At 52.9% G+C, this 69076-nt stretch overlaps 1 protein-coding gene and 12 non-coding genes across 13 annotated transcripts in view; 7 read left to right on the forward strand and 6 right to left on the reverse strand.

The window, feature by feature from the left end:
* LOC142005152 (C-signal-like) overlaps positions 1–5106 on the forward strand; it is a 5517-nt gene extending 411 nt beyond the window's left edge. The window contains exons 2-6 of the mRNA XM_074982841.1: positions 611–713; positions 1356–1543; positions 3252–3410; positions 4311–4430; positions 4902–5106. Of these exons, the coding sequence (XP_074838942.1) occupies positions 611–713; positions 1356–1543; positions 3252–3410; positions 4311–4430; positions 4902–5015 (684 nt within the window). The 3' untranslated portion in view covers positions 5016–5106. The remainder of the gene's footprint in view (positions 1–610; positions 714–1355; positions 1544–3251; positions 3411–4310; positions 4431–4901) is intronic.
* Positions 5107–15947: 10841 nt separating this feature from the next.
* On the forward strand, positions 15948–16029 carry TRNAS-GCU (transfer RNA serine (anticodon GCU)). Its single transcript has one exon. It is a non-coding gene; the product is annotated as a tRNA-Ser (tRNA).
* A 4065-nt stretch (positions 16030–20094) lies between these two features.
* On the forward strand, positions 20095–20166 carry TRNAC-ACA (transfer RNA cysteine (anticodon ACA)). The gene has a single exon. It is a non-coding gene; the product is annotated as a tRNA-Cys (tRNA).
* A 4275-nt stretch (positions 20167–24441) lies between these two features.
* On the forward strand, positions 24442–24515 carry TRNAI-AAU (transfer RNA isoleucine (anticodon AAU)). Its single transcript has one exon. It is a non-coding gene; the product is annotated as a tRNA-Ile (tRNA).
* Positions 24516–31612: 7097 nt separating this feature from the next.
* TRNAP-AGG (transfer RNA proline (anticodon AGG)) lies at positions 31613–31684 on the reverse strand. Its single transcript has one exon. It is a non-coding gene; the product is annotated as a tRNA-Pro (tRNA).
* A 3473-nt stretch (positions 31685–35157) lies between these two features.
* On the reverse strand, positions 35158–35229 carry TRNAP-AGG (transfer RNA proline (anticodon AGG)). The gene has a single exon. It is a non-coding gene; the product is annotated as a tRNA-Pro (tRNA).
* Positions 35230–39762: 4533 nt separating this feature from the next.
* TRNAI-AAU (transfer RNA isoleucine (anticodon AAU)) lies at positions 39763–39842 on the reverse strand. The gene has a single exon. It is a non-coding gene; the product is annotated as a tRNA-Ile (tRNA).
* Positions 39843–45464: 5622 nt separating this feature from the next.
* TRNAK-CUU (transfer RNA lysine (anticodon CUU)) lies at positions 45465–45537 on the forward strand. The gene has a single exon. It is a non-coding gene; the product is annotated as a tRNA-Lys (tRNA).
* A 3989-nt stretch (positions 45538–49526) lies between these two features.
* Positions 49527–49600, reverse strand: TRNAT-UGU (transfer RNA threonine (anticodon UGU)). The gene has a single exon. It is a non-coding gene; the product is annotated as a tRNA-Thr (tRNA).
* A 7924-nt stretch (positions 49601–57524) lies between these two features.
* On the reverse strand, positions 57525–57606 carry TRNAL-UAG (transfer RNA leucine (anticodon UAG)). The gene has a single exon. It is a non-coding gene; the product is annotated as a tRNA-Leu (tRNA).
* A 6476-nt stretch (positions 57607–64082) lies between these two features.
* TRNAT-UGU (transfer RNA threonine (anticodon UGU)) lies at positions 64083–64156 on the forward strand. Its single transcript has one exon. It is a non-coding gene; the product is annotated as a tRNA-Thr (tRNA).
* A 663-nt stretch (positions 64157–64819) lies between these two features.
* Positions 64820–64892, reverse strand: TRNAV-AAC (transfer RNA valine (anticodon AAC)). Its single transcript has one exon. It is a non-coding gene; the product is annotated as a tRNA-Val (tRNA).
* Positions 64893–68471: 3579 nt separating this feature from the next.
* Positions 68472–68544, forward strand: TRNAF-GAA (transfer RNA phenylalanine (anticodon GAA)). The gene has a single exon. It is a non-coding gene; the product is annotated as a tRNA-Phe (tRNA).
* Positions 68545–69076: the final 532 nt, after the last annotated feature.

Genomic DNA, 69076 nt, shown 5'->3' on the forward strand with positions numbered 1-69076 from the left:
CCCGGCCTGGGAAACTTCAGGCTCAGAGGAACTTCTAGGTCACGGCACCAGCTCCTTCTGCAGCTGACAAAATCCCCACTCACAGCCAGCTGATGAGAGCTTGTGACACTGCCAGCCTTCATCTGCTGGGAGGGGACTCCCCTTACCACCCGTGGGGGAACTGCCCTCCACCACCTTCCTCCCACTCTCCATTGGTCTCCCTCCTGTCCAACTCCTAGACACGCCTGCTGCTCCCCCATGCCCTGCTCCTCCCCAGCATCCCCATTCCCAAAGGCTCAGCCGCTTCGCACAGTCACTGTGTCTGGCCTCGCTGTGGGACACACATTTGCAGAGGGCACCGAGGGAACACAGCTGGGCTACTGATGGGGAAGTGATTTGGGTCCATGACTTCATCGCACTGAGTTAGATGCTGGCATTGGAAATGCCCAGGGGAAATTAGGAGCCTCCTGCAGCCTCAGAACCCCAGGGCAGGACACTATGAGGAGGCTTTGCAGAGGAAAGCAGTAAGGCATGAACTTGGTGCCAAGGGTCAGTGGGGATCTGGACTCTGCCCAGCCTGGCCCTGGGCGTGGGCCCAATGTCCATAACCATTAGCTTTATTCTTTCTCAGGAGTTGCAGAACCTGGCGGCCAAACATCCAAACCTGGTGACAGTTGCACTCGGTGGGTGTCCAGCCCCAGGCCCAGAGCTCCCCTCCCGTCTCCCTGCTACACGTTCTCCCTCTTTCATTACACATCCCCCTTCCCAAGCCCTCCTGATCCCCATGGGGAGAGCAGGACCAGAGACAATAATCGCTGAGAGCCCACTGACACCTGACCGAGCTCCAAAGGAGGAATGTACGAATGGATCGTCTGGAGCGTGGGCTGGAGCTCCAGAGGCTGGAAAGCCCCAGAGCCACCACGTGGCAGGACTCTCCTGTGAGAATCACACATGGGCAGCTCTGTCCAGCATTGCCACCTCTGGGATGGATCCCCACGTGTCCAGCTGGGGAATTCTCTCACCTCCAATGCATCACAAGCAATTCTAAATCATCCACTTCCTTTGTCTAGGTAAGAGCAACGCCACACGTATGAACTAATCACCGACTCCAGCACATTCACATTTTCTAGGCTACTCAGATTCTCCAAGGAACTGATCATAATTGTCTCTCTGAACTGGCCTTTCCTCTTGTTGCTCCAGCACAGCTCCCCGTGCCTGGACCCAGCAGCAGTCCCCACCCCCAACTCCCTTCCCCAACCCCTCTCCCACCTCTGAGCCCAATGGAAGAAGCCCTCTGGCCCAGGGGGCCGTGCTCTGGTGGGGGTGACGTCGGAGAGGGGGAATCATGCTCTTGACCCCCTGCTCTGTCGCTGTAGATGTCACAGACCCAGCCAGCATCAAGGCGGCGGCAGCCAGAGTTGAGACACACCTGAAAGGCTCGGGGCTCAATCTGCTGATAAACAACGCTGGGATAGTGAAGTTGAACACGCTGGAGTCAGAGACACCAGAGGACATGGCCCTGGTGTACGCGACCAACGTGACGGGGCCCTTGCTGGTGAGCCAGGTAAGGGCCCTAACAGAGAGCACATGGACAAATGCACTAGGGTTTGACAGTGCTTGGGCCAGGCGTCCTCCCTTCCCTGGGTTTGGGTCACTGGATCAATGTGGGGCCTTGGCTGGTAGTACCACAGGCTTCAAGTGGATTATAGGACTTGAACCTCTCAGAAATGAAGACTCACCCCCAGATCCCTGCATGGCCCTGGCTCTGCAGCACACACTGCTTCAATCCCTCACTTTTCACACCCAGAGCGTCAGTGCAAGGACAGTGCAATGCACGAGGCCCCAGCTACCTTTCATGAGAAACCTCTGTCTCCCCAACCCTGCCATTGTGTGTAGTGTTAAGTGGCCTCTCTCCATGCCCCGCAGCTGGGGCCCTGCCAGCAGAGGGGCGTCTGTCTCCTCTGGGTCTGAGTGTGACTGCAGAGTGCATCTGTGAGATGGTCTCTGGCTGCCCGGGCTGAGTCTCATGGACACAGGGCCACAGCCAGGAACTGGGGGGCCTGGGAACCGTGAGGACAGAAACGTGTCCTTTCTCCTTGACAAATAGTCCCCAGTGGGATGAGCAGCAGGAAGGGGCTACCAGGGCTGGTTCCCTCCTTGAACAAAGGCATCGAGTGCTGGCGAGCATCTGCCTAAAGCCCCCGAACCCCCTGGGCAGCTTGTGATACCCACGAGCGGAGGGCTGGGTCCGAACACCGGCAGCTGCCTGGGTGCGGGAGAGGCCGCTGGTGCCTGCTCGACCCATGCCCTGCCCCCGCTCAGCCCCTTCCCCTGATGCCCGACCCACCCTGCACCCCCACTCCCGCTGCATCCCCACCCTGAGGGAATTTGTGAGTCACTTGCACGAGGAGCTGGCGCTAAATCGACAGCCTGAAGAATGAGCTTTCCCCTGGGTTCACTCCAAACCCTCCTCAGCGCTGGGTGCTCAGCAGTGATGCCCCCCAAGTAGGCTCACGGGGCTGCCGAGCCCTGGTGAACCTGAGAATGGTGGTGCACAAGGGGCTGGGGGGCAGGACAGGCTCGGAGGGCTCCAGGCTGGGTAGGTCCGTCACTGGCCTGCGTGCAGAGAGCAAGGCTGGCGTAGGCCGGGGAGACAGGGCTTGTGTGGCCAGGGGCCGGGGGGCTCAGGCATCTGCTCTGCAGCTGGCACAGGTAAGTCAGCTTCACGCCAAGGGCAGGTGGTGGGGAGGTGCCTCGGAACAGGGGCAAGAGATGTGGGGAGGTTCTGTGCCTCTCCCCCCACACCCCGGCTCCTGGCTAAGCCAGATGCTGGAGCTGGATGGGCAACTCAGACCCTTTGCCCTGCCCAGGGGAGGCAGGTGTGGGAGCAGCACACAGCCTGAGTCCCTGAGCCTCGGGGCTCCTGGCCAGGACACGGGGTGGTCCCCACAGGTGTCCACATGACTCTTACCCTGCCCTTTCTCTGGCTTTCAGCCTGGCCTGGGTAAAGCCTCATAGCTGAAGAGCTGCAGCTGAGCCATGTGGGCAGGCGTGGAGAACCGTAGGGACATGAAGGCAGGGACATGAGCTAGGGATCATTGTTGGCTCCTGCATGGGCATGAGGAGGGTCTGCAGCTCCACACACCTGCCTGCCTGGGGCTCCTGCTTCTGGTCTGCCTAGGGGCTGGGTGTCGGGGGAAGAGCGGAGACGCACCCCATTCTGGTGACCTGCCTCATGACTGCATTGCTACTCTGCTGTCCCCACTGCCCAGGCCTTCCTGCCCTTGCTGAAGCAGGCTGCCCAGGGAAGCCCCCAGACAGGGCTGAGCTGCAGCAAGGCGGCCATCGTCAACATCTCCAGCGAGGCTGGCTCCATCCAGAATGTCTGCGACTGGCATATGGTCCAAATCATCTCCTATCGCTGCAGCAAGGTACAGGGCACACCCAGCAGGGCCTGACTGCTGCTTGGGTTTGCTCCTTCCAGAAATTCATGTCAGTTGGTGCATTCCCCATGTTCCCCATCGTACTCCCACCACTCCAGCCTCCAGCACTGTGTTTGCTGGGTCCAGCTCTTCTTCAGCTGCCTGCAATTCCAGTCAGCTTCCCATCAGAGTTCCCGTCTGGTGAGAAAGTTTCTGTTGTGCCTGTATCCTGGCAGAGAACTCCCCATGCAGAGATGGGCCAGGGATGGCTCAGCCCCGGTGAAGCCAGTCTTGGCACAGGGAAGGGCCACTGCAGAGCTGTTAATTCTACCCCTCCCAGGGTTGGACTTACCCCACTTTGAGACCATCCCCAGTTCAACTCAAGGGGGCCTGGTAAAATGGAATCCAAAGGAGAATCGCTGTCACATTTCCACTTTCCCTACCCACCCAGATCCTGCATAACCAAGAATTGCCTCAGCACGGCTCTCAGGTGTGTTCACCTGTCACAGCCCACTGGAAGCCTCTCAGCATCAGTGGCTCGACAAAGTGCAGCTCCCTCTGCATCTCTGTGTTTTGCTGCCCTTCTTGAGAGATTGCAGCTCACACTATTGTTTTCTTTTCACAAGTGTTTTCTAGAAGCTGAGTGCTTGCGGGGCCATCCAGGAGAAATTCAAATGCAGCCTAGCTGATTAGCAGCGCACCCGCAGCTGGCAGGGTGTGTTTTTACTGGTGGTGCCCACACGCACATGCCCTGGTGTACATGCAATTTATTCTGCACGTGGAAAGATGAAATTAAAAGGAACGCTGCTCTCAGACCCTTGTACACCTGTGGGAGGGTGGGTCATTTCTTAGAGGGCTCACTTCCTCCCCCACATTCTGCTGTCTCTGCTCATGGCATCTCACCTGCAGGCTGCTCTCAACATGCTCACCAAGTGCCAGGCCTTAGGGCATGGTGGAGATGGGATCCTGAGTGTCGCTGTCCATCCTGGCTGGGTGCAGACAGACATGGGGAGTTCCGGCTCCATCCAGGTAGGTGCCTTGCTGGGAGAGGCCAGTGGTAGGCAAGTGTTATGGGCAGATGATCATTGTAGGGGTAATGGCTGTGTTGCAACCCGTCCTACCCTCCACCTCCACCCTCCACGGAGGGATCGTGTCCCACTCAGATGCCCTCAGGGTTACCATGCTGTGCTCTGGGCTTCCGACCTCCTGCTGCCACTTGCTTGGTTCCTCAAGCTGCTGGCATCCCAGAGTGAAGGTGAGCAGAGCTGCTGCTGCTGCTGTTGCTGCTGCTGCTGTGGGGTTTTTATGGGCAGCAGCTCACAGGTACTTGTGCCTCTGCCTTTGGACACACAAGAAAATTCATGCCACTCAGGGGAGGGACAGTTCAAGGGAACTCCAGCTGCACCAAGGGCTCATCTTGGTCCTGTCTCTGGGCTCCTGGGGTCCTGGGATGCTCCCAAAGCCAGATCCCCCACCTTACTCTGTATCCCCCACCCACAGGCCCCAGTGACGGTGGAGGCGAGTGTCAGAGGGATGCTGCACGTGCTCTCCACGCTCTGCGAGAAGGACAATGGAGGCTTTGTGAACTGGGAAGGGAAAGTTCTTCCCTGGTGAGATGTTCCCAGCCCTGCGCCAAGAGCCCTGGGCCAGGCTTTTCCAGTGACCGTGCTGTCAGCTGTGCCTCTGGCCTCAATAAACCCACTGAGCTAACGCAGGGGCCCTGACTGAGCCTGGCCTGGTCTGTCCTGTCCTGGAAGCGACTGGCTGCACGTGGGTGGATCTGCCATGTGATGACTGGTTCCTCCCTCCACACCCAAAGCCCAGAGCTGGCCTTGAGGCAGGAGCTTTGGGTGTCCAGCTGGGAGAGGGTGGCTGAGGGTGAGGAAAACACCCAGGCCCTCACTGCTGCAGGAAAGAGGTTCCAGGGAAAGCTCAAGGGCAATGACACCCCTTCTCCTGCTCTCATGAAGTGTATTGAATCAGCCACCCCGAGCTATCCCGGCCAATGCAACCTCACCTGGGCTGAGAATCCCCTGCCCCCAAGGCAGCCCACAGGGCACGAGGATGGGGAGGCCAGGAGCCTCTGGGTACACTGGGGCTCTCTCTTCATCAGTCTGTCATACAGGAGGATTCTCTGGGCACAGCTGAGAGAGCCAAAGCAGGGCAAATTGCTTAAAACTGATTGTAGAGGTGTGGGCCAGGGGTGTGCCCCATCTGGGGTGGAGCAGGCCTGCCTGGTTCTGGGCAGGCAGCTGTCTCCAAAGGGCCCAGTCCTCCTTAACAGGGCTGCAGATGGGCAGAATATGGGCCCTGGCCCTGGGGCAGGATTGGCCACATCCCACATAGGCAGTCAAGGTGTAAGCCCCAGCCCTAGGTCAGGGCAGGGCCACAGTTCATTAGTCAGGCTCAGCCCCTACGGCAAGGCAGGGCACACACAGTCTGTGTAGCAGCCCTGGCTCTGGGGCAGGGCTGGGCCACCTTTAATCAGGCTCAGCACCTTGTTAGCAGCTTGTGTGCAGCCACGGCTAAGCTGCCATTCCTTTGAAGTAGCCCAGGCACTTTGAAGTACCTGCAGGTTAGCCACTGCCAGAGACAAGCTGGCACTTCCAAGTTTGCACCTTCAAAGTTGTTCGTGGGGCGGGGGGGATAGAATTAGCTTAATGAAGTGTTGCATATGCATCACAGCACTTCGTTAGTAATCTCACAACACCCTATTTCCCATTTTCCCTTCCAAGATGGGAGCCAGTGCAGACACAGCCTGAGACAGCCAGGCAGGTTACTGAACGAATTTAGAAATAGTGGATGGCTGTCTTCAAGGTCTTTAAACCTCATTCTACAAGGAATAGTGCCTATTCCAAAAGAGAGAATGGGGGCTGTATGCACAGGTAAGTGGGGCTCTTTCAAAGAATAGTTTATTCCAAAATAATGCTGCTGTATCGCCATAGCTCCAGTGTGCTTCAAGGGCTCTAATCTGAGCTAGGCTCTCTTGTGTGTGGACGTGCTGTTTTCCAATAGGTTTTGTTTATTCTGGGGCTTCCTTGGCGCTTGAAGGCGTTATTATCAAATGGCTTATTTGGGAGGAATAATTCTGAAATTAGCTATTCTGAAATAACTCTGTAGTGCAGACAAACCTGGAAAACCTCTGCCCTGGGGAATAACAGCGGTGGTGAACTGGCAATGTGTAAAGACAAATTCCTGATTACAACCAGTCACAGTGTGGGATTATTTTGGGTGTGTCGACACTACAGAGTTTATATATATATATATGAGGATACACATGTCATAGAACTGGAAGGGACCTCAGGAGGTCATTGAGTCCAGTCCTCTGCCCTCCTGGCAGCACCTAACACCTTCCCTGACAGGTTTTTTTTTGTTTTATCTCTATAGGGCTTGTCTACACTACCTCTTCCTCCCTACTTGGAAGAGAACATGTTACGTAGGGTGTAAGGAGATTATTAATGAAGTGCTGTGCTGCACAGGCAGCGCTTCGTTAAGCTAATTCCCCCCCACCAGCAACTCTTTAGTGTCGGCTGGTGTGTAGCTGTGGCTCACCCGTACTTTGCACTGCCTGGGATACTCCAAAGTCCCCTGAGTCCTCAAAGTTTGGAGGAGTTTCACACTTTGGAGTTGCCGGGGGCGGGGGAGAATTAGCTGAATGAGGTGCTGCGTATGCAGCACAGCACTTCATTGATGACGTCCTCACGCCCTGCTCACCAGCCTCCCTTTGAAGGAGGGCAGTGGTGTAGACAGACCCATTTGCCCCAGACTCCTAAATGGCTCCCCTCAAGGGCTGAGCTCCCCCCCCTGGGTTGAACAGGCCAATGCTCAAAGCACTGAGCTCGCCGGCCTGCAGAGCAGGACCTCCCAAGGGGGCTTTTCGGAAATGAGCAACAGGCAGCTGCAGGGCCCCTGGCCACTGAATGAGATTTCCTCCCCTCCCCCACCAGCCCGGCCTCCCCTTTCAGACTCTCTCACCCATCCCCCACTGCTCTGAGCCCAGCTGGGGGTTCCCTCAACCCCGGCTGCCCCTTGCCAGCTGTCCTGGGCCCTGCAGTGGGTCCCCTCAGATCCTGACTCTCCCACCCCTCCCCAGTGCTCTGATCCCCTTGTCCCCTCAGACCCTGCCAACCCCCCCACTGCCCTTTTCCCCTCCTCCCTCAGCCACAAGCCCTGCCCGGGTTCCCCTTCACACCTGCCACCCGTCCCCCCTGGCACCCGGCCTCCCCCTCCCTCTGCACTGTTTGTCACCCACTGAGGTCTTGGGCCCTGCCACAGGCTGTGTCAGAACAGAGACAGCCCGTGGGTGCAGCCCCTGCCTGGGGCGATCCTGTGGCTGTGTCTTCACATGCCGATTCTTCCAGAAGTGGCGTAATAATGAGCTGTCCAGGAGATGCGAATGAGGCATGGATGGAAATGTTCTGTACCTCATTAGCATATGGGCGCATTATTTGGAGTCCAGAAGAAGCTCTTCCAGACTCTAAAATACACGTTCAGACGCGCGGCCCACGGGGATCTTACAGAAGGAAACGCTCCCTCCAGAAGCCCCTTCTGCCTCAGTTTTTCTTTCCTTTTTTATTCTTTAATTTTTAGTCACTTCAGTTTTTAATTCCTCATGAGGCCGTTCAGTATTTTCACATTATTGGTGCTGTAGGGTGTGAGAAGAGTTTGTAATGGTCTCATAAGAGCAGTCCGACCCCTCTGTGAACCCTTCCAGGAATCCTATACAGAAGCATGCTGCCAATACTTCAAGGCTACACGCTGCAAAACAACTATCCTGCCCCACAGCATCTGCGAAACAAGGCGCGCTTGCCAAGACATCAAGGCTACGCTGGCAGTCGGCCACAAGAGGTAGTGATCAGGAATGCATCGGCAATTTTAGGCAATCTTATGTTAATGAGTTCAGCCTTATCAGCTAGAGTTAGGAGGCCTGTTACAGAGCCTCTCCCCGAGCGAAGCTCTGGCGCTTTGGGTCTTCCCCCATGGGTGACTGCGGCGTCTCCGGGGCTCCCGCCGCGGGTGTCACACGCTTTCAATAAACCAAATATAGCACTCGCCTTCTGGGTGCAGCCTCGTTTCTGGGGAACCTGAGCCTGGTTGTTTACAGATGCATGCGGGGACAAAATTCTTTGCGACAAGATTCTAACGTTTAATCTCCTCCTCATAATGCCATACGAAAGCTAATTATTTTCCCCAGGTCAGACTGGGGGAGCTCTCAGGGGTGGCCGAGCTCGTTGGCGCATCACAAAACAAGTAGTTCTGTAGCACCTTAAAGATGAACACATTACTGTATGAGGGAAAGAGCTAATTGGTAGTTTCATTCACGGTCACAGTTAGATTATTGCTTTAGTAAGGGGGCTGATAATAGGAAGATGGGTCCTCGAGCCCGAAGGCGTGTGGCCACCACCAGAAGAACTGTGGGACATGCAGCAGAGCCAAGGGATGTGAGGGAAGCTGGAACATGCATGGAACGTACTGTGATCTTCCCTTTCCTTTCAGAGATGGGGGTTCATGATCTCCTCATGCCACAGTGCCTGGCTGTGTGTTTTCTTTTAATCATTCTCAGTTCTCCATATTTCCTTCCACGCATTGCTGGTTAGCAAACTTTCTCCGCTATTAATCTCTGTGCCTATATATGCTGTATGGTACTTCTATCTTTCCCAAATCCCATGTGCTTGTCTGCTAGATGTTCTTTGAGCAGTGATCTCAGTCTCTCCATCAGTATCATCATCAGCACCTTGCCTAGATGACTCATTAGTGCAATCCTTCTGTGCACTTCCTATCTTCTGGATTGTCACTAGCACTGACCTTGTCCATTCCTTAGTGGCCTTTCCTTCTTTCCTTGCGATGCTACAGAGTTGGTGTATTTCCTGAATCACACTGAATCATACTTTCTCTGCTGTATTTGATCATCTCTCCCATGAGCTTATCATTTCCAGGGCTTTTGTTTTTCTATATTCGTCTCACTGCTCTTTCTGCTTCCTCCTTCTAAATACTAGATGAAGCTCTGCTATCTGCACACACCTGACTCCTGCGAGCCCCATCATCTGGACCTGACCAGCTTTGATGGTGTTTGGATCTTGTAATGCATGGGAACAAGCTGAGCTTGTTCTGGGTGGAGTCACATGGACCAGGCAGGTAAAGAGTGGTGAAGGACTGAATCCAGCCGCACGAGCACCCTGAGCTCGTGAATCTCACTCCAACCAGGAGGGAGTGTGGGGAAGTCCTTGGCAAGGTGAAGTCAAGTGCAGCTGGTGTGTGGGTGTAGGCAGACATGAACCCCCCTTTTAGCCTTTTTTTTCCTCTTCCCCCCACTGGGAGAGAGAGAGAGAAATAAGCAGGGGAGACAGGGGGCCTTTGATGTCCTGGGAACACAGGTGTGCTGTCTCGCCCAGCCTCTCTACTATACACAAAAACCAGACAGTGAATGGGCTAGCTAATGGCCGCCCTTCTGGCTGATCTCAGTAATTGACAAGCCTTGATCACTTCCCCCACCTTGATCACTTTGCCAGGAAGATTGGGGAACCCCGCCCATCACCTCCAAAGGTGCTCAATTGTCCACAATGTACAGGTGCAAATGGAGCCTTGCATCTTCCCTGGGAAACCTGGAGTTCAAAACATTCCTCCCAATTGGCCACTTAAGACCAGGAAGAAGCGTACGTGACAAAAGCAGTATAAAGGGGCTTGGCAGACCACCCCCTCTTTTGAGTTTCAATCACCTACACCTGCTGGCCAGGTCTGGAATTAACTCCCGAGACTGGGGACGCCTGGTTCGTATCTACTTCTTCCCGAGGGATTGAGAGAATCTGGGTCACACTGGATCTAGGAGGCAGGGCTAAGAATTACACCTGTATTAAACTTCTTTCCTATAGGAATTGAGGGAAAGACTCTGATTCCACCAGGTCTAAGAGGCAGGGGTAAAAATCACACCGGCAACTTGCCTTTCTTGTGTACACATTAATTGTATTAGTTTAAGCTAGCTAGTTTGTCTAAAACTTTTCTTAAGTTAAATTGTGTTGTTTCCCCTTTATGAACCATGAGTACTGACTTGTACTTTAATCATTTGTCTTAGTTAGATTGCTTCTATCTTTGTATAAATAAAAAGTAACTGTTAAAGCCTCTCTCAGTGTAATTTTCCTCTTGCTGCTGTGCCCGAACTAAGCACAAACCAAAGAACCCAGCCTGCCCTGGCTGCTTAGCGTAGCTGCTGGTGTAGCATCACCCCCCCGCCCCCCTTTTGCCTCACCAGACCTTTAGCTGGCACCTGGGCATCGGCTCACAGTGGGGCTGTTTGGTTTTACTTTTGTCTAAAATTGTGAGAAGTGATATTCGCTTTTTGTCAGAAGCCGGGTTTTTTTCACAAGGCCAAGTGTTGCTCAGGGAGCAAGAAGTCTTGAGTTGAACTTCCTGATGCTCCCCCCAAAGAGTGTGTTTGTTGCTCTCCCTGACTTTGCATTGCCTACGTTTTTCTTACACACAGTGTGGTTTGTGATCTGTCCTGAGTGTGTCGTTGGTTTCTTGCTTGAAAGCTGTGAGGAGAGCTAGGAAATGACCTTGGAAAGGTGAACTTAGGTGTAGTATTTATCAGAGCACTGGGGGTTTATTGAAACCTGATTCTGTGGAAAGCCCAGGGCTTTCTTTTCAAGCAGGGCTTGTTGGTCTAGGGGTATGATTCTCCCTTTGGGTGGGAGAGGTCCTAGATTCAAATCCCAGACAAGCCCTTGTTCAACCACTGTCTTACAGCTGATCCAGAAAGTTCAGGGACTCCTGTCCTCTTATGTGATTTACCTCTCTTCATTTGCTCAGTGCAATAGAACAGGCACTTGCTACTGGATGGCTCAGCTCAAGCATCAGCTCCATCAAGGTAAGGTCCTGCCAGTGATTCCACCTCTCCTGTTCACTGTGGCAGCCCCTCTTGCTGGTAGACACTGCAACTATCCAGCTTCTGACTGTCCCTTTTGTCTGGATGACTTGGCTGTTCTCCCTTCTGAGCTACAGTCCTTCATTTCTCTGTCACTCCCAGTCACCCAGACAATCCTCTCATTCCCTGCCACAAACCTGATCAATGCCCTCAGTGGAGTTGGTGGAACCCAGGTGCTTCTTCCCTCTGGTCGCAGCCCAGCAGGGACCCTACACTGAGCACTTCTGGGCTTTTTCCTCCCACCTCTCCCTGCTCCTTCCCTGGACTGCTTCCTATAACTCCCACTTCACTTCTCTGCACTGGCTATGAACCCTCAGCCGTACCAGTGTAAGGAATGTGCCAGCAGGAACTCAATGCTGCTGAAGGCTGGGAGGAATGTGTCTCCCAGAGATCATTTGCATGAGAGTGCAAAGGGGTGCATATGTGATACCTTGCAAACAAAGCCTGATGGGTAGCAAGGAAGCAATGAGTATTGTCTATTTTAAACACATTGTTGTAAAATCACAATTTATGCTCACACTCAGCATAAGAATTGTGAAGTCTCACCAATGCTCCAAGTTGTTGATGGGGACAGGGCAGTCATCACAAGTGCACAAGATGTGGATTGCACAGGGCTCCCCTGCTTTAAAACATGGTGGAACAAAAGGTAGAGAAATACAGCTTGACTTAATTATCTGAGTGTCTGTGTATTATTATTTTGGGTCTGGTTTTACTACTTTTCCTCACCTGATAAAAATAATAGTGAAAATTAGTCTTTTAATTGTAGTTAAGATCACCAAAAGCTGCAATCATAGGACTGAGTCATAGGGGGAATTTTCAGCAAATAGACTGACTAGCAGTTAGTTATAAGCACCAGCAGTGGATCGGTGTGGCAGTTGAGAGGGAACAAACTGAATGCTGTACCAATGCAAGGGTGCTGTTGGCTCAGGTTCAGTGAGGGAATGCATCAGTTTGATGTGTGGAGTCTGCATAAAATACAAACTTGATGGGTCACTTTTCATCCTTTGTCATCTGAATGTTAAAATCAAGACGCTTGAGAGGCGCATCCTGAAGCCCTTTTTGCTGATGACTGTGCATTTATGACACACAAGGAATCTGATCTCCAGCTCATTGTCAACAAGTTTGGTGATGCCCCTTGGCTCTTTGGTTTGAGCATCAGCCTAGGAGAGACTGAGGTACTGTTTCAACCAGCTCCAGGATCTGTTGCTCTTCCCCCACTTCAAACGTAATAGAGTTAGGAACAGCAGAGGCATTCAAGGACCTTGGCAGTGTGATAGCTAATGATGGCTCTCTTCACAAACAAATCCATGCTAGAATCTGCAAGGCCAACTGGGCATTAAGACACCCTTTAAGAAGGTTTTCTGCAGAGCATCAGGCAGTCTTGGCACCTGCAGTTTTACAGCCCCTTCTACTTGGAGTTCTGCTGAAGCCTGGGACTGAACAAGGGACTTTTAGATCTTCAGTCTAATGCATTCCCTAGTGAGCTATTTCAGCAGCTCCTCTAGCTGTTCTGAGGCCATTTCTTCTCAGTTGGGGATGATTTGATCAGCCATCCCCAGCAAGAAATAAGTTCTGGCAAGTGGCCATGCCTGCTTCGCTCAGCTTGACTCTCTTCATTGTCCTTTCCTACTTTATTGCCCACAGTGACCCAGTGGTCACAGGGGACTGCAGCACATTGATGGTGGGGAAGCAGCTGGGCTGTGACATGACACCCTGGAGGCAAAAGGAGCCGACTGCCTTTTGCTAACACATCCGAGTGGCATGAATTTTCTTTTGTGTATCGAGATGAGGGGGGTGCAACACGCAGCTGACGTGTGACTCCTCCCCTTCACCCCTGTGCACATAAGTAAATTCATGTGGTGGGAGTGGGGCTACGGGGTCTGAGTGGGGGATGGGCTCCGGGCTGGGACAGAGGGTTGAGGTACAGAAGTGTGAGGGCTCTGGCTGGGAGTTTGGGCTTTAGGGAGGTGCTGGAAATTAGGGATTTGGGCTGCCGGAGGGGAGCTCTGGGTGTGGAAGATGCTCAGGACTGGGGGTGGGTGTGAGGATGGGGGTCCAGGCTCTGGGCTGGGGAGCTGGAGTGGGTTTAGGCTCCAGGTTGGGAGTGGGATGTAGAAGGGGTCCAGGGTCCCGGCTGGGAGTTGGGCTTTTGGGTACATGAGGATACTGGGTGGAGATCACAGATATCACCCCCATGGAAGTACCTGCGAGCTGCTGCGCATGACAACCAGCTCCCCCTCTCTGGCTCCTCACAGCAGCAGCTCTGCTCACCTTCACTCTGGGATGCCAGCAGCTTGAGGCACCAAGCAAGCGGCAGCAGGAGGTTGGAAGCCCAGGGCACAGCACTGAATCCCTGAGGGCATCTGAGTGGGACATGATCCCTCCGAGGAGGGCAGGATGGGTTCCAGCGTAACCATTTCCCCTACAATGAACATCGGCCACAACACGTGGCTACCACTGGCCTCTCCCAGCGAGATCGCTAACTGGTCAGAGCCGGAAATCCCCATCTGTGTATGCACAGCACCAGGGCGGACAGCAACAATCAGGATCCCGTCTCCGCCGTACCCCAAGGCCTGGCACTTGGTGAGCATGTTCAGAGCAGCCTGTGGGCGAGATGCCATGAGCAGAGACAGCAGAGTGTGGGGGAGGGAATGAGCCCTGTAGGAAATGACTTGCCCTTCCGAGGGGAGGGACGGGAAAGGCTGACAAGGAAGTGAGGCGGCATTAATTTTAATTTTGTCTTTCCATGTGCAGAACAAATGTTATGTCCACTGAGACATGTGTGGATGGGCACGGCCAATAAAAACACATGCTGCCGGCTGTGGGTGCTCTGCTAATGAGCTGGGCACCATTTGAATTTCTCCTGGATGGCCACTCAAGCACTCAGCTTATGGGAAACACTCATCAGAACAAAACACTCCTGTGGGCTGCACTCTCTCATGCTCTCAATGATGACAGCAACCCACAGAGAGGCGGGTATAGCTGCCCTTTGATAAGCCACTGATGCTGAGGCCTCCATTGAGCTGTGACAGGTGAGCACACCTGAGAGCCGTGCTGAGGCTGCTCTCGGTTATGCAGGGTCTGCTCGGTTAGGAAAAAGTGGAAATGTGACATTGATGCGCCTTTTGGTTTTCCCATAACTTTTCCAGATGCAGTGAGGATCAGGCCCCCCTTCAGTTGAACTGGGGATGGTCTCTAAATGGGGTATGCCCACCCTTAGAAAGGGGTAGAATTAACAGCTCCTCAGTGACCCTTCCCTGAGCTAACACTGGCTCGACTGGCGCTGAGCTGCACCCGGCCCATCACTGCATGGGGATTTCTCTGGCGGGAGACAGGCACAACAGAAAGGTCCTCACCGGATGGGAACTCGGATCGAAAGCTGTGAGCTTCCACGGCTGTAAGTGGTGTTGTACGCAGGGGAGGGAGAAAATGGCACTGGGTGAAAAAAGACTATCATACTTCCCCTTTATAAAGCTATGGTATCCCCACGTCTTGAGTACTGTGTGCAGATGTGGTCTCCTCACCTCAGAAAAGATATATTGGCGTTAGAAAAGGTTCAGAAAAGGGCAACTAAAATGACAAAGGGTTTGGAAGGGGTCCCACATGAGGAGAGGCGACAGAGACTGGGACTTTTCAGTCTAGAAAAGAGGAGAGTGAGGGGCGATATGATAGAGGTAGATGCAATCATGAATGGAGTGGAGAAAGTGGACACAGAAAAGTTATTTACTTGTTCCCATACTAAAAGAAGGAGAGGACACCAAATGAAATTAATGGGTAGCAGGTTCAAAACTAATAAAAGAAAGGGCACAGTCAACCTGTGGAACTCCTTTCCAGAGGAGGCTGTGAAGGCCAGGACTCAAACAGAGTTTAAAAAAGAGCTCGATAGATATTTGGAGGTTAGGTCCACAGATGGCTATTAGCAAGGGGTAAGGGATGGTGCTGAGCCTTTTGTTGAAGGCGGGAGACGGATGGCAGGAGACAAATCGCTTGACCATTGTCTTCGGTTCACCTCCTCTGGGGCATCCGGCACTGGCACTGGCACCAGTATGGCCGTTCTTATGTTCACCTTATAGACTGGGTAAGGGTAGCGATGTTCTTATGCTATTTCTAAACAGCCTTTCTGTGGGCACTGCTGAGCAGGGACCCCAGGGTCTTCAGGGTGGGACAGCCACATGGACACCTGCCTCAGGCCCTGTGGCTGCTGCTGTAGACTGATCTATTGCTCTCAGTGTCAGAGAGAGGGGAGTGTGACATTCAACCCCACAGGCAAGTGTCTGCCCCTTTCCCAGCTGTGCACAGCCCAGCTCATCCCAGCTGCTGGGAGAGACCAGAGCCCCTGAGCCAGACTTAGGGACAGGCCCTTCTCTCAGAGGTAGCTGCCCATGTGAGTGGCTGCAGCTGAGCCAGGGCTGCCCCCAACCTTTTCGCCATGTGTGGCTGGGGCACTGCACCCCAGCTGTGTTTGGGGCCCTGCTCACCCCAGGAAGCCACACTGCAGGGAACAGGAGTGAGAGTAGCGCTGCTGGGCCAAATCTGCCCATCCTGTGTCCCTGGCCAACCAGTGAGTTGCAGAAAGGTTCCTGGCTGCGTTGACTTTGGGACATATGAAAACACTCATGACAGGAGAAGATGAGGTGGCTGAGTGGTTAAGGCGATTGACTGCTAATCCATTGTGCTCTGCACGCGTGGGTTCAAATCCCATCCTCATCGCATCTTTCTTTGTTGATCCCCAGCCCTCTTGTGGGATGCGACTTCCACCACAGCTGAGCCTGCTGCCTCCCAACTCCTGTGCTGGGCAGACTCCAAGCACAGGACAACTCTGTGAGGCTGAGCTGAGCTCAAGCTGGCAGAGGTCGGGGTGGGATGATTTCATTTGCCCTGCAAGTGCCAATGCCTGACTCCGGTGTCGGCTCCACCCACCTCTGCCCCCTGCAGTGCTGCTGCCTGGAGCTAAGCAGGGCCCCAAACACAGCCAGGGGTGTAGTTCCCTGGCAAGAAAGGGGCAGCCCAGACTCAGCTGAGGTCAGGCACAGGTGCAGCTGCCTCTGAGTGAAGGGCTGGTTCCCCTAGGCTTGATGCAGTGCTCTGGTCTCTCCCAGCTCCTGGGCTGGGCAGTGCACATCTGGGAAAAGAGCAGATACTTGCCCAGGGGGAAGGAATGTTTCTCTGCCCCTGACAGCAATAGATCCAGCCACAGCACCAGCCACAGGGCCTGGGGCAGGTCTCCATTCAACTGTCCCCCCCGAGCAAGCCCTAGAGTTCTTCTGTGCTTCTCAGCAGCTGAGGAAAAGCCTCTTTGGGACATATCTCCTGCTCCACAGCTGAAAGGAGCACACAGGAGCTGCTGGGTTCAGCTCCCAGGGGTGCCGGGCTGCGACCTTCTGCAGCACCTGATGTTGGCCCTGACAGGACATGGGGCTGGAGGGACCTTTGTTGTGACCCACAATGGATGTTCTGAAGGTTCACATGCTGGTGACAGGCCAGTGCTCCAGGCCCCCTGGATACTTCTGTCCTTGTGGGAAAGGAGCAGCTCTGGGCTCTCAGGTCAAACTGCACATGGCGGCTGCCACACTGTGGGGTGGCTCTTGCAGTGCTGCTGAGCCCAGCTTTGTGTGCTGTGTCTGAGACTGGAACCCCCAAGCCCCTTTGGGGTAACGACTGCAGCAGGACAGGTCAGTGTCCTGGCTCCAAAGCAGTCAGATCTTCTGAAATGCTGGAGAGTCCAGGGAAACACTTCTCTGCCCCTGGGCCGTTTTCACCAGCTTTTTTCCCAACTGTTTACTCGCGCCAACTGGCCAGAGGGGAACATTTCTCTGAAGCCCCCAGAGCTCATTTTTCTTTTCTTTGCTTTTCCAGTTACCAATCTGGAAAGAAGTCATGGAGATGCAAAGATTGGCAAGCTCGGTGGTGACTGGGTGGGAATATCTGGCTGAGGGAGGCCACAACAGCCTTGGTTGGGAGGTCACAGAGGCTCTGGCCACGCTAGCCTCTTGTTTGAGCAGGGCTGTGGTAATGAGCCACTTCGGCAGATGTTAATGAGGCAGTGCCGTGAATATGCAGCACCTCATTAACATAATGGCAGCCACACATGCTTTGAAAGTGCTGCTTTCAGAATACACGCTGTGAGTGTAATAGGGGACCCTTCGAAACACTCCCCTGGATTTCAAAAGCCCCTTCTTCCCAAACAGCATCTGGTACAGTAGAGGAAGCTTGAACTCAGAACGTTTCTTTGCAATATTGGCCCCAAGCCATTGCACTACTGAAACACGAGCAGCTCACCGCTTTGTAGACCTCAGAGCTCAGCTCAATCACCGCCAAGGCTGGTTTCAACAGCTCAGAGGCCCTCACCGCTGCATGGGTTTTTTGGGGGTGGCAGCCAAATAGGAAGAGGAAAACACTGAGCACCTATGGTTAGCCTGCAGGTGTATCTCAAAGTAACTGGTGCAATTTGTGCATTGCCAATTGCATGGATGATTTGGAAATACCTTATTTGAAATGTGGGCCAATTGCAAAGGTTCCATTCACCCTCTCTGCAGGAGGGGGAGCAGAACCAGAATAGAGCACTCAAATGTCTGTACCTCTGTGTCCCTAAATAGCAACCACAATCTAACCATCCCCAAAGCATCACAGCTGGCACATCCTTGGAAAAGAAGGAATCTATCCCACTGCTGCTCACCTGCTCAGCAACTGTTCTACCCCTGGAGCTAATGACCCTCGGAATAAGCCAATGTCCTGACCCACGCATCTCACTCCAGAGGCCACAAACTCTCTGCAGCTGCCCATGGCTCCTTTCCACCGAGGCTGGTGAGATGAACTGGTTATTGGGAGTCTCCTAATGCTCCGATGAGGGGTTCAAGTCCTGCGGTACCATTTAGCTCACCTTTGCTTGTTATCCTGGCTGCAATGGACAAATAGGCTCTACGATGCTCAGGGGGCTGTGCAGGGGTCAGCCTGGAGGGTGGGGGGTTGCTGGGTGTCACTGTTGGCATCACCAAAAGAATTCCAAATGCCTCTGTCCAGGTGTGCTGGTGACTGGCAGTAACCTGCTGTTACTGTTCTTGGCATCCTCTGTGTTTCTGTGCCTGTCACCTGCCTGGTCACACAGATTTGCTGAGCTACTTGGGCAGGTGAGATACATGCAACAGGGCTGGTTGTGTCAACCGCACAAGTCTGCCACTTGCGAGCATTTTGGTGGATGCTCCATTTTCTGAGAGCAGCCGCAGTGGAGATGTCGTCTCTGACAATAAGAGTTCAAACTGGGGCTCGTGGGGTAGATTTTTGTGCTTCCTTTCATGCTTACTAAACTGTGCTGTGCATGGGCTGTGCCCCAAGGGGTCTGTTCCCTCTGGGTGCCCAGAGGTAAACTCACAAATGAGCCTTTTGGGGGAAGGAGTCACTCACTGGACCTCTCGCCCCTTCAGTCTCAGGGCGAATTACTGACCCATGGCTGTGGGGCTGGCATCAGCCTGGCTCACTCGTGTCTTGCTTCGGTAGCTCTGAGCCAATGTGTGAGACTCGGCAGTTATGTTTCTTTGTTTCTCTGCTGCATTGGTCCTTTTTGCAGCTCCCTCTGTGGGAGGGCTCTGCCTGGCCCTGTGCCCAGCTCTGCCCCCTGCCTGGTGACTATTTACTGCTCAGAGCCACACGCTTGTTCCTGGGCCTGGTTCAGTCCCTGTTGCTGCTGGCTGAGTGTGACACGGCCTAGGTGTGTCAGCCTGCACCAAGGGCATTTCTGTGTGAGACTCCTGAGCCCCCCGGCTGTGGGTCCGGTTCTCCTGCCCAGTGCAGCCCATGGCAAGCAGAGCCCTGTGCATGTGCATCGTACTGCACCTTTGTGTGATGGATGGGAACAGAAATCTGAGCCTCAGAGGCTGGGAACTGAGGCAGCTGAGGGATGGGTTTGCTCAGTTTTCGCACATTTGCAGAGGAAAGTGTGAAGTGTTTAAATCCATGTCAAGCATCCAGTGCAACCCCAAAACATACTGGAGCCAGAGGTGAAAATGGATTTCCATGAAGAAAACCATCCAAACAGGGGCACCTGGGAGAGCTTCATCTGCAGTCAAGTGTTCCACCACTGAGCCAGGCTCTCTATCACTGGAAAATGGTGAGAGGTTTGTTATTATGCAGAGGGCGCTCCAGCTTTCCTAGCAGCAACGTGCCTCTGACTATATGACTGGGAAAGGGATTGTTGGAAATTGTGCTGCCAGAGCAGTTTAAAAGGTGTGTGACACTGTGAAAGTGTTGAACCCCAAACTCTACATGGATTAAATGTCACTGGTATGGGCATGTTCAATGCATCCCAGCACCTTCTTACTGAAAACAGTGCGCTCATATTGTCACGAGGGCTGACGTGTTAGCACTGCAAAAGCTCTGCTGTCCAGCACCTCAGGGAACCAGGCTGCTGGGTCACCACCTGTGCCAGGTAGAGAAGATACTGACACTGACCGCAAACCCAACTATATCTGATTGATTGGTGGGTGTCCTGCAGTAGGTTTTTTCCTCGTTCTTTGTAACCACTGATGTTGCTCCAAGTGGCTGGGAGAGAACTGTCCCACGTATGCCGGTAATCTGCCCCCCTGAGGGGCTGTAACTCTGAGTAGGAGAAGCCAGGTCAGCAGGGGACAAACTGTAACATGCACAGGGAGAAATAATGTTTCATCAAACCCCGTCTGCGCGTCTGTGAAACCACTCTGGGTTCAGGGAGGGAAAGGAGCTGGGAAAACAGTGTTTGATCTGAAGGAGACTCAAGATCAATGACTCCAAAGGGCTGGGTAAGGGAGTGTAGCTCAGGGGTAGAGCATTTGACTACAGATCAACAGGCCCATGGTTCAAATCCAAGCACTCCCTTTGAAAGATGGTTACTGACCTCCCTGTTTCCAACACACTGTGTTTTCCCATTCTATGGGAATTCTTTAAACAGAGCTGAAGCCTCAACAATTGCTGCTGCTAACACATGCAAACCTGGCAGTAGATAGTGACATGAGCAATGTTGGGCCTCATACCTATAAAGAGGTCAATGAAATGTATCGCATTCAGGCCTGTGTATCTGTGAAGCTTTAAGTGCATGAAGAGAGGATGTTGATTACTCTGTGAGTTCACAGCCAGGGCTATTGAGTCCTCCCCCACCCACATCCTCCTCTACAATCACCACCAGCCTTTCCAGTCTCTCCTTCTCCACCAGTTCTCTCCAGGCTGGTCACTTTCAGAGAAAAATGAACCTGCCTCCTCACTCTGGAGTTGCAGCGAGAGGGGCGGAGATGGACGTCTGACGAGGAGAGCAGGGGAAGTGGAGCAGGAAGCAGTGTCCTGAGAGGTGAAAGAGCTGGAGGGGGGCAAGGAGGGCAGGGGAGCAGCCTGCCAAGAGTCAGAGGTGCTCAGAAAGGGCTTAAACTGCAGGTTCCATGGTGCAATGATTGGCACTCAGCACTCTGAGCTCAGCTCTCAGGGGGACCTGTGTGTGGTTTATGATACATCTCTGTCAGGGCTGGGCTTCTTTCTCCCCAGCTGCCCCTGCGTGAGGGCTTCTCCCTCCTGCCTGCTGAATGGGTTCCCCTGCAGCTGGGTCTCAGCTTGGGCTGGTTCACCAACGTTTCTGTGATACATTGGGGCCCCAGAAATGTCCTGTCTGGTTGGAGATACAGGAGGACCTGTGGCTGGTGCTGCAGACTGACCTGTTGCTGTCAGAGGCAGAGTGGGGAGTGTGACATTCACTCCCTCAGGGCAATGATCTGCGAGGTGTCGCCTTGAGAGGCACATCTCAGACTCTGTGCTTGTGAGGGGGAGAGAGAACCGCCCTACAGATGTGACATAGGCTAACAAGGGTCATCTTTGGAAAGGAGCCAGGGGAGCGCCAGGGACATATGTAGTCAGCAATGACATGGCTAGGGCAGAATATTTTCTATAGAGGGGAATTAGCTCAAATGGTAGAGCACTTGCTTAGCATATAAGAGGTAGTGGGATCAATATCTACATTCTCCAATAAAACTGATGTTCTTGTAACTTCCTGCCCAAGGAATCAAGGGGAGCTGCTTTTGTGCACCTGCCCCGCCCCCCACCCAGGAAGCTCACAATGTACATGGGGGTTTGGGGCGCTGTGTGCACTGGCACAAGAGAGCACTAGCAACATCTTGTCTCCCACCTGGTGGGAAGAGGAAGTGCTCTCACCTGGAGGCTGGATTTGAAAGAGGAAGTCAGGGCCATGGGCTGCCTCAGGTGAGAGAAAGTGGTGATGCACAGGTGAGCCATGTACTGATGAGGGAGATACCCCTGGAGCAGGTACGAACGAGTTACAGGTGGGTCATTTTGGTGGGCAGGTTTCGCACTGCACCTGCAGAAGGTTCTGGAGCTGGGGTGACAGCTGTGGGGTCTGCTCCTGTGGGCTCTGTGTCTGTGGGTAGGAGAGCAGCCAGGGCAGCTGCTGCTCCAAGGCCATGTGCTGTGGGTGAGCTGGGAGCAGCTGAGCTCAGGAGCAGGCAGCAGGCTGGGGTCCCTCCAAAGGAAGCACATTGCAGCAGGTGGTGATGGTGTTACCCCTCTGCCAGGGAACATGGGCCGTGTTACTGTCGTGCTCAGGGGAAGAGAGGGAGGGGACAGGCAGGGTCTGAGGAAACACCCAGCAGGGCCTAGGACAGCGGGTGAGGGGCAGCAGGGTCTGAGGGAATTCCTAGCCAGGCCTCAGGGCTGTGGGGAAAGGGAGACGCAGTCTGAGGGGGAGATTCCAGGTTGGGGTTCAGGGTGGTGGGGGAGGGGCTGAGGGGATGCCTGGGTGGGATGCTGAGCAGTGGGGGAGGGACAACAATCTCACTCCAGGAACCACACTGTACCTACAGCTGCCTGTTGCTCCTTTCTGAAAGGGCCCTTGTGAGCTGTTTCTCTGTAGCTTGGATAGTTTAGGTGGGTTGCGCAGGGTTCTCATAAAACCAAGGGGTCCAGCCCTTGCTAGGCAGTAGACAAGTGCAGGGTGTTCCTCTGTGACCCTTTGCTGGACTGCTATAGGCGGCAGTGTCCAAAGACATGAAGGAAGTTGAATGGCTTCTGGCCACCAGACCAGAGTCTTGCTCAGGAGGCTTCACTCTGTTTTGCAGGGAGGAGCCCTGCCCTTTAATCCTTTCACTCCATTACCACTCTTAATGCCCATTCACTGGGGTGCTGATGAGTGACAACCTGACCTGCAGGGCTTGTTATCTTCTGAGCAGCTGCTGCTCTGCCTGTCACACACCTGGATTTATAAGGGGGTTCTACACAGCAAAGTTATTTCAAAATAACTATCCCAGCCTCTGCACAAGGCAACCGCTGCTTTGAAATAATTCAGAAATAAATAGGGGACGGCTTATTTTGAAATAAGTAAACCTCCTTGTACAAGTACAAGTACAAGTAATAGCAGCTGTGTGGAAACGGGCTGCGAAGACAGGGGTAAAGCCAATTTTGAAAAAAGCCGTAGTGTGTCCATTGGCTGCATCTGAAATTAGCTTCCTGTGTGTAGATGTGGTATTAGGAAATCTTGGTCTTGCCACTCACTGGTGCTGCAGTTCTCCCAAACACTTAAAGCAACCAGAGTACTATTACCTAGAGTGAACCTCCTTTAACCAATCGTCTGGATCAGACTCTGACCCTCCCCACACAGACGCTGCCGTCCAGCGCAGTTAGTCGTGGGAAAGGAGAAAGGGCCAAAGAGGATCCTCCTTGCGCTCACGTTCCTCACCATGAATTCTCTCTCCAGTCTCCGGGGCAGAGCTCTCAAGAAGGAGACTCCCTGAGGCAAAGCCCTGGGGGGTCTCTGAGATGGCCCCAGCCCTGCAGCCTGTCCCACCTGGCCATTGTGCTGGACTGGCTGTGAGGTCACCACCTCCCCACCTCCTTTAACCAATCATCTGAGGTTCTTCCAAAGGCCCTTGTGATGTCACAGACACACCCACCAGTGCCCTGCAGGGCTCATGTCCCGCCCCTGGCAGCCCCCTCGGCAAACGCACCCCAAGGGTCTGCAACAAAAAAGGCACATAAAAAACACAAAAACCCAAACTCCTCCCATCCTCAGTGTCCTGTGGGGTCCTGGCACTGGGGCAGGTGGGGAGAGAGGAGGGGAGATTGGTGGATTCTGACCTGTACACTGCAGAGGGCACAATAACTGAAAGGAGCATTTTAACTCCTCCCGTCCTCAATGTCCGTTGGGCAGCAACTCCAGCTTCCCTCCGGCACAATGTCTGTGCTGGGGAATGGGAAGGTGGTGTTGTGGACAGTCCAGCCGTGTGGGTCGGCCCCACAAAAACACATTTTTTTCAAGTGCTACAGGGCTGGTTTTTGGTTTAAGATACAGACTAACACAGTTACCTTCCTATCAGCAAGCTGCAGTTTAACAAGGTGGTTCTTGTGGCTTAGCTGGGTAACATATCTGCTTAAACACCAGGAGATCACAGGGTAACTCCCAGTGGCTCCCTTTTGTGTGTCTTCCCTAATGTTTCCCTACGTCTGGCTGGGGAGCAGAGAAGACCTCCCCTGGCAATGTCTCTCCCTGCTGGGGAAGGTAAAGGCTGATGGAAAGGGAGCGTTGGAAAGAATCTAGTCGCAGCCTGGAGCTCAGGAAAAGGCCGTTGTGATTGGTGTGGGGAAGGTGCTGCTGTGGCTGCCAGAAGACAGTCTGTGCCTCACAGCTTTGTGGTTCTGGGGGCTGCCTGTGCCAGCCAGCTCCTCCAGCACGTTTGTAACACAGACACAATTCCCTGTCGGCAGGAGCTCTGTTCTGCCCTGTCTGCGGGAGCAGCTCCTGCCCCAGCCCTGCCTCTGCAGAGACACCCCCCAGCCCTGTCCCTGCACACACTAGTGCATGACAGGGAGCATCTCACTCCCAGGCACACCCAGCTCTGCCCCCACCCCAGTGGTAATTCACCTCTCAACCCAGCTGTCCCCAGTGCTGACCTGACACACCTGAGATCCCTCTTGTAGCTTCCTTTTGCTTCCTCTCCAACATTTCCTAACCTTGCTGGGAAGTAAAACCCCTGCAGTGGACATGAATTGTGCAGGTGGGAGACGTTGTGACACAGCCCCTGGGCAGGGCCTCAGTCTAGTGGCCCTGCAGCTGCCTGTTGCTCATTTCCAAAACGGCCCCTTGTGGTGTCCTTTGCAGCTGGCCGGCTAGCTCAGTTGGTCAGAGCGTGGTGCTAATAACGCCAAGGTCATGGGTTCAAGCCCCATGCTGGCCATGGGCAGGTCTTTTCTGTTTTCCTTCTGGTGGCTGCTTTGGGCAGGAGGCCAAAAGAGCTGAAGGAACCAGGCTGAGAGGCTGGCAGGGAGCAAGTCAGAGTCACCACCCCAGGCTAAGGGAAGGGCTGTAGAGTGGGCCTGTGTGAGGTGAGGATCCCCAGATTCCCCACTCTGCAACACACACCTCCCACAGGAAGGAGCAGCAGGAGCCCTCTGCCAAGGGCACCAGCCCCTACAGCAGCTCCATTGGCTTTCTCTGCTCCCCATCTCCCCTCACAGGCCTTTGGGCCTCACAGGCTCCCTCCCTGGACAACTGCTATTGCAGCACCACAGGCCCAGGTAACTCACCAGTGGTGCAAGTCCCTGCCTGCCCTGCTCATCTTCCTGCATGAGTTCTGCTTCTTCACTCAGGTCCCCCAGCTGCTGCTCTGGTGGGCAGAGGGCTGGGGAAGGTACAGGAAGGGCCCTTGGGGGTGGGGTGCAGAAGCACAAGGAGCAGGCCCTGGCGGAAGTCCATGATGAGCAGCTTTGGCCACGGGAGCTCAGGAGAGGGGCAGAGAGGTAGAGGTGACAGGATGGATTGGATGGGTCTCTGCAGAGGTGGGGTTGGCTGGCAGTCCTTGGGGAACGGGGGGAGGCCTGTGGGGAGGGGAGGAGAGAGCAGCAGGCAGCTGGGGGCAGAGCTCAGGGGAAGAGGCAGAGCTGGGATAGGAAGAGGTGAAATGGGAGCAGGAGCACAGGTGACCTCAGAGGGAGCAGGCCAAGCAAACCAGATCCCCTCCCACTCCTCGGGACCTTCCAGCCCTGGCACCAGCCTCCCCAGTGCAGCTGTCACAGGCCACAGTGGACATTCTCGTGCTTTACATGATGCTGACAGGCCCTGACCAGAGAGGTGCAGAGTTATTTCAGAAGAGTTTATTCCAGAATTATTCCTCCAAAATAATCTAGTTCACAATAACGCCTTCACGCTACAAGGCAGCCCTGAAATAAACAAAACATGTTTCCAAATGGCACCTCCATGCACAGCAGAGCCTGTTTGTGAGTAGAGACCCTGGAGGCATGCTGGGGATATCACTGCACAGCAGCGTAGTTTTGGAATACACTATGCAGCCCCATTCCAAAATCTCTGTTTTGGAATCTGCACTATGACGAGGAGAATGAGGTTTAGCACCTTGCAAAAAGCTGTCTGCTATTTCTGAATTATTTCAGGAACCTGCCCAGCTCTCTCAGGGTTAGGACCTTATTTGGAGGTTTCAGGGTTTGAGTCCCAGGCTGGGAAAGCTGCATTCACCTTGCCTTGTGCGTCAGGAACCCAAGAACCCTGCCCATGCCTGGGGCCAAGTGCTGGGTCCCAGACTGTCAGGTGAAACCTGAGAAAGTTAAAGAAAGCACCATCCTGGCCTTCTGCAGCCTGCTGTGATCGAACAGGGGTTCATACTCTGCATTGTGGCTGCAGCAACCTGGTTTCAAATGCAGGTCACAGCAGTAACAGTCCAGTATTTGAGTCGTGCTGCTTTTATTTCACCAGGAGGATGGTGAAATACTGCAATGCTTTACCTAGAGAGGTGTTGCAATCTTCATCCCTTGAAGTTTTCTAGTCCTGGCTTGAACAGGCCCTGACTGGGATGATTTTGTTGGGGTTGCTCCTGCTTTAGGCAGGGGGCTGGACTGGATGACCTCCTGAAGTCCCTCCAAGCCCTAGGAGTCTATGATTCTCATCTCATCTCCGCAGGAATGAGCCTGGACAGCTCAGTCTCTGGCTGGGGGAAGTGCCATGGGGCCACATGCTCAGGAAGCCCAGGATGGAGAAAAGGAGCCCTGGGAGAAAGAGCAGCTGCAGAGAAGCAATGAGGGCAGAGTGCTGCTGCCAGCTGAGGGTGAGAGGTGCCCAGTGTGCAAAGCCAGCCTGTTCAAAGGTGTAAGAAGCAACTGGGGAGGGGTGCAGGCCACCATTCAGGGCTCTGTTTCTTGCAGCCCAAGTTCAAGGTCAGAGGCACCTGCTGGCTACACTGCACTTTTCAAGAGAGTTTTGTGTGGTATGTTTTCTGTTTAGGCCTGTTTGCTCCTCTCCAGAGCAAGGGACATTAGTGGCTCACAGACTGTTGCACTGAACAGCACTAGGCCAAGGGAGCTGGAAGGAGGACCCTCATTCACTTCCGCTATTTAGTTCCACCGGGGACCACAGAACCGTAACCGAGTGTTTTCCCTGCCTTCGCTTTGCCCAGCACCAACTGGATCAGACTCTGACCTTCCCCACACAGACGTCTGCCGTCCAGTGCAGTTAGTGGTGGGAAAGGAGAAGATGCCAAAAAGGCTCCTCCTCGTGCTCACATTCCTTATCCTGAATTCTCTCTCCAGCCTCCAGGGCAGAGCTCTCAAGAAGGAGACTCCCTGGGACAAAGCCCTGGGGAGGGTCTCTGAGATGGCCCCTGTCCTGCAGACTGTCCCGTCCATCCATTGTTCTGCACTGTCTGAGGTCACAGCTTCACACCCTCTTTTTACCCATCAGCTAAGGTTCTTCAAAAGGCCCTTGTGATGTCACTGCCACAACCACCCCTGCCCTTCAGGGCTCATGTCCTGCCCCTGACAGCCCCTTGTGTAAACACACTCTCAGGCTCTGGAGCAAAAAAGGCACATAAAACACCCAACAACTCCTCCCATCCTCAGTGTCCTCCAGGCTGCAACTCCAGCTCCCCTCATGTCTGTGCTGGGGACTTGGAAAGTGTTGTTGTGGGCAGTCCGTGGTGGTCAGTCCCACGAAAGCTCATCACTTCATCAATTATTTCATTAGTCTTTCAAGTGCCTGTTATGATCCTGAGGGTTAGCCAGCAGCCTGGGAGTAAAAGGGTTAACCTCCTCAACCAGGTGGGGTTGGCCAAGAGGAATGTAGGTAAGAATTGAATTTTGGCTCCTCCAACTTCTCTGTTCTCTGTTCTTTCTTCTGTTTTCCAGCCATGAGGGTATCTCCCTCCAAGAACAGGCCCTGCAATCTTCTGTAAGTCAGGTAAAGTTTAGATAGATCCGTGAGGCTTTATTGTTTTCTGGTTTGGGAAGTGGGATCTGATGTCTGTGCACTTTTTAGAAATATTCTTTTTACTCTCCTCGTAACTAAGTTCTAGGCCCATGGTGGAGACTCCCCATGTGTTTTACTTTGTGACTCTTCCATCTCGTCATGAGCTTGCAACACAAATATTGTGGTCAAAATAAAAGTTCTTTCTTTTTTCTTTTTATTAACCTGGTATTGGTTAATGTTTGTGTCCTGGTTTTACTTTTGGGGCTAAGATTTCCCAAGTAGTCTCTCCCTGGTTTCCTTATTGTTACTTGGGTGGTGGCAGCGAATTTTATCCCCTAAATCTAAGGTTTCTAGGATTTTTGGAGGGAAGTTTATACCAAAACGTAGTAGATAAGGTTTTGGAGGTACTTCTGCTGGCCCCCACTTCTGCATTTATCTTGTTAGATGGGGAAGGAGCTATGACATGGTGGCAGTGGTGTTAAGAACCCAGGACTGTTTTCTGATTGCTAGGATGGAGACTAACACAGCTACTTCCCTGACACCAAAGAGAGCTTTTCTAAGAGAAACACTGTGTCTTAGCTGCTTTAACACACCTGCTAGTTCACAGGAGCTCTGGAGTTCAACTCTCAGGGGTGCCTTGCCCTACGTCTCTCTTAAAGTTTTCCTGTGTCTGCCTGTGGAACAGAGGGGACCTTCCTTGGCGAGCCCAGTCATTGGTGTGGAAGGAAAAGGATGATGGGAGAGGAGTGTTGGAAAGAATCCAACCACAACCTGGAGTTTGGAGAAAGGCAGCTGTGACAGGCCTTGGGAACGTGGCAACCTCTGCCTGTGGGGCAAGGCAGGACAAGAAGAGATACTCTCCCCTCATGTCCCTTTGTCATTGACAAAACCCACATAAGTTAGGAGAAACGTCCCAGCAGGGCACTGTGGCTCCCCTGGCCCTGTGCCTGCCAGGGAAATGGAGGTTAGGGAAGCAGCAGCCCTTGGTGACCGGCCAAATATTTCTGGCAGCCTCTCACCTGCTTTGCAGAACCACTGGGCTGTGCTGGAGAGTTCAGAGAGGGGGAGCTGTTCCAGTCATTCCCAGGGGTGGGGCACACAGGGACCGTGCTGTCCCTTAAACCCCTTCACCCATTGCCTCTGCACAGTGGAAAGGAAAAACCTGAGCCACAGCCCTGGGGTAAGGCCTGGAGCAAAGCTCCCTCTTCCCCTGCCTCTGCTTAGATCACAACCCTGTAACAGAGAGACATGAGTGCCACATCTCACCCAACACTGGCTCAGAATGAAGGGAACTGCCTCTTCTCTGACCCACCCCGGGTAACCCCCCCACCAGCCTCTTTCTCCTGGCCACTGCCTTCTGTCTGGCCCAGCCAAGTGCCACCTCCCAAACCCTCACCCATCCAGGAGGTGACTGTGATGAGCATTCTCCTGGCCTGCTGCTCACACAGTTCCCCTGTCTTTGTAGCCTCCACAGGCTTCCCCTTCTCCACCTCCTCAAACACAGGCTGCAGCTTTGATGGATGGAGAAGGTCAACAATGAGGTATTTCATTGGCAGATACAGCCAAAGAGAACCTGCTCCAGAAGGTTCCACAAGCTATTCGGGCTTATTTCCCAAAGGAACAATGAATTGAAAATCAAGACCCTGGTATTCGGCATAACGGTCATTTCAAATAGGAGAGGCAGAGCCCAGAGAAAATGGGTAGATGATATTGTAAACTAGCGTGGAGCTCATCTTCCGAAACCAAGGCGCACCGCACTGGACAGGGAAAGATGGAAGGAAATAGTGATGGAGTCATTGGACACCAATGGTCACTGAGCCCATGATTGATGATGATGGTGATGAAGATGATGATGATGCCAAAAGCCTGGCTGGTGTGTTCCCTCAGCAGTCGCATGACAAAATCGTCTCCAGCTGGTAAGGAATGGCCTCAGAATTGTTGAAGCTGGTGCTGAAGTAGCTCCGTAGGGTGTGTGGGAGAGTAAAAATCTAAAGGCCCCTGCTTCAAACCCAGGTTTCAGCAAAACCCCAAGTAGAAGAGGCTGGAAAACTACAGGTGCCAAGTCTTTCTGATGCTCTGTAGAAAAGCCTCCGAAAAGACATCCTAATGTCCAGCTGGCCTGGCAGATTCTGGCGTGGATTTCTTTGTCAAGAGAGCTGTCATTGGCTTTCACGCTGCCAAGGTACTTAAACTCTTCTACTGTTCTTAACTTTGTTCCTTTAGTTAAGGTTGAAGTGGGGAAGAGCAACAGATCCTGGAGCTGGTTGAAACAGGACCTCAGTCTCTCCCAGGCTGATGGACAAACCAAAGAAGCCAGGGGCATCAGCAAACTTGTTGACAATGAGCTGGAGATCAGATTCCCTGTGTGCCATCAGCGCAGAGTCATCAGCAAAAAGGGCTTCAAGGGTGAGCCTCTCAAGCATCTTGATTTTAACATTCAGAGGACAAAGGTTGAAAAGTGACCCATCCAGTCTGTATTTTATGCAGACTCCACACCTCACACTGACGCATTCCCTCACCGTACCTGAGCCAATGCCAGCTTTGCCCTGGTACAGCATTCAGTTTGCTCCCTCTCAGCTGCCCCACCCATCCACTGCTGGTGCGAATAACCAACTGCTAGTCATTGTATTTGCTGAAGATTTTCTCTGAAACCAAGTCCTACGATTGTAGCTCTTGGGCTACGTCGACAGTAGCCCCAAACTTCGAAATGGCCACGCAAATGGCCATTTCGAAGTTTGCTCATGAAGCGCTGAAATGCATATCCAGCGCTTAACGAGCATGCGGGCGGCCGCGGCACTTCGAAATTGACACAACTTGCCGCCGCGCAGCTCGTCCCGAGGGGGCTACTTTTCAAAAGGACCCCGCCTACTTCGAAGCCTACTTCCCAGCTGATGGGAAGAAGGGGACTTTGAAGTAGGCGGGGTCCTTTCTAAAAGGAGCCCTGTCAGGACGAGCCACGGGGCGGCGCAGCGTGTCAATTTCAAAGTGCCGCGTCCGCCCGCATGCTACAGAAGTGCTGAATATGCATTTCATCACTTCATAAGTAAACTTCAAAATGGCCTATTGCGTAGTCATTTCAAAGTCTGGGGCTAGTGTAAGTACAGCCTCAGTGATCTTAATTACCATTAAAACACTAGTTTTCATTATTATCTTTATCAGGTGCAGAAAAGTAGTAAAACCAGATCCAAAATAATAAGCTATCCACAGTCAGATAACTAACTCAAGCTGTACTTCTCTATCTTTTGTTTCACAATGTTTTAAAGCAGGGGAGCCCTGTGCAATCCATGTCTTGTGCACTTGTGATGACTGCCCTGTCCCCCACAACAACTTGGAGCATTGGTGAGATTTCACAATTCTTATGCTGTGTGAACATAAATTGTGATTTTACAACAATGTCTTTAAAATAGACAATACTCATTGCTTCCTTGCTACCCATCAGGCTTTGTTTGCAAGGTATCACATATGCACCCCTTTGCACTCTCATGCAAATGATCTCTGGGAGACACATTCCTCCCAGCCTTCAGCAGCATTGAGTTCCTGCTGGCACGTTGCTTACACTGGAATGGCTGAGGGTCCATAGCCAGTGCAGAGAAGTGAAGTGGGAGTTCTAGGAAGCAGTGCAGGGAAGGAGCAGGGAGAGGTGGGAGGAAAAAGCCCAGAAGTGCTCAGTGTAGGGTCCCTGCTGGGCTGCAACCAGAGGGAGGGTGCACCTGGGTTCCACCAACTCCACTGAGGGCATAGATCAGGCTTGTGTCAGGGAATGAGAGGATTGTCTGGGTCACTGAGAGTGACAGAGACATGAAGGACTGTAGCTCAGAAGGGAGAACAGCCAAGTCATCCAGACAAAAGGGGGAGTCAGAAGCTGGACAGTGGCAGCTTCTACCAGCAAGAGGGACTGCCACAGTGAACAGGAGAGGTGTAGTCACTGGCAGGACCATATCTTGACAGAGCGGATGCTTGAGCTGAGCCATCCAGTAGCAAGTGGCTGTTCCAGTACACAGAGCAAATAAAGAGAGGAAAATCATGTAAGAGGACATGAGCCCCAAAACCATCTGGATCAGCTATTAGACAATGGTAGAACAAGGGCTTGTCTGGGATTTGAACCCAGGACCTCTCCCACCCTAAGGGAGAATCATACCCCTAGACCAACAAGCCCTGCTTGAAAATGAAGCACTGGGCTTTCCACAGAATCAGGTTTCAATAAACCCCCAGTGCTCTGATAAATCCTACACTTAACTTCACCTTTCCAAGGTCATTTCCAAGCTCTCCTCCCAGCTTTGAAGTAAGAAGGAAACCACACTCAGGTCAGTTCAGAAACCACACTGTAGCTGCGTCTACACGTGCACGCTACTTCGAAGTAGCGGCACCAACTTCAAAATAGCGCCCGTCGTGTCTACACGCGACGGGCGCTATTTCGAAGTTAACTTCGACGTTAGGTGGTGAGACGTCGAAGTCGCTAACCTCATGAGGAGATAGGAATAGCGCCCTACTTCGACGTTCAACGTCGAAGTAGGGACCGTGTAGACGATCCGCGTCCCGCAACGTCGAAATTGCTGGGTCCTCCATGGCGGCCATCAGCTGGGGGGTTGAGAGATGCTCTCTCTCCAGCCCCTGTGGGGCTCTATGGTCACCGTGGGCAGCAGCCCTTAGCCCAGGGCTTCTGGCTGCTTCTGCGGCAGCTGGGGATCTATGCTGCAGGCACAGGGTCTGCAACCAGTTGTCGGCTCTGTGGATCTTGTGTTGTTTAGTGCAATTGTGTCTGGGAGGGGCCCTTTAAGGGAGCGGCTTGCTGTTGAGTCCGCCCTGTGACCCTGTCTGCAGCTGTGCCTGGCATCCCTATTTCGATGTGTGCTACTTTGACGTGTAGACGTTCCCTCGCTGCGCCTATTTCGATGTTGGGCTGAGCAACGTCGAAGTTGAACATCGACGTTGCCGGCCCTGGAGGACGTGTAGACCTTATTCATCGAAATAAGCTATTTCGATGTTGGCTGCACGTGTAGACGTAGCCTGTGTGTGAGAAAAATGTAGGCAACGCAAGGTGAGGGAGAGCAACAAACACACTCTTTGGGGGGAGCATCAGGGAGTTCAACTCAAGACTTCTTGCTCCCTGAGCAACACTTGGCCTTGCAAAACAAACCCGGCTTCTGACAAAAAGGGAACGTCACTTCTCACAATTTTAGACAAAATTAAAACCCAACAGCCTCACACACCAGCTGCACCTGGCTTCACCTTGCCCAGGACTTCCCCACACTCCCTCCTGGTTGGAGTGAGATTCACCAGCTCAGGGGGCTGGTGTGGCTGGGCTCAGTCCTTCACCACTCTTTACCTGCCTGGTCCATGTGACTCCACCCAGAACAAGCTCAGCTTGCTCCCATGCATTACAAGATCCAAACACCATCAAAGCTGGGCAGGCCCAGGAGTTGGGGCTGGAAGGGAGTCAGGTGTGTGCACATAGCAGAGCTTCATCTGGTGTTTAGAAGGAGGAAGCAGAAAGAGCAGTGAGACGACTAAAGAAAAACAAAAGCCCTGGAAATGATAAGCTCATGGGAGAGATGATCAAATACAGCAGGGGCTTCTGGAGGGAGCGTTTCCTTCTGTAAGATCCCCGTGGGCCGCGCGTCTGAACGTGTGTTTTGGAGTCTGGAACAGCTTCTTCTGGGCTCCCAATCATGCGCCCATGTGCTAATGAGGTACAGAACATTTCCATCCATGCCCCATTCGCATCTCCTGGACAGCTCATTATTACGCCACTTCTGGAAGCAGCGGCACGTGAAGACAGAGCCGCAGGATCCCCCCAGGCAGGGGCTGCACCCACGGGCTGTCTCTGTTCTGACACAGCCTGTGGCAGGGCCCAAGACCTCAGTGGGTGACAAACAGTGTAGAGGGAGGGGGAGGCCGGGTGCCAGGGGGGACAGGTGGCAGGTGTGAGGGGGAACCCGGGCAGGACTTCTGGCTGAGAGAGGAGGGGAAAAGGGCAGTGGGGGGGGTCGGCAGGGTCTGAGGGGACAAGGGGATCAGGGCTCTGGGGAGGGGTGGGAGAGACAGGATCTGAGGGGACCCACTGCAGGGCCCAGGACAGCTGGCAAGGGGCAGCCGGGGCTGCGGGAACCCCCAGCTGGGCTCAGAGCAGTGGGGGATGGGTAAGAGAGTCTGAAAGGGGAGGCCAGGCTGGTGGGGGAGGGGAGGAAATCTCATTCAGTGGCCAAGGGCCCTGCAGCTGCCTGTTGCTCATTTCCAAAAAGGCCCCTTGGGAGGTCCTGCTCTGCACGCAAATGGCCATTTCGAAGTTTGCTCATGAAGTGCATATCCAGCGCTTCATTAGCATGCAGGCAGCCACGGCACTTCGAAATTGACACGCCTCGCCGCCGCGCAGCTCGTCCCGAGGGGGCTACTTTTCTAAAGGACCCCGCCTACTTCGAAGCCAACTTCCCAGCTGATGGGAACAAGGGGACTTTGAAGTAGGCGGGGTCCTTTCTAAAAGGAGCCCCGTCAGGACGAGCCACGTGGCGGCGAGGCGTGTCAATTTCGAAGTGCCGCGTCCGCCCGCATGCTACAGAAGTGCTGACTACGCATTTCAGCACTTCATTAGTAAACTTCAAAATGGCCTATTGCGCGGCCATTTCAAAGTTTGGGGCTAGTACAGATACAGCCTCAGTGATCTTAATTACCATTAAAACACTAGTTTTCACAATTATCTTTATCAGGTGCAGAAAAGTAGTAAAACCAGATCCAAAATAATAAGCTATCCACAGTCAGATAACTAACTCAAGCCGTACTTCTCTGTCTTTTGTTTTACAATGTTTTAAAGCAGGGGAGCCCTGTGCAATCCATGTCTTGTGCACTTGTGATGACTGCCCTGTCCCCCACAACAGCTTGGAGCATTGGTGAGATTTCACAATTCTTATGCTGAGTGTGAACATATATTGTGATTTTACAACAATGTCTTTAAAATAGACAATGCTCATTGCTTCCTTGCTACCCATCAGGCATTGTTTGCAAGGTACCACATATGCACCCCATTGCACTCTCATGCAAATGATCTCTGGGAGACACATTCCTCCCAGCCTTCAGCAGCATTGAGTTCCTGCTGGCACGTTGCTTAGACTGGAATGGCTGAGGGTTCATAGCCAGTGCAGATAAGTGAAGTGGGAGTTATAGGAAGCAGTCCAGGAAGGAGCAGGGAGAGGTGGGAGGAAAAAGCCCATCAGTGCTCAGTGTAGGGTCCCTGCGGGGCTGCAACCAGAGGGAGGGAGCACCTGGGTTCCACCAACTCCACTGAGGGCATAGATCAGGCTTGTGGCAGGGAATGAGAGGATTGTCTGGGTCACTGAGAGTGACAGAGAAATGAAGGACTGTAGCTCAGAAGGGAGAACAGCCAAGTCATCCAGACAAAAGGGGAGTCAGAAGCTGGACAGTGGCAGCTTCTGCCACCCAGAGGGGCTGCCACAGTGAACAGGAGGGGTGTAGTCACTGGCAGGACCATCTCTTGACAGAGCTGATGCTTGAGCTGAGCCATCCAGTAGCAAGTGGCTGTTCCATTACACAGAGCAAATGAAGAAAGGAAAATCATGAAAGAGGACATAAGCCCCAAAACCATCTGGATCAGCTATTGGACAATGGTAGAACAAGGGCTTGTCTGGGATTTGAACCCAGGACCTCTCCCACCCTAAGGGAGAATCATACCCCTAGACCAACAAGCCATTTTTAAAAAGAAAGTGCTGGGCTTTCCACAGAATCAGGTTTCAATAACCCCCCAGTGCTTTGATAAATCCTACACTTAACTTCACTTTTCCAAGGTCATTTCCAAGCTCCCCTCACAGCTTTGAAGCAAGAAACCAACTACACACTCAGGTCAGTTCAGAAACCACACTGTGTGAGAGAAAAATGTAGGCAATGCAAGGTCAGGGAGAGCAACAAATACACTCTTTGGGGGGAGCATCAGGGAGTTCAACTCAAGACTTCCTCCTCCCTGAGCAACACTTGGCCTTGCAAAACAAACCCGGCTTCTGACAAAAAGGCTGTGAGAGCGGGAGCTGGAGTGGGTTTCAGCTCTTGGCTGCAGAGTGGTCTGTAGAAGTGGTCCAGGGTCCAGGCTGGGATTTGGGCTTTGGGGTTCATGAAGATACTGGGTGGAGAGCACAGACATGACTGCATGCAAGTACCTGTGAGCTGGTGCCCAAAAAAACCCCACAGCAGCAGCAGCAGCAGCAACTCTGCTCACCTTCACTCTGGGATGCCAGCAGCTCGAGAAACCAAGCAAGCGGCAGCAGGAGGTTGGAAGCCCAGAGCACAGCACTGAATCCCTGAGAGCATCTGAGTGGGACACGATCCCTCCATGCAGGGCAGAGGTAGAGGGTAGGATGGGTTCCAGCACAGCCATTACCCCCAACAATGAACATCTGTTCCTAACACTTGGCTACCACTGGCCTCTCCCAGCGAGGCACCTACCCGGATGGAGCCGGAACTCCCCATGTCTGTCTGCACCCAGCCAGGAAGGACAGCGACACTCAGGATCCCATCTCCACCATACCCTAAGGCCTGGCACTTGGTGAGCATGTTGAGAGCAGCCTGCGGGTGAGAAGCCATGAGCAGAGACAGCAGAATGTGGGGGAGGGAATGAGCCCTCTAGGAAATGACCCACCCTCCCACAGGTGTTCAAGGGTCTGAGAGCAGCGTTCCTTTTAATTTCATCTTTCCATGTGCAGAATAAATTGTACGTACACCAAGGCATGTGCGTGTGGGCACCACAAGTAAAAAAACACCCTGCCAGCTGCGGGTGCTCTGCTAATCAGCTGGTCTGCATTTGAATTTCTCCTGGATGGCTCCCCAAGCACTCAGCTCCTAGAAAACACTTGTGAAAAGAAAACAATAGTGTGAGCTGCAATCTCCCAAGAAGGGCAGCAAGCCACAGAGATGCAGAGGTAGCTGCACTTTGACTAGCCACTGATGGTGAGAGGCTTCCAGTGGGCTGTGACAGGTGAACACACCTGAGAGACGTGCTGAGGCAATTCTTGGTTATGCAGGATCTGGGTGGGTCGGGGAAAGTGGAAATGTGACATGGATTCTCCTTTGGATTCCAATTTACAAGGCCCCCTTGAGTTGAACTGGGGATGGTCTCGAAGTGGGGTATGTCCAGCCCTAGGAGAGGTAGAATTAACAGCTCTGCCGTGGCTCTTCTCTGTGCCAAGACTGGCTGGACTGGGAGTGAGCCATCCCTGGCCCATCTCTGCATGGGGAGTTCTCTGGCAGGATATGGGCACTGTGCCTTGAGCGAGGAGCCACTGCAATCATGATCCACATTCTACAGCTCTCAGTTGTGCTGTGTGTACAGGATGGAGAAAGTGCATGAAAGGCTGGAAGAGCGTGTGCTTGGAGGTCAGGATTTTCCTGTAGAGTTCTATGGCTTGTTAATTTTGGCACCAAAGCAGAGTGCAAACTCTGCACAGCTAAGGATGTAGATGTGCAATTGTCGAGGTAGTGAGAATCAGTCAGGTGCCTGCTAGAGCTGGAGAGGTTCCTACACTGTTAGAAGACGCAAGGTCGAGTTCTCCACAAGGGGTCTCTTACACAATGCAAGGCAGCACTTTCCCTTGCATGACCTTATTTCCATTTGCTGCATGCGGGACACATGGTAAAATTACTCAGGTTTGAGCAAGCTCACGAGCAATCCAGCAGACCGCAGGCTGCAGGGTCACACGCCCGCCCCAGATTTCTGTCAGGGTTCCCATCAGAATGTGCCCAGCAGCAATTTTTGTAATCTGTGTGGGAGGAAATGACGGGAGCTGCTTCAGGCCACAGCATATGGGGTGGGTTGGAGGGATGACTTGGCCTATGTCTTTGCAGAGCTTTTCTTTTCTCCTCACCCTCCTCTGTAGCTGGAAATAAGTTGTTTTTTCTTGCCTGCCCAGAATAAAAGACAGTTAACAGCTGCAGGCTGTTGCTGGCCACCAACATTAGCCAGCCACCTCCTGTCCCCAGACACAGTGTGGGCAGGCAGGGATTGAAACCGAAGACTGCAGTGTGCACCACGGCCCAGAGGGCCTGAGTGGGTGGGGTTCAGCTGACTCAGCCCGAGAGGGGGCTTAACAGACAATCCATAGAGCAGCCCCTTGCATATTGGGACAGGTGTTGGAGAGGGGCTTGGGAGTGTGTGCAGAAGGTCTTAAGCTCTTGTCCGGGGGTTGCTGTGGATCCTATGTTTGTGGTGCAAACAGCCTGGAGATGAATATCTCAAGACAGTTCCCACTCAGCAGCACAATGGGCATAAAACAGGCTCCCTGCCTGCTCTAGCTCCAAGCTGCCCCTAAGGTTGCGTCTACACTAGCAAGTACATTCGAAATTAGAATTGGAAGACCGAGCTCTTTCGAAAGAACCCGCTGAGCGTCCATACACGCACCCTGCGCCCTTTCGAAAGTAAGTTTGAAAGAACTCCCATGTTCTTTCGAAGTCGGTCCTCTGTCCCCAGGATGGGAAGAGCGGCCTCCTTCGAAAGAGATCAAGTGTAGACGCTCCGCGGCCCGCTCATTCAAAAGGGAGAGTCCTCCACGGCAGCAATCAGCCGGCAGGCGGCAGCACCGCTCACAGCACAGACGGAGCTCTGTGGTTCTAGTGTCCGACCACGCTTAAGAGGACGCAGGCTCCCAGAAACCCTCAGGCAGGAAGCTGAGAGTGTAGAGCCAGCAGTGAGGCCACACTGCTCTCCAGCTCACCAGCCACCACGACCGACAGCCAGTCCCCCACACCACCCAGACTTATGACCAGCCACCCAGACTCCCACCCACCCCAGGGGCCCTCCAAACACAGCGGGGAGTTGTCCCAGGAGGTGGCCCAGGCCCTGAATCATTTAGCCCCCTCCTGGACAGAAGCCGAGATCCCGGACCTCCTCTCCCTCTGGAAGGATGAGGAGGTCCCCTAACAAAGGGGGGTCCTTTGCCACAATGCAGTCGCCTTCCAGCTGCTGGCAAAGGGGCCGCTCGGCCACGGCCACCCCACCTGCACACTGGACCAGGTCCGGTCAAAGGTAAAAGAACTGTGGCAGGGGTATTGCAGGGCCGGGGACGCAGCCGGGCGGTTGGGGGCAGCCCCCACAAGCTGCCCCTTCTACAAAGAACTCCACTGCCTCCTGGGGCTGAAGTAGGCTGGACCTCCCACCATCTTCCTCAACACATCCGTCAGGGACACTGAGCCAGAGACAGCGACTGAGGGCGAGGAGCATCCGGGGTCGTTCGCCAGCACCAGGCGACCACGGACAGCACAGCCACTCGACCCCACCAGCGATGACAAGGGCTCAAGCGAAGGGGCTCTTGTCATTGATCTCCCATCCAGGCCATCCAGCTGGGTCCGGTCCGACTGTGCCTCGCCTGCCTTCCTGGAGGGACCACTAGGTAGCTGCCATGCACACCAGCCTCCCTAGTGCTCAGGGAGGGAGTCTCAGGTCCCACCCGGGGTGGCCACAGGCATCCCACAGGGCCACCAGTCCAGGTGCATGTGGACCCTGGACAGCTCTGTTCCCCGGGCTCTCAGGGGGATGATGCGCGGCACTCAGCACCACATAGATGGGACAGCATCAGGGGCTGCCCAGACATGGAGGCAGCAGGGAAACAGCATCCGGGGGGGTGCGTTCCCCCAGGACTGTCAGCCAACCCCACCTCTGCAGAGACCCACCCTGTCACCTCTACCTCTCTGCCCCTCACCTGAGCTCCCCTGGGCAAAGCTGCTCATCAGGGACTTCCTCCAGGGCCTGCTCCTTGTGCTTCTGCACCCCACCCCCAAGGGCCCTTCCTGTGCCTTCCCCAGCCCTCTGCCCCCCAGAGCAGCAGCTGGGGGACCTGAGTGAAGAAGCAGAACTCAGGCAGGAAGAGGAGCAGGGCAGGCAGGGACTGGCACCACTGGTGCGTTACCTGGGCCTGTGGTGCTGCAGTAGCAGGTGTCCAGGGAGGGAGCCTGGGAGGCCAGAAGGCCTTTGGGGGGAGATGGGGAGCAGAGAAAGCCAATGGAGCTGCTGTAGGGGGCTGGTGCCCTTTGCAGAGGGCTCCTGCTGCCCCTTCCTGTGGGAGGTGTGTTGCAGAGCTGGGAATCTGGGGAACCTCACCTCCCCCAGGCCCACTCTGCAGCCCTTCCCTCTGCCTGGGGTGGTGACTCCCACTTGCTCTCTGCCAGCCTCTCAGCCTGGTTCCTTCAGCTCTTTTGGTCTCCTGCCCAGAGCAGCCACTAGAAGGAAAGCAGAAAAGACCTGCCCAGGGCCAGCATGGGGCTTGAACCCATGACCTTGGCGTTATTAGCACCACACTCTGACCAACTGAGCTAGCCGGGCAGCTGCAAAGCATCTCACAAGGGGCCTTTTTGGAAAGGAGCAACAGGCAGCTGCAGGGCCACTGGACTGAGATTTCCTCCCCTCCCCCACCAGCCTGGCCTCCCCTTTCAGACTCTCTCACCCATCCCCCACTGCTCTGAGCCCAGCTTGGAGTTCCCCCAGCCCCGGCTGCCCCTTGCCAGCTGTCCTGGGCCCTGCAGTGCGTCCCTCAGATCCTGTCTCTCCCACCCCTCCCCAGTGCCCTGATCCCCTTGTCCCCTCAGACCCTGCCAACCCCCCGCCCACTGCCCTTTTCCCCTCCTCCCTCAGCCACAAGCCCTGCCCGGGTTCCCCCTCACACCTGCCACCTCTCGCTTCTGGCAGCCGAACTCCGCCTCCCTCTGCACTGCACAGTCACCAGCTGAAACCTTGGGCCCTGCCCAGGGGCTGTGTCAGAACGTCTCCCACCTGCACAATTCATGTCCACTGCAGGGGTTTTGCTTCCCAGCAGGGTTAGGAAATGTTGGTGAGGAAGCAGAAGGAAGCTACAAGAGGGATCTCAGGTGTGTCAGGTCAGCACTGGGGACAGCTGGGGTGAGAGGTGAATTACCACTGGGGTGGGGGCAGAGCTGGGTGTGGCTGGGAGTGAGACGCCCCCTGTCACGCACAAGTGTGTGCACATGGTGTGCAGGGACAGGGCTGCGGGGTGTCTCTGCAGAGGCAGGTCGAGGGCAGGAGCTGCTCCCGCAGACAGGGCAGAACAGAGCTCCTGCCAACAGGGAATTGTGTCTGTGTAACAAACGTGCTGGAGGAGCCAGCTGGCACAGGCAGCCCCCAGAGCCACAAAGCTGTGAGGCACAGACTGTCTTCTGGCAGCCACAGCAGCACCTTCCCCACACCCATCACAACTGCCTTTTCCTGAGCTCCAGGCTGTGACTAGATTCTTTCCAACACTCGTTTTCCATCAGCCTTTACCTTCCCCAGCAGGGAGAGAGATTGCCAAGGGAGGTCTTCTCTGCTCCCCAGCCAGACGTAGGGAAACATTCAGAAAGACATACAACAGGGCACCACCGGGAGCTGAATCCATGATCTCCTGTTTATTAGTCAGGTACGTTAGCCAGCTAAGCCACCTTGTTATGTCACTGCTTGCTGATAGGGAGGTGACTGTGTTAGTCTGTATCTTAAACCAAAAAAATGGTCTTGTTGCACTTTAAAGAAATGTGTCTTTGTGGGGCCAACGCACACGGTTGGACTGTCCACAACAACGCCTTCCCATTCCCCAGCACAGACATTGTGCCAGAGGGAAGCTGGAGTTGCTGCCCAGAGGACATTGAGGACAGGAGGAGTTAAAATTCTCCTTTCACATATTGGCTGTGTCTACACGTGCCCCAAACTTCGAAATGGCCATGCAAATGGCCATTTCAAAGTTTACTAATGAAGCGCTGAAATGCATATTCAGCGCTTCATTAGCATGCGGGTGGCAGCCGCGCTTCGAAATTGACGCTCCTTGCTGCCGCGTGGCGTGTCCAGACGGGGCTCCTTTTCGAAAGGATGCTGCCTACTTCGAAGTCCCCTTATTCCCATGAGCTCATGAAAACCTCAAGAAAACTACCTGAAATGGAGCACCTATTCAGATGAAGTCAAATGCTCCACCCCTGAGTTCTGCCCCTCTTTACCACTTTAAGATGGTGAGAGTTTTGTTTCTCTGTAGAGGCAACTCAACCTTTCTCAGAAGGAATGTGCACATGAGAATCTGGCTAGTCAAGGAGTGCAGGGTGCCAAACTATCAAGAGTCACAGGTGTCAAGAAAAGATTCAAATGGCAGGTCTCTGGGTGTGATGGACAGCTATCTATCTATCTATCTACGTTCATTTAGAACTCTGAATTTTTCTATTTCAGTTCAAATCAATGTGGGTCCTCCAGGTAGCACTGAGGTTTGCTATAAATCTCTCTTTGTCCAGGGTTTTGTTTTCTTATCCACAGGTGCACCTGAGTGAGGGCTTTTTCATCCTGCTGGATAAGTGAGGCCCACCAGAATGCCTCCTCCAGTATCCACCTTTTGGGGAAATTTCCAGTAATTGGCCTGCATCCCCCATTTGTTCAAAGCCCTCCCCTTCCATGAAGGCAAAGGGGCCTTGCTGTTGTGTTCACCTGAGTTGCTCTAAGGGAGACCACTGCCGTGGCTGAAACCCTCTTACCATCTCCTCCCATTGAGCTAGCCACTCTTTTAATCGGGGGACAGGGCCCCTCTGAAGCTCCACCTTCTTCCCCCACCAGCAGCATGACAAACCTGCAGTGGGCTTTGTTGACTGGAAAAGAATAAAGGTATAAAGAATAGAGCTTTGACGCCAGCAGAACTGGAGAGGAAATGGAGAGCAAAGAAAACCACTGGAACTGCTGTGGAGGGCAGGTGTCGCTTGGCAGGGTGCTCCTACTGCCTCTTCATGTGGGAGGTGTGTGGTGCAGTGGGAGCTTCTGGGGGGCTGGCTTTGTGCTATGGGAGGATGGGTCCAGGAAGCCCCAACCTCACCTGGTCCAGACCCACTAGGAAGCCTGTCCCATATGTACAGGTAATGACCATTAAGCCTTCCTCTGCCACATGGACTGGAGACCCTGTCCCTGGTGGGGTGTTTTTGGACAGCAAGAATTTTGGCGGTCAGGTCAACAGAGTGGGGACAGGACAAGAACCTTGTGATCAACATCATCTCCTGGGATGGGGATGGGGAAAGGCTGGCCAGGCTGGGTCCAGGGCTCATGTTCTTCTCAGTCAGGTGAAGGAAGCAACCAAGCAAAGGGAGGGATGGAGTTGGCCAAAGCCCCTTCCCAACAGGCTGGTAAGCCTCACCACATGCTGTGCACCTCGCCTGTGCATGCTGGTGTCTCCTCCCATCAGGGCTAGAGATTGCTCCCTGCCAGCAAAGTAAACGGTGGCACGGCCTTCCTTACCCATATGCTGACTGCACAGCTGCATAAGGCACCTCAGCATTTCCCAGTTCATTCCATTCATTGCAATGGGAGCTGGGCACCTGAGACCCCAATCCCAGCCCTGTGTTCCTTCCGTGCTGTGTGGGCCATGCTGCCAGGGAACAGAGAGGCCATGGGGATGCCGAAACTGATCTACAGGCTCGGGGACTCTGCCTAGACAGTTCTGTGCCTCCAGCAAATCCTCCAGGGGCTGTAGGGCATTGGGTAGCAGCAGTATCCCTTGTGCAGCAGCGTAGATTGGGGGCATATCAATCTCTGGTGCAGCCGTGTGGTGGTGCAGTGGGGTAAAGCAGGTTCACCTCCCACTAGCCCTTCCCCACTCCTGAAAGTGGCCAGTGTAACCAGCAGCAGCTCCTGGGGGTGAGGGGCAAGTGGATCCATGCACTCTCTTCCATTTGCAGGCACCACTCACCACTTCGTATCCGCCGTGGTTCCCCCTTCCTGGCCAATGGGAAGCGCAGTGGAGATTACTGCAGTCAAGGGCCGATGTGAGTTCCCCCTTCACTGCCTCCCACAGGGACTGCAGGGAACATGGCAGCCATTAAAGAGAATAGTTGAGACTCCAAGGCCAAGGAGCAGAGCGTAGAAGATCCAAGGCCTGAAGAAGTGAAGCAGGGCCAGGGTCAGTGGGAGTCACAGACTCATAGGGCTCAATAATTGGAAGGGACCTGAAATGCCCATCGCGTCTAGTCCCATTTCCTCATGGCAGGACCAAGCACCATCTCTAGTGGGGTGAGCAAACCTCAGGGGGCATGAAATTCCATAAGGGGGCCACAGCCCAGTCAGCTGCTGGGTCTCAGGCTCACCCACCTCATTAAAAATGATGAAACCTCTTCCTGTTTCGAGGTCTGCGTCATCACATTTATACATCGATGAATAAAGTTTTTCCTTTCTTCAGACTTCTTTTCTTACACACGCTCAAATGGGCTTTTTTATATATGAACATCACTGAAATTTTTGTCGGTTCTGACCACATTAGACAGGTTGTGGGGTCGTTGCTAATTTCAGGGAGGAAAAGTGGGGACCAATCTAAAAAGTTTCCTTATCCCTGATCTAGATCTTCACTGTTGGGTATTTATCCATCATCTAAAATATCTCCAAAGATGGAGATTTTGCCCTTACCCGAGGAAATTTATTTCAGTGCTTAATTGCCCTGACAGGAAATATTTCCTAACGTCCGACCGAAATCTCCCTTGCTGAAATTAAACGGGAATTTAATTTAATTAAATTAAAAGGAAAAAATTTTATGATTTCTAGATATATTCCCTATTAGATAGATGGATAGATTGATGTCAGGTATCTATCTATTGGTCATTACTCTGGCAAGATCAGGGATTGGAGAACTCACTGCTCAAAGAATTAAATTTAAGCTTGACAGAGAAATAAAATTGTGCAATGTGCAGACCTGAGCACAGAGATGTTCTGCACGTGAATTATGATACAGACCCAAAAGTGTGGATTTTGGGTCCTTTCCCTTCCAGTCACTGCATTAATGTCCTCCAAACACCCCCGGGGTGTGGGGCTTTCTCTAGCCCTGGGCGCCTTCCAGTGCAGACCAAGTGCCTGTCTGGTGTGCGCTTTGGTGCCACACTCCCTACTGCACCATACAGGAGGCCTGTGATCTGCAGGGACGTCAGATGAGATGATCTCTGCAAAGAGCCTGTGGCACAGAGCAGCCTCTGCTGTTCCCATGAGCAGCCGGCTAGAGCCCCACAATGACCCTGAGAGAGTGGGGGTGACACAGGGGTAGCAGCTCAGCCATGCAAAGGGGCTGCCAGGGGCAGGACATGAGCCCTGCTGGCCAGGGGCAGGTGTGGGAGTGACATCACAAGGGCCTTTTACAGCACCTCAGCTGATTGGTTAAAAGAAGTTGGAAGGTGATGACCTCATAGAGAGTCCCTGACACCAGCCATGTGTGACAGGCTGCAGGGCTGGGGCCATCTCAGACACCCCCGGGGCTTCCCCACAGGGAGTCTCCTTCCTCCGCTCTGCCCATGAGGCTGGAGAGGAACCAGGGTGAGGAAAATGAGCATGAGAAGGAGCCTCTTTGTCCCGTTCTCCTTCCCACTTGACTAACTGCGCTGGACGACCGACGTTCACCTGGGGCAGGTCAGAGCCTGATCCAGCTGATGCTGAGCAAATTGAAGGCAGGGAAAACACTCCGTTAAGGTGCTGCCCTCCCCACTGGATGAATGAATGAATGAATCAGGGTCCTCCTTTCTCGTCCCATCTCCCATTGTTGTGAAGCACAACAGTCTGTGAGCCACGAATGCCCCTTTCTCTGGAGAGTCACTAACAGGCAATTTCCCACAGAAAACTCTCTGCAAATGCGTGTTCAGTCTTTATGAAAAAGAAACGTGTTCTCCTGACTGCACCGGCTCTGCGCTGAGATCAATGGTGTCAGCATTCATTTGTTGTGCAGAAATTGCCGTAGGTGCGTGAGGTGTTCGGGAGAGCTCGCAGCACCAGTGAGAGGCTTGGCCAAGATTCACTCCAACAGCCTGTTTTCTTTGCATCTCACCTCCTGCAGCCCAGATAACAAAGACTGGAGTTCGGCCCTTGTGAGCACTTTGCCCCACACATTTGTCTTTGCCCAGCTGACAGGCACATTTGACTCTTTCTACTCTGTGATAGGCTGTATGGAGCGCTTTGTTTGTTCCCCTGCTAGCTCAGTTGGCAGAGCGTGAGACTCTTAATCTCAGGGTCATGGGTTCAAGCCCCATGCTGGGCGCTTCCTTTCTTGCACAACTGTTCTCAGCCTAACAAACAGTTTTCACTGTTGTCCTGGCCTCTGGCAGGAAATGTGTGTTCTTCTCCTTGGCTCTAGTACAAACAAAGACAGTACAAGGAGGAGTTGTGTAGACATTCTGCAGCCCTCTACTTGGAAGTAGTGGGGTCTCCCATGGCAGGAATCAGCTCTTAAAGCTGCAAGGACCTGGAAACCCTGAATCAGGAAGCTGAGACCATGCAGGCAGCAGCCAGACCATGAGGTGCTCCTCCAGAGACCAGATGTCAGCCAGCCCCCTGAGTGCTTCCAGGGCTCCCCCACCAGGCCATCCCATGGCTCTCAGGCCTCCAGCCATTGGAAGAGGAAGTGGGGCCCGTCCTGCACTGAGTCTGAGCTCTGTGACCTCTGGAGTGAGGAGGAGGTGCTCCACGTAATGGGAAGCAAACAATGGAGTGCAGAAGTGTTCAACCAGCTGGCCAAGGGCCTGACCACTTGGGGTCACCCTTCCTGCCCACCTCACCATATCAGGAGTAAGGTCAAGGAGTTGCAGCAGGGTTATGCCCGGGTGCAGGACTCAGCCATCTGGTCTGGGGGTTGTCCCCACCACTTGCCCCTATTACCAGGAGCTCAAAGCCATCCTGGGCCCCAGGGACACCTCCTCTCCCCTGGTCTTCCTTGACACCATGGCCGAGGAGCCCCAGCAGGATGTGAAGCCTGAGTCGGGACCAGAGCCCAGCTCCAAACCCCCAGGGCCAGAGCAGGGACCATCCGCCCCACCATCCAAGTGATCCAGCGAGGAGGTTGAGCTTGTGCTGGACGTCCCCTCCTACAGCTCCAGCCAGACATCTGCCCAATGGTCATTCCCAGACCATGGCGATGGACTGTCAGGCACGTACCCCACAGGGCACACACTCCCAGGGCATGACCCCCCCCCACATGCTAGGGCCCGGGCACACCGCAGCCCATGGATAAGGCTACGGCCACCAGCACCCTCACCCTCGGAAAGTCCCATGTGCCCCCTGTCTCCCCCCATGTAAATAGTGAGTGTATATAGTTATCCCCCCATTGTACATAGTTAGTTCTGATGGTGTTTGTTATGTTCCATGCTCAGAGGCGAGAATTTAGGTTGTTTAACGAGGAATCATTTTCATTTTTCACAACCCCCGCATGTGCTATGTGTGGGGGGGCAGTGAGCGGGTGGTGGGGGTAATGTGTGGGCGATGGGGGCAGTGAGTGAGTGGTGGGGGGGGTGGTATGCTGGTGGCGGTGGGAATGTGCAGGGGAGGCCTGGATGGTGCTCACTTGATCCCCCAATCAAAGTACTCCCATAGGGCCTCCCAGAAATGGACCCATTCTTTGGGGGCATGAAGGCTACGGGCAGCAGCCCAGCTCACCTGTCCTCCTTTGGGCACCCGGAGGTGCAGCTGCTGGTACTGACACATCCATGGAATGGCTCTAATGCCACAGAGCACCTCAGCACAGCTTAAGAAAAAGGGAGGAGCATGACTACATGTGGCCAGATGACTCCCATAAAGAGCCTCCCCCGCTCCCCCCGCCCCGGCCTGGCTTCTCCCCTCCACCAAACCCACCCCCAAAGCAGCAGGCATGCTGAGGCCAGCATCACACGGTGGTACAAAACTGGGCAATCCCCAAGTGGGGCCTCTTAACTGTGCGGCTCCTTTTAGCTGTGGGACAGGAGCTGTGGCCCAAAGACGCATTCCCCAGCCGCTGAGAAGCACAGAAGAACTCAGGGCTTGTCCAGGGTGGCACAGTTGAATGGAGACCTGACTCAGGGCCTCTAGCTGGTGCTGTGGAAGAATCTATTGCAGTCGGGACAGAGAAACATTCATTCCCCTCTGGCAAGTATCTGCTCTTTTCCCAGCTGTGCACTGCCCAGCCCAGGAGCTGGGAGGGACCAGAGCCCCTGATTCAGCCTTGGGAACAGGACTTTCCTTAGAGACAGCTGCCCATGTCACTGGGTGCAGCTCAGCCAGGGGTGCCCCCACCTTGCCACTCTGTCTGGCTGGGGCACTGAACCCCTGCACCCTGGCTGCAGGGGACTGAGGTGAGTGTAGCACTGTTGGTCTGACACTGGAGATGGGCTGGGCCCTGTCAGGCAAATGAAATCATCCCACCCCACCCCCCCACCTGTGGCAGCCAGAGCTCAGCTCAGCCTCACAGAGTTGAACTGTGCTTGGAGTCTGCCCAGCGCAGGAGCTGGGAGGCAGCCGGCTCAGCCGTTGTAGAAGTAGCATCACACAAGAGGACTGGAACTCAACAAAGCTCAGCAGGATGGTGCCTATAAAGGCTCAGTGAGGATGGGATTCAAACCCTGCAGAGCACAATGGATTAGCCGTCCATCCCCTTCACCACTCGGCCGCCTCACCCAACGTGCCTGGAACTTTTTCATATGTCCCAACTTCAGCCCTGCCAGGAAGTCTGGCCGGGGACACAGGACGTGCAGGTTTGGCCCAACAGGGCTCCGCTCACTCCTGTCCCCTGCAGTGCTGCTTCCTGGGGCGAGCAGGGCCCTGTGGTGCCCTGGCCTGGGAGCAGCACAGCCCGGCCATGACCATTCTCTACTCTGGGGCTGGGCCCTGCCCCAGCTCTGTGCATGTGTCCCTGCTGGGTGGGTACAGAGCAGGGCCATGGGCAGGGTCTGCAGCCTTTGTGTCTCCTCCTGACATGCTCTGCTCCTTTCCAGCTGCTCTGTTAGCACAGCAGCTCCAGCTGGATTGGCCCCTTCTGTGCCAGGCCTGTCTGTGAGGCAGGGAGCTGATGGGAGGCAGGTTCAGGAGCAGGCTGTGGCTGGGAGGGAACACGTGGGATAGGGCAGGGGCACTTGCCTGGCACAGCTTCGGTTGGAGGAGGGGCAAAGATAGTTCTGTGGTTCCCAGCCAGTGACATCAGTGAGGGAAAACCCTTCAAGTACATGCCAGGAGAGAGCTTCTGTGCAACAGCAGCAAGGCATCTGCTGGGCTCCCCTCCTGGACAACAGGGTCTGGTTCAACTTCTTCTGTCACATGGGTGTTGGGCTTGTCAGAGAGAGAGGCTACAGCAGAAAGAGATGAGCCCTCAGGGGCATAAGAGAAAGCAAGACAAGCCGACGTATTTATGCTCCTGCCTGGTTTTGAACAAGGGACCTTTTGCATCTTTGGCAACTGTGATAGCCACTACACTACAGAAGCTGTACTGGAGCTTTGGTGCTATCTTGCCCTCTGCTAAATTGCATCCTCAAGTCACTGCTTGCCCTGACACATGCAGATGGGGGACCTTTTGGAAATTGAGGGGAGTCCTTTACCGGCTCAGCTGCTCGAGCAGAAGGAAGCAGCTGCACTCACAACTGGGACTTTCAATAGCAGCTCTTCCAGAATTGAGGTCCCAAGTGGTTATGCAAATGACACATGCAATATTTAAGTCTGCAACTCATTTGCATTTCCTGTTGGCCATATTTCCATGCCACTTCCAAAAGGGCTGGGCAGTGGAGCCACAGCCTTCCTGTGTAGATGCTCCACAGGACTTTTTGAAAGAGCTGCGGCTTTTTTGAAAAAAGAGCTCTCTCGTGCAGACATAGCTGTGGGGAAAAAAGTAGAAAAGCAGAGCCAGGCTCCAGCCGAAACATTTGCAACAGCTGATAACAAAGAAATGTGTGTGTGCGTAACAGAACACGAGAATTCTTTTAACAACTACAGAACATACAAATGTTTAAACTCCAGTTTTCTTCTCTCTCTTCACACTTGCTTCAAAAAGAGTAATTCTCAGCACACTGAAATGTCTCTCAAAAGGTTCCCATAAGAGCTATTTACTTGGGCCATGGCTTCACTTTTGAAAGGGAAATGCTGATGAGGCTCTGCCATTCCACACAGAGGAGCCAGGAGCACTGAGCTTTTAGCAGCCCTCCCCACATAAAGGAAAACACCCACATGTATTTTGTGGGGTCATAGCTAACTTTCACAAGGCCACACCCTGTCCACAAATAGGGGACCCCATGAAGGCACCACTGGGAGTTGAACCCAGGATCGCCTGCTTACAAAGCAGGTGCTTTAACCAGCTAAGCCATGGTGCCTGCATCTAAGCAAACTTTTCTCTCTGCCCACACCTGACTCCCACCAGCCCCACCTGGGCCTGCTTCGCTCTGCTGGAGTTTCGATCCTGTCAGACAGAGGAGCTGGGGAAATTTAACTCCCAAGCGGGGGGTGACTCTTTGCACAGGTCTGTGCTCAAGAATTAGGTGGTGTCACTCAGGGGTGTAAGAAACTGTCCCCCACCTCTGGAAGAATACAGACCTACTCCAGTGCTCAGACTGCCACGGCAACCACAGGGCCTTCATGGTCCACATTGGCTGGGGAAGGGCCTTGGCCAGTGAAGACCCAGAGGACAGGTGTCCTGTGACTGCTGTACTGGGGAGACTGTGGTCAGTGCTGGAAGCTCCCTAGAAATGGGGAACTGGCGACATCTGAAAGATTAGGTAATCATAGCCCATGACCCAGGTCAACCTTTGTTTTAAACGGAAATGTTTAAGGCCAAGGAGGCCGGGGTCCAGCAGCTTTCGAACCCAAATGGGCTGTTTCTTTGCAGGGGGCAAAATGTAGGAAATGGAAGGGGGCACTGGAGAAGCTTCGCTCCTGGCTTGACACTGCCTTGGAAAAGAAGGAAAAAAGACACCACTTCTGTTGGAGAACGTGGGCATTTATCCCAAAGCCTCTCGCATGCTTAGTGAGCGCTCTACCAATTCAGCAAATTCCCCTGTGTCTGAGCATAATTTCTGACTCACCGATCTTATTCCAGAGGCCAAAACGTCCCTGTGGCCGCCCATGGCTACGGCTAAGGGTCGCAAAGGCTGTGTTTGCACAGCACTGTTGTTCCTGAATAAGTGGTTCCAGAAGAGGGATTCCAGAGTTGTTGATTCCGATGTAGCGCAGCTGCACACAACGTGGAGTTTGAAATACTGCTCTGCTATTTTGAAATTCAACATCTACAAAAAATGGAGCCGGTTTTGAAGCTCCTGTTTCAAAATAGCTATTTGAACTAGCTCCAATCATTATCCCAGGAGATGCCCAGCCAAGACTCTGCTCTCTCTCTCTCTCTCTTGCTCTGTCTTCTTTGAGCTCCTGGCCTTAGGCAGGAAAAAGTCTCTTCTTGTCCTCAGTTCTAGAGGGGAAAAATTGGGATCTCTGTCACCCTCAGAGAGCAGAAGAGGATTTTCTTCTCTTCAGTTCGACCCCCACATGCCCCGAGAGGGCAGAAAACAACCCTTCGCCAGCTCACTGTCCTCCTCAGCACTCTGTCATGTTATGTCTTTCCACATCAGCTCCATTTGTGCCCTGGACCTATAAATGATCTTCACATAGCCAGGAAAGGAGGAGCTCTGAATCTGAGCCATTCACTTACACAAGGACAAGGGTTCGAGCACTCTGCCACTTGAGCGAACTCCTCTGCCTGGAAGCCCCAAAACAATTTGGGAGGCCAGGATGGCAAAACCCGCGATGGCAGCATCCGGGTTCCCAAGCCGCACAAGCCTCTGGAGGAGCAGGGCATTGATTGCATGGACGACCTGCAGGGGAAGGACATGAGAGAGCACTGGTGAGGGGTGTGCGGGGTGTGCCTGGCCCTCACCCCCGGGCTTCTGACTGCTGCTACCCTGCCTGTCAGTGCTTCAAAGTCAGCAGCTTTGAAGTTCCCAAGGTGGCCATTACGATTATGAAGTGCTACATATGCATCACAGCACCTCATTAGCCTCCTCCAGCATGCCTGCTTAGCATGCCCCATTGGAAGGAGGGGGCTTGTATGGCAGCACCCAGAGAGGAGTTACTGACACTGAACGCAAACCCAGCAATACCTGTTGGATGACGTGGTATCCGGCACTAGGTTCTCCCCTTCTTCTTTGTAATCACTGCTGAGGCTCCAGGCAGATGGGAGAAAGCTGCCCTTCATGCACAAATCACTTGCGTCCCTTAGCAGCGGTAGCTCTGTGGGTGGGAGAAGCCAGGTCTGTGGGAGGCAGCTGTAGGGTGCACCTGGAGAGAGAAAGTAACAGAGAGAAAGCCGTGCTAGTCTATATACTATCCAAACAAAAAAGCAGTGAAGTAGAACTTTGAAGATTAACAAATTAATTTATCAGGTGAGCTTTCATGGGACCACTTCTTGAGACCACAGCCAGACTGGAACAGACTCAATATTTCAGGTATAGGGAACCAAAACCAGCAGTTAAAGTTGACAACTTCAAACTCTCTCAGACAAAGAGTTAAGGGGCACAAAACAGACATCAAAACATTCCTGATTCACAAACCAGTTAGTGTACATTTTAATGGAGTGGGCCATTCTGTTAATGACTTAAGAGTTTGCATCTTGAAGAAAAATTTTCAGTTTGCTTTGGAAAACGAGACTGCTGAACTCTCTTTCGTATTCAAATTCGACACATTAACATGTGGTTTGAACTGGGATGCAAATTTTCTGAGATACTATAGGGGCTCTTTTGTATCTTTGGCTTCATGTAACTCTTGACTCCCACGCCCCCATTACTCTCTGATTTGCTGACCTTGATAATAATTTTTTTCTGATTTGTCAACCATGATGTGTATTTTTGGTTCTTCGTGCCTTAAATATCAAGTGTGTTCTGCTATGGCTCTGGGCTGAAGAAGTGGGTCTGTCCCACAAAAGCTCACCTAATAAATTATTTTGTTCGTCTTTAAAGTGCTACTTTACTGCTTTTTTGTTCTAGAGAGAGAAAGTTTAATTAAACTCCATTTGTAAAACCACTCTGGACATGGGGAGGAAAAGGAGCTGGGGAAGCCGGGTTTGTCCTACAGGGGCCTGAAGATCAATGACTCAAAAGAGAGTGTCTGTCACTTGCGTACAGAGGAACAGCAAAGCCCAGGGCAGGAAGAGGAGAGTGCTTGTGTTGCCAGCGGGAGAGAGCTCACTCCATCAGTCTCCTCAGGCTGAAGGTAGGTAGTAACAAGAGTCTCTTGGGTACCCACAGCTTTGAGTCTCTTCCTTTCCCAGAGTGGCCTATTTTCATGATCTGCTTCTTCTCAAGCAACCCCTTTCTCCTTCTCCACAACCCAACTTCTGTCTGATACACGCAGGATGTGGCCACATGAGCCTCTCTTTTGCAGGGGCTATGGGAGTGCGCCACTTCAGAAGATGTTGTGATGTGGAGGGGTGTGTGTGTGTGTATGTGAGTGGCTCACAGAGGGTGTGGGGCTCCTGTTGAGGGTAACCTGGTGACCAGGTAACACCTTTGAACTGCAGACAAAAGGGGGAGGTGGAGCCCAAGGATTTTAAATTGAAACTGGGAGTTGGGAAGCAGTTAAGTCTGGGCTGGAAGGGAGAGAGACAAAGGAGGGGGCAAGGCCCCAGCTCTGGGGGCCCTCAGGGTCTCCTCTCCCCAGCATGGATTGGACTGGCTGTCTCTGCCTGCTGTACTGACTCTTCTGTAAGACCCTGTGTCCTGTCAGCTAATAAACCTGCTCTTCTCCTGCTGAGTAAGAGTCACTCCTGCCTGCAGAGCTTCAGGAAGCCTAAACCCCATCACAGATTTGAATGAGGCCGTGATATGAACATGCAACAACTCATTTGCATAAATGGAACCTCCTGCCCTTCAGGGAGCACCCCTGGCACAGAACTGCTCAAGTGACCCTGTCTGGTTTTGAAAGCTCACATTATTCTTTACCTTGAGGCTGACAGGAGAGGAAGAGGGCTTCACCCCAGGTGGGATTTGAACCCACAATCCTTGGCTTAAAAAGACCAATGGCTTATCCATTAGGCCACTGGAGTACACAAGTAAGGACAAGTAATGAGGGATAAAATTCTCTCAAAAATGTACCTTTCTTACCTTGGAAGACAAAAAAATTGCTCTTTCTTGGTGTTTGTTCTTTCTTTGCTGTGAATCTGAGAAACGCCCAGGGACTAACTCTGCAGTAGCAACAAAGGAGTGACCCACACCCAGCTAGATGTTTAGTTACCATCCCTGGCCGTTCACCAGGAAGGGACATGTAGGCAACAGGTTCACAATGGCCATGAAAGGCAGCTGCTCAATGGGCTGTTTGCCCTGAGGTGCCTGGCTCTGAGACACACTGAGGATCTTTCTGGCACCCAGAGGAGCGTGTAAAGTAAGGGACATTGACAGGATCATTTCTCCTCTCCTCCTGTACCTACACTGAAGGCAGCAACAATGTTGGAAAGACAAAGAAGCCTTTGACGTGGCCTAATTGGAAAAGCATCCCAGGAAGCACAAACTGCTGGAAGTTATGCGGAAGGGAAACCTTCCAATCTGGCTCAGCGTGAGCACATTTAGGAATTAGACCGGAATTTCTCTTTTCTTTCTCTTGTCACAGTTCTGGACTCCTGAACCAATATCACCTCGAAACAGATGCAACTGATATTTTTGTGGGGAATAAATCTCAGCTACTGGAGTTTTGATTGACATTTGAGGAGTCCGTGTGAGGAAACGTGCAGGGAACTGGGCTTTTTCATCTCGTGAGGTCCCTTCCACTTCTAGTACTCTATGAAAGAGACTGGAGGATAGTCACCCCTTTGATTTACTGAGGGACTCATGAAGGAGCTCAGTCTGATAAGAGGGTCTACAGCTGTGTAATGTAAGCCTTTTGTCAGAATGAGTCGGCAGCAACCAGGGTCTGTTTCAACATCGAGGGGTCCCTTTTCATCCATCTCACATAGACCCATCTGGAGCCCCCACCCAGAAGCCTGGGAAATTTGCACAGCCCTGGGTGCCTCGCAGGGGCAATGCTTCCCCACTCACAAGCACAGAGTCTGAGTGTTGAAAATGAGCTTTTATTGAAAGAAGCAGAAAAGTCATATGGCATAAGCTTGGGAAAATACCACACCCAGAGTTCACAACCAAGCCGCAAGTAAGTATCCCAGCTCAAGTAGATGGATCAGTGTCCTTTGCCTCTCAGGCTCAGCCGTCCTATACTGGAAAGAGCCAATCCACACACCCAAACTTTCTCCCTATCCACTTCAAATGCCCCACTTCCAAGTCTTCCCAGTCCGTGCAGGCCCTGACACATCACTTTCGACTTGTCTACACTCGCCCCTTCATAAAACTGAACAGGAAGAAGGGGCATTTGAATAATAGGTGGTCCTTTCGACAGGCCCCCCCACACACAGATGGTACAAGATTCGAAAGTGGCACTTTTCAATCGCCTTGTGCTCCATTATGCTTATGAGGCACTGCATGTTAATGGCAGCACCTCATTATCATCTTCCGACCTCACTCATTACCATGCCCCTTCCAAAAGGAACAGGCTAGTGTAGACATGGCCCTTGCTGCATTCCCTCTCTGAACTGGAGGTAATGCAACCTTTGTGCTGGACCGGCGTTCCGCATCCCCTGTCAGCTGCCCACCTGCCGCTCACACCTGCTGGCTGCTTCTCACACCAGATGTCCCTCTCCTATCTGGTGGGTTTTGCAATAGACAGAACCCTGTGTTTGAAGCACTCCAGGGCCTCAGCTACCATCTCACAGGGGATTTCAGTTCACACTGGTATTCAGCTCTGCATCGAGGTACAGCATCTCCGTATTCACCAGGATGAATTCGAGCAGAATAGTTATTGACCCATTTTTAGGTCCACCTTCTAACAGCGGGGGGAAGAAATAGTCAAACCAGTTTTACCGCTGTATAGCCCAAAGGCTTCCAGCAAGCTGAATCAACCACTAGTCCTACCCTTTTTCACTTCATAATGTTTCCATGAAGGGATCCCTCTGTAATCCATATCTGACACAGCAGTCATGAGTGCCCTGTAGCCCACAACAACTTCAAGCACTGGTGAGACTCCACAATTCTTACATTGGGTAGAGTCATAAAATGTGACTTCCCAACAACAAGCTATTTACAAGAGATGAAAACGCTTTGCTTCACTTGCTCCCATCAGGCTTTGTTTTCAAGGCATTACATGGGCTCACCTTTACATTTGAGGACACATTCCCCAAATCCTTCAGCAGTACAAAGCTCCTGTTGGCACATTCTTTACAGGAAGAAGAAAATTTCTGAGAAGCAGGAGATTAGCTGGTGTCTCCCTGCAGAGAGTTCATGAGCAGGTCGGGGGACCGTACATGCACTTCACCTAGCTGTGCCTCTTCACACTGACAGCCATGTGACAAAAAAGCAAAAAGGGGCTACTTGCTAGTGAAGAGGAGACAGTAAGGTGTGTTCTGGGGCACTCAGAAATCCCAATGTCAGACTGTCAGGGTTTAAATGAGTAACAACCCTCCAGACCACCCTCTGGCAAGCAAGTAATGAAGCCTAGGTCTCTGATGAGGCAACTCCCTGCAGCCCTAATGACAGTCCCAGAGCAGCTGACTGGCTGGCTGGCCCTACTTTAGCCAGCACAGGAATGAAAAGCTGTGTAAACAACCAGGGAGAACTTACAAATGTTACAGCTTCTTTCCAAGGCCATCGATGACCTCTGTCCCTAAACAACTTGCAGGGGAAAGAAGAACCAGGCAGCAGTTCTCTGTCTGTGCTGGAGTTCACAGAAGCAATGAATGCTGGTTTCCCTCCCCTGGGGCTCAGCGGGTACAGTTACAGACCCCTCTATCTGGCACCCGATTCTCACTCTGATAATCTCTTGGTTGATCTGGAGCTGCTGAACTTGTTGAGGGTATTTCATGTCCTCCAGAAGTTACTTTCTTTCCCATTCCCAGAGTCTGGGCTGGGCTGAATGGGTGGTGAACCAGCCAGAGGGGAATTTTAACCCAAACTTGGCTCTTCTGAGCATCTCGAGCACAATGGTTCTCAACTTGTTCACTACTGTAGGCTGCATATGAAACCACAGTGCATAATGTGGGCTGTGTCCAATACTACCTGTGTGTTTGTGAGGATGTCACAAGTGGGTGCTGACTAAGCTGCAAACAGGTCACGGATTGTGAACCACTGCTGTGGTGCGGAGCTACTGCAGCTGATGTGGAGGCAGACAGAGGAGGCAAGTGTCCTTTTGCACACAAACAGGGCAGAGCAGGAACAAGGGAACTCAGCTTTTCAATCTTCTAAGCTGAGTGTGACGCTCCTCAGGGACACCCAGGATTGTGAGGGACCTGCTCCCACCAGCCTGTGGTACCGTACAAGCAAGGCGCTAACAAACTTCCACACACTTTATTTCCAAAAGTGAGACCTCTTGACAAAGCTGCTGCACCATTTTGTAGCTCTCTGTAAGGCCCCTGCGAATCTTCCAACTTCTTCTTCATGTTTTCTGTGTTTCCAGACTGCCAGCAGCCTGGATTCACAGTTCTAGTAGTTACAAGCAGTCTTACACCTAAAGCACCACATTCCCTCCCCTCTTGAGAAGCCCTCTTCATTTTAAAATAAAACTGATCTAACTACAGCAAGAAATATGGAATAAGCCACTGTACTGTTGGCAGAAATACTTCATCGAAAACACTGGAAATACTACACACCATGGTCTCTAGTCTCGACAGGTGGTCGTTTGGATCTGGCAGACCTTCTCTCAAATCCAGTTCCTGATGCAATATCTTGTTGTGTTGGCAAATACGGTGAAGTCATCCAGTGGGGTTGGGTGTTGGCATCATCTCCTTTTGGTGCACAGGCAGGTTTCCAAAGGACCCCGCAGACTTTGAAATCCCCCTATTCCTATCAGCAGAGTAGCTGGCCATTAGCATGGTTATTTTGAGGTTTTGGCCAAATGTGGCCAAAGCCCATTTGTCCTTATTGATCCTCATGACATTTCTTTTGACCCCACCCTGCAATTTATCCAAGTCACTCAGGAGCCTATCCCTACCCTCCAGCAGATCTACCTCTTCCCCTAGTTTAGGGTCATCTGCAAATTTGCTAAGGGTGTAGTATTCCCCCTCATCCAGCTTTTCAATAAATATGTTGAACCTTGCAAGACAGAGAATTGATCATGAGGACATCATATTTGAAACCCATCTCCAAACAGAGATTTCAGTTCCAACTGTTGGGGTCTGGCCATCAATGCAGCTTTCTATCCATCTTCCAGTTCATAAAGAAATGGCAGTGGTGGGATTTGAACCCACACCTCCGATGAGACTGGAGCCTAAATCCAGCGCCTTAGACCACTCGGCCACACTACCTACAAAAGACACACCACCTGAGCATCAACCTCTCTTGACATTTCCTGAGTTTCAGAACAGTTTACACCAAGAGTACATAGGAAGTTTTAAAAAGCCTCATATGTCATACCTAGTGAAAATGTCAGCATGTTTTCAATAAAAGGGGGCTGTGACACAGTATTCCAAAAAGATGGCTTTTAGCACATCCTAACCTTCCCCTGCCGTCTCTCTCGGCTGCTTTTTATCCCAGATCACACTGACACACAGAGGAAGATGATGGGGATTACTGGTCATGATACTCTTAAAGCTGGAGTCACAGTTCCTGGGTGCAGCTGCCATCCTCTGCTCTGGCAGCTGAGCCTTTGAAGGGCTCCCCACGTGGGTCAGGGTAAGCAGTGACTTGTGGATGGACGTGATGAGGGGGGAACCCAACCCAGATAGAACTTCTGTAGCTTTGTGGTTGTTACATTTGCTTTACATGTGCAATGTACTTGTTTAAAGCCCCATGAAAACAGCAGCGCTTTGGTTGCTTTGCTCCCCTTTGGGGCTGAGAAGAGCTGGTCTCATTCTGTCTCCGGGGTAAACCCAACTGCTGTGTGAAAAAGGGTAGAGGTATCAGCAGAGCATATACGTCGCTCTCAGACTGGGGAAGCTACACAAGTTCGGCCGGTCTTTTTCAGGAGGCTTGTGTCTTGGCCTCCTCTGCCCTTGAGGATTGACCGACTGAGGCCGGCTCTCCTGCTGGCCTCCTTTGCGTGACTTGCTAAAGGAAGAAGTGAGGCTGGAATGGGGCAGAAGAAGGAAGTAAAGCTGAGGGAGGCAGGAGAGCAGCTTAGCACCTCAGTGCAGTTAATGGAGCACCACTCTTTCTCCTGCCAAAGCCTGTGCAGGTGAGGCTGGCTGCAGGGAGGCAGAATCCTGTGCCTGTCCAATGGTGCTCCAGGAGTGGCTCCTGGTACCCCAGGAAGAGAAGTGGGATTCTGGGTGGAAGGAAAACAAGCAAAGCTCTGTCTGAGTGAGTAAGGAGCAGGTCCTGGGTGGATTGGGCAGTGGTGGTCTTGAGGGGCTCTCTGTCAGCCTTGGGGCACCAGGGACCACTGTCCCTTTGTGACTGAGCCAGGCTGGTGGTTCATAGCTTTGGATGTGTCTGGTCGTGAGCAACTGGGACCACAAACCCTCCACCTGCCTGTGTGATGGGCAGATGTGCTTAATGTGACATTTGAGGGAAATGGTTTAGCTGTCAAATATCAGAACCTCTTTTCTGTGTGTGAACAGCCTTTGTAGCTGGGTGCAGGATGTGTCTGTCTGTCTTTCTGTCTGTGCTACAGAGCGTGTGGTAGGTTTCTGGGTCACACTCGCAGACGATTGGGCACTACGCTGCCTCGCCTGCTTCATGGCCCATCCTGTAGCACCTGCTGTCTTGTTGGCTCATTGGGAAAGCGAGGGGTACAGCTGAAGGCTCAGCAGCTCGGCTTTGCATGAAGTGTGGGCGTCTCAATTATCGGTAGCAGCCGAGGGCAATTTGAGGCCCTGTGGTCAACATCTAGCCTGTTAGCCCCCTTGTCTGTACGCTTCAGTCCAGGGTCATGCTGACACTGCACATCTGTGTTCTGAAGCATCTAAACGCTGGGCTTGAGATAGGCGCGTCTGTGCTTTCAAACGCTCTAAGACTGTGCTGTTCCTTTGTGCTGTGTGCTCAGAGGCACCGAAAAGGGGCAAGATGGAGTAGAGCAGGGGGATTGTGTCTGGTTACAGGACCCCAGGGGCTCCCGGGCGGGACAGTCACACGGACACCTGCCTCAGGCCCTGTGGCTGGTGCTGCAGGCTAATCTATTGCTCTCAGTGTCAGAGAGAGGGGAGTTTGACATTCAACCCCAGAAGCAAGTGTCTGCCCCTTTCCCAGCTGTGCACAACCCAGCTCATCCCAGCTGCTGGGAGAGACCAGAGCCCCTGAGCCAGCCTTGGGGACAGGCCCTTCTCTCACAGGCAGCTGCCCATGTCAGTGGCTGCAGCTGAACCAGGGCTTCCCCCACCTCATCCCCATGTCTGGCCGGGGCACTGCACCCCAGCTGTGTTTGGGGCCATGCTCACCCCAGGAAGCCGCACTGCAGGGGACAGGAGTGAGAGTAGAACTGTTGGGCCAAATCTGCCCATCCTGCTTCCCTGGCCAACCAGCGAGGTGCAGAAAGGTTCCTGGCAGGATTGACTTTGGGAAGGATGAAAAACTTGCAGCACATGAAGATGAGGTGGTGAAGGTGATTGATTGCTAATCCATTGTGCTCTGCCTCCAGGGGTTCAAATCCCATCCTCACTGCATCTTTCTTTGTTGATTTCCAGCCCCATTGTTTGCAACTTCCAGCCCACCTGAGTTTGCTGCCTCCCAGCTCCTGTGTTGGGCAGACTCCAAGCACAGGACACCTCTGTGAGGCTGAGCTGAGCTCTGGCTGCCAGAGGTGGGGGGTGGGATGATTTCACTTGCCCTGAAAGTGCCAAGCCTGACTCCAGTGTCAGCTCCACTCACCTCTGCCCCCTTCAGGGCTGCTGTGTGGGGCTAAGTAGGGCCCCAAACACAGCCAGGGGTGTAGTTCCCTGGCAAGGAAAGGGCAGCCCTGACTCAGCTGAGGTCAGGCACAGGTGCAGCTGCCTCTGAGTGAAGAGCTGGTTCCCCAAGGCTTGATGCAGTGCTCTGGTCTCTCCCAGCTCCTTGGCTGGGCAGTGCACATCTGGGAAAAGAGCAGATACTTGCCCAGGGGGAAGGAAAGTTTCTCTGCCCCTGACAGCAATAGATCCAGCCACAGGGCCTGGGGCAGGTCTCCATTCTACTGTGCCATCCTGGGCAAGTCCTGAGTTCTTCTGTGCTTCTCAGCAGCTGGGGAAAAGCCTCTTTGGGACATATCTCCTGCTCCACAGCTGAAAGGAGCACACAGGAGCTGCTGGGTTCAGCTGCCAGGGGTGCCGGGCTGCTACCTTCTGCATCCCCTGGTGTTGGCCCTAACAGGACATGGGGCTGGAGGGACCTTTGTTTTGACCCACAATGGATGTTCTGGAGGTTCACATGCTGGTGACAGGCCAGTGCTCCAGGCCCCCCTGGGACACTCCTGTCCTCATGGGAAAGGAGCAGCTCTGGGCTTTCAGGTCAAACCGCACATGGCGGCTGCCACACTGTGGGGTGGCTCTTGCAGTGCTGCTGAGCCCGGCTTTGTGTGCTGTGTCTGAGACTGGAACCCCCAAGCCCCTTTGGGGTAATGACTGCAGCAGGATAGGTCAGTGTCCCGGCCCCAAAGCAGCCAGACCCACTGAAATGCTGGAGAGTCCAGGGAAACACTTCCCTGCCCCTGGGCTGTTTTCATGGGCCAAACTCCCTTCCAGCCTTGACCTGAGTGAGACACTGACATGGCCACTTCCCAGCCCCAGCCCTGGGCACTCACCCACTAGCACTAGTAAATGTTCTACCCCTGGAGCGCATGACCCTCAGAATAAGCAAATGTCCTGACCCGCACAGCTCATTCCAGAGACCACAAACTCTCTGCAGCTGCCCATGGCTCCTTTCCACCGAGGCTGGCGAGATGAACTGGTTATTGGGAGTCTCCTAATGCTCCCATGAGGGGTTCAAGTTCTGCTGTACCTTTTAGCTCACCTTTGCTTGTTGTCCTGGCTGCAATGGACAAATAGGCTCTACGATGCCCAGGGGGCTGTGCAGGGGTCAGCCTGGAGGGTGGGGGGTTGCTGGGTGTCACTGTTGGCATCACCAAAAGAATTCCAAATGCCTCTGTCCAGGGGTGCTGGTGAGTGGCAGTAACCTGATGTCACTGTTCTTGGCATCCTCTGTGTTTCTGTGCCTGTCACCTGCCTGGTCACACAGATTTGCTGAGCTACTTGGGCAGGTGAGATACATGCAACAGGGCTGGTTGTGTCAACCGCACAAGTCTGCCACTTGCGAGCATTTTGGTGGATGCTCCATGTTCTGAGAGCAGCCGCAGTGGAGATGTCGTTGTCTCCGGCAATAAGAGTTCAAACTGGGGCTCGTGGGGTAGATTTTTGTGCTTCCTTTCATGCTTACTAAACTGTGCTCTGCATGGGCTGTGCCCCAAGGGGTCTGTTCCCTCTGGGTGCCCAGAGGTAAACTCACAAATGAGCCTTTTGGGGGAAGGAGTCACTCCCGGGACCTCTCTCCCCTTCAGTCTCAGGGCGAATTGCTGACCCATGGCTGTGGGGCTGGCATCAGCCTGGCTCACTCGTCTCTTGCTTCGGTAGCTCTAAGCCAATGTGTGAGACTCGGCAGTTATGTCTCTTTGTTTCTCTGCTGCATTGGTCCTTTCTGCAGCTCCCTCTGTGGTAGGACTCTGCCTGGCCCTCTGCCCAGCTCTGCCCCCGGCCTGGTGACTATTTACTGCTCAGAGCCACACGCTTGTTCCTGGGCCTGGGTCAGTCCCTGTTGCTGCTGGCTGAGTGTGACACGGCCTAGGTGTGTCAGCCTGCACCAAGGGCATTTCTGTGTCACACTCCTGAGCCCCCTGGCTGTGGGTCCGGTTCTCCTGCCCAGTGCAGCCCATGGCAAGCAGAGCCCTGCGCATGTGCATCGTACTGCACCTTTGTGTGATCGATGGGAACAGAAACCTGAGCCTCAGAGGCTGGGAACTGAGGCAGCTGAGGGACGGGTTCGCTCAGTTTTTGTACGTTTGTAGAGGAAAGTGTGAAGTGTTTAAATCCATGTCAAGCATCCAGTGCAACCCCAAAACATACTGGAGCCAGAGGTGAAAACGGATTTCCATGAAGAAAACCATCCAAACAGGGGCACCTGGGAGAGCTTCATCTGCAGTCAAGTGTTCCACCACTGAGCCAGGCTCTCTATCACTGGAAAATGGTCAGAGGTTTGTCCCCAGCCCATCTCAGCGTGGGGATTTCTCCGGCGGGATACAGGCACAACAGAAAGTTCCTTACCGGATGGGAAGTCTGATCTAAAGCCCAAGTGAATTGCAGGTAGACAAAATCTGACGGCCCTGCCCAGCACAGCGCTGGAGGCTGGAATGATGACAGCAGGATGGGGAACAAGGGGAATACACCGAGTGACAGGGATTTGTGCAAGTAGCAAACCCAGGCAGCAGTCAGGCCCTGTTGGCTGTGCCCTGTACCTTGCTGCAGCGATAGGAGATGATTTGGACCATTTCCCAGCCACAGACATTCTGGATGGAGCCAGCCATGCTGGACATGTTGACGATGGCCGCCTTGCTGCAGCTCAGCCCTCTCTGGGGGCTTCCCTGGGCAGCCTGTTTCAGCAAGGGCAGGAAGGCCTGGGCAGAGGGGAGAGCAGAGCAGCCGTGGGGTCAGAAAAGGAACCAGAGTTCTGCTCGTGAGGCCGGGCACCAGAATGGAGGGTGGGTCTCTGCTCTTCCCACTAATGCCCAGCCCCCAGCCAGCCCAGAAGCAGGAGCCTCACCCAGGAAGGTGTGCGGAGCCATGGATCCTACTCATACCCTGAAGAGGCCAACAATGATCCCCAGCTCATGTCCCTGCATTCACAGTCTTCATCCAGGGCATATTGGGGGGGTCTGTGGCTCCCCACTGATGCCCACTTGGGTCTTGCCATGGCCCACCTGCAGCTGTTCAGCAAGGAGGATTTGCCCACGCAAGGGTACCCCCACCTGCGGCAGTGGACGGTCAGGTACGTACCCCACACGACACACACACCTCTGTGACATGGGGCGGGGGCACCAGACATGACTGGGAGCCCCACACCCCCAGCGGACCCCGACCTGAAACTGCACAGTAACAGCCCCAGGCCCTGCTCAAAGGTTTCACACAGGGAAAGCGGGGAATTCAGCCCCACCCCCAGGGCACAGTGATTTGCACTGGGCTGGTAATAAAGCAAAGGGGTTGTGTGGAGGGTCACAAGTGGGACTGAAGGGCAGAAGGAGACAGAAAGGCAAAATGTTCTTCTCGTTACACCACAGCAAATGCTCACCCTGAAAAGCTCCAGCCGGGGCAGCACAGCCCATCCCCCACTCCGTGAGAGACAGGCGATAACTCTACCCCACAGCTGGGCAACTCCTCGCCCCACCCCTGGGGTGTGAAGAGGGAGAAAGGAGGGTGTGGGGAGCACAGAGTGAAAGTCAGGCTGAGGGAGCAAAGGGGGGCAGGACTCCAGGCTCTGCTGGTGGGACCCTGGCACTGGGGCAGGTGAGGTGGGAGGAGGGTAGATTGGTGGAGTCTGATCTGCACACGGCAGAGGGGACAGGAAGTGAAAGGGGGTTTTTCGTTCCTCTCATCCGCAATGTCCTCTCGGCGGCAACTCCAGCTTCCGTCGGGCACAATGTCTGTGCTGGGCAATGGGAAGGGGTTGTTGTGGGCAGCCCACCAGAGTGGGTCGGCCCCCACAAAAGCTCATCACTTGATAAATTCGTTTGGTTGTCGTTAAAGTGCTGCAGGACGGCTTTTTGGCTGAAGACACAGACGAACACAGATACCTCCCTGTCAGGACCCACAGCTCAAGCAAGGGGGGCACCATGGCTTAACTGGTAAAAGCACCTGCTTTGTAAACAGGAGATCCTGCGTTCAACTCCCAGTGGTGCCTTCAACCCTGCCAGGAGCCTTTCTGCCACTCACTGGTAGGATGGGCAGGTTTGGCCCAACAGACCTTTGATCACTCATGTCCCCTGCAGAGCTGCTTCCTGGGGTGACCAGGGGACTGTGGTGCCCTGCCCTGGGAGCAGCACAGCTCAGCCCATGTGTCCCTGCTGGGTGGGTCCAGAGCAGGGCCATGGGCAGGGTCTGCAGCCTTTGTGTCTCCTCCTGTCACGCTCTGCTCCTTTCCAGCTGCTCCGTTAGCACAGCAGCTCCAGCTGGATTGGCCCCTTCTCTGCCAGGTCAGTCTGTGAGAGGCTGAAGGGAGGCAGAGGCAGGTTCTGGAGCAGGCTTTGGCTGGGACTGAGCATGTGGGGTCAGGCAGGGGCACTTGCCTCTCACAGCTTCTTTTGGCTGAGGGGCAGGCAGACAGCTCTGTGATTCCCAGCCAGTGACATCAGTGAGGGAAAACCCTGCAACTACAACTACATGCTGGGACAGAGTTTCTGTGCACTAGCAGCAATGCATCTCCTGGGCTCTCCTGCTGTACAACAGGGTCTGGTTCAACATCTTCTTGTCACATGGGTGCTGGGCTTATCTGTAAGAGAGGTTTTTGGAGAAAGAGATGAGCCCTTCTGGGCATAAGAGTGAGCCCCACAAACAGAGGCACTCATGCTTCTGCCTGGTTTTGAACCAGGGACCTTTTCCATGTTAGGCACATGTGATAACCACTACACTACAGAAGCTCTACCTTCTCACGTCTTGCCCTCCCCTACATTGCATCCTCAAGCCACTGCTTGCCCTGCCACGTGTGGATGGGGGACCTTCTAGAAATTGAGGGGAGTCCTTTACCGGCTCAGCTGCTCGAGGAGAGGGAAGCAACTGCACTCACAACTGGGACTTTCAATAGCAGCTCTTCCAGAATTGAGGTCCTGACCGGTTATGCAAATAGGACATGGAATATTTAAGTCTGCACCTCATTTGCATTTCCTATCGGCCACATTTCCACGCCACTTCCGAAAGGGCTGGGCAGTGTAGCCACAGCCTTGCTGTGTAGCTGCTCCACGGGACTTTTTGAAAGATCTGTGGCTTTTTTGAAATAAAACTCTCTAGTACAGACATAGCCATGGGGAAAGAAGTAGTAAAGGAGAGCCAGGCTGCAGCCAAAACAATTGCAACAGCTTATAACAAAGAAATGTGTGTGTGCGTAACAGAACACAAGAATTCTTTTAACAACTACAGAACAAACAAATGTTTAAACACCAGTTTTACTCTGAATTTGTGTTATTCACTTACAGAAGGACAAGGGTTTGAGTGCTTTGCCACTTGAACTAACACCTCTACCTAGGAGCAACTCTTAACACACTCACCTTGTTCCTGAACCCCTAATGGGCCTCTCTCTGCCCTCTGAATCATTTCTGAAAGGGCCACTTCCAAGGCATTTTTCATGTGGGCTGGCTAGCTTAGCTGTTTGGCTTCTTATTGTAATAACAACAAGTTGGTGGGTTTAAGTTTACTTGGTAGCCAGGAGTTCTATGTTCTTACTTAGCTCACAGGTGTAAGTGGGGAAGAGAAGCTGGTGGGAAAATCCATTTCAAAGTTTTGTGTAAGTGTAGACACGGCCCATTAGAGCTCCCATCAACCACCTGTTTAGCAAATATTTGCATAGAAGAATTCCAGCCCTGAGTTCTGCAAGCCGGCAGTTCCCACTTTGTCCAAAACTTTTTAGCTAATGACAAAGCACCTCCAAATGTTAGGTGAGGGTGGTTCTTTATGAAAACCAGCTGTGCTGGAGAACACCAGTTTGGTGTTGAAAAAGACGTGCTACTGTGGTGTGCCTGAGCAATTCATCAAACATTAAAGATAGCTAGCACTGAGAGTTCCCCTTTTCACCACTGCTCAATTGGTCTATGATTCCAAACTCAAGGTTTTGTCTGTCCCTTATTTTGGTATTCTGGTCTCCAAAGGGGGGTGTGGGTTCAAATCCCACTCCTAACATCAATTCTATTCTCTACATGCTCAGCTGGCCTCCTTTCAATGTCTCTGCTAACATTGCGCCAGCCCTTGCTATGGGTTTCTGTTAGACAAGTGGCACGACTGAGGCACAATTCAGACAGGAACTTCATGGGAAATTAATGGAGAAACTCGCACTGCAGCCGCACAGTTATGAAGCCAGCACCTGTACCAGTCACCTATTTTCTGCTCTGAGAACTACAAGAATGCCAGGTTTGTAATACGCCAAAGGAGATTTTGCCCCTGTAGGTCACTTCCCCACCTTGTGGTGGTCCCCTGTGATAGCTGTTTAGTCTCAGCCTGTGGCCAGAATGATGCCATGAGAGAGGGAGGGAGCCCCACACCTGTCTGTGGTGCTTGTGGTGCTCTCGTGGGAGAAAGGGAAAGATGCTCAGTCATCCTCCACACCACTCACACAGGGGAGGGGAACTGTGGTGGGAGTGGCAATAGCCTCAAGGGGCTCAGAAAGAGCTACAGGTGGTAACTTGACCCTGTGACTGTCTAACATGAATCAGGGTAAACAGGGCTGCCGGGCTGGTCCAGGGTTGGTCTGAGACTGCCCAGAACCCAGCAAGGGTTTCCTACAAATTTCCTATACCTCATTAGCATCAGGTCACGTGATTTGGAGTCCAGAAGATGCTCTTCCAGACTCCTGAACATCATGTAGAAGCTGGGCCCCTGAAAATTTTTGGGAAGAAGGGGCTTCTGGAACGGCCCCCTGGGCCACGCTTCTACATGGCATTTTGGAGTCCGGAAGGTGATGTAATGCTAATGAGGCACAGGGAATTTGTATCCATACCTCGTTAGCATCTTTCGCTCCGTGTATTAGCATGCCACTTCCAAAGGAAGTGACCTGTGTAGAAACAGCCTATCAGTCACACTTTCTAGTAACTCAGGAACATTCGGGGGGAAAAAAGCCCCAAGTTTAACCCAAACTGAAAAGTTTCAAGGATTCCTAGTTTTTCTACCATACTTCTGAACACGCAATTGCTGTTAAAATTAACAAATATTACAAACATAGAGGTATTTGTACAATGCACCCTATGCTTGCAATAGATTTATTCCAAAATATGAAAGAAGCATCTTTTTAAAAAAAAAACTTTGATATTTGCAAAGGGTCCTCATTCCAGACAAGGTCACATTGACATCAAGGATTGTTGTGCATGGTGATTTACTGTTAAATATGCTAAGAAAGTCCTACAAGGCTCTGGTTCCCACTGAAACACAGAAAACAGAATGGATTTTAAACTAAGAGGGGCTAAAACCGCAAAACCAGCTCAGATATGGACACAACATTATAAGGATTGTTAAGTGTCGTGATTTACTTTATAATCCTATAAGAAGGTCATTCAGGGCTCTAATTTCCAATGAAACAGGAAAAAAATGGACTTTAAGCCAAAAGGAAAAAATAGCCCAAAGAAAAAAGCCCAGTTGTGCAGGCATCTTAACTACCCCCACGCCCCACTACCCTTCCTTTAAGAAAAGGAGAATAATAGGGAGGGGTGGTGGGTTAATCAACCTGATAATTACAGACTTTTTTTTGAACAAAGGGTTAAAATGGTATAAAAACTTCAGGGTTGTGGAGCCAGTTCTCTTTTCAAGAGAAACTCTCTTGAGCTGAGGTGCTGTTGGAGCTCAAGACCAGGTCTGTGGCTTGTTTTTAAATAGTTTTTTAACTCTCTCCCAACTCCCCTTATATAGTTACACAATAAGGTCATAGAAACATAGAATCTTCTCTTTTTTAAGTCATCGCATCTCAGCCTAGCACTGTGTGTGCCCAGAACAGAATCCCATGGTTGAAGAAAACATAGCTCTCTGCAAAACCACGCATTTATCTCCAATGGTGTTGGACCTTTTCCTTCAACATGGAGTACGGCCGAGAGCACCCGAGGACCTCTAGATGTTTCCTCATTCGGGGTCACTTCTTCAAAGACTGTTCCTGGGGTTGCTTTGTCTTTGTAACTCTTGGCCTTTACAAACGAGTGGCCCTGCCTACTTCTTGCCCCTCACCAAAAGCTTGGGCACCATCCGGTTACACAATGATCCTGGGGCCAAGTGGCTAGGATGTGGAAAGAGACTCTTGTGGCAAAAGAGTCAAATCCCATCTCCCTCCTTGCCATCAGTATCCTGCAGTCCCCTGCGGTCCCTGGGTGAACCCAGGAAGTAAGGCAGAAATGGGGCAAAAGAGGAACTCAAGCTGAAGGAAGCTGCCAACATTGCTCCTGCCTCCCAAGGACACTTGTGATCAGAGCAATAGCTGAGAAAAACATCTCCAATATTGAGGCGATGACCTGAAAACCACTTAAACAGCAGCTGAAGTAGCTCAGTAGGGAGAGCGTTAGACTGAAGATCTAACGGTCCTTGGTTCAATCCCAGGCTTCAGCAGAGTTTTTTCCGAACTTTGGCCACAGAGCAAATAGTGACTGCATTGGGCATTGCGGCTGGCAAATGTTCCTGGAAAGGATATTGTCGGCACTAGTGCGACACCAAGGCGCTAGCATGCTCCTCCTTTCTTCTTTTATGCTTCCTCAGCAAGGGGAGGAAAAAAAGACCCCATTGTGCCCACTATGATCCAGCCAACTTCACGAATCTTGCTGAGTGTTCCCAAAAGTCCACTGCTCAACCCGCCGAGCAAGTGAAAGGCAGCTCTTAGGCCCTCTCACCACCACTTTCTCCAAGTTGGCCCATCCAGGTGTCACGGCAAATGCCACACAGGTGGATGGCATTGCAGGGGAGGGTCAGAGGAACACAGCCGAGATTCTGTGGTGCACTGGTAATCACAAAACTTTCCAAGCTGAAATCAGCAAAAAACACAATATGTCATTTGTGTCCTGGCCTGTTTTCCTGCTTCTATGGCTGGCCTGGAGCCGGGCATTCCCTGCCCCTATGAGTGCCAGCAATCAGACAGCCTGCGGTA

Source organism: Carettochelys insculpta, chromosome 33, assembly GCF_033958435.1.
Source record: "Carettochelys insculpta isolate YL-2023 chromosome 33, ASM3395843v1, whole genome shotgun sequence".
In the NCBI taxonomy this organism is placed as follows: domain Eukaryota; kingdom Metazoa; phylum Chordata; order Testudines; family Carettochelyidae; genus Carettochelys; species Carettochelys insculpta.